A 72,089-nucleotide genomic window follows, 5' to 3' on the forward strand; every position below is an offset into this window, starting at 1 on the left:
TGTGGCCTTGCATTCAAGGAGAGTCAAGGAGCTGCCAAGGCCTCTCAGTTCCCTATCTATGTACCCGCAGGACCCTTGGAACAACTCCTGTGTGTTTCACATGAGGGTAGTGAATATCCCCAAATGATCCAACTACTCTGAATGCTTTGGGGTGTTCATCATAAATAAGTAGATATGGATCAAGGATTGGAAAAAATCTCAAAGACCAAGCCAATCCTTTCATTTTACAGATGGGAAAACTGAGGCTCAAGAAGTCAGACTAAGTCACATGTCCAACCTTTAAGGACTGAGATTGAATTTGAACTCTGGACTTTCTGACACCAAGTCCAGCTGATATTCCATCTTTTCCCTGATTGCCTTTCTTCATTATATTGTCTCTTTCTGTGAGCAAACCAGTTCCAAACCCAGTTTCAGTCTTGGGACATTAGATGGACTAACTCAATTCTATTATTAGGGTGATTTTTATACCAGGCATTGCTAGAAATAGAAACACAAGGGACCTAATATTCTACTAATAAGCCAAAACTCAGCTCTCTACCGGTTGGGGAGGTTTTCTACTCTCCATCATCAAGTAACTGGATGTCTTCACTTTTTCTTAGATGAGAAAAGTGATTCTGAGAGACTGAATGAAGAAGAGATTTCCGAAGGGATCTACTTCCTTTTTACTGCCCAGTTACAAAGGGAACCCTCGGTGATAGATCTTAAGAGCTGGACAAGGTCACTGGCACTGCCCAGCAGGCTTTCCTTGTGATCCTGAAGTAGGAAATTCAGCAAGAGCAGGACGAAGTCCTCTTTCTATTGGAAATATTGGGGATGAACCAGAATTACAGCCCAAGTAATCCCCAAATCCAGTCTCAACCCAGGATTACATTTTTCTACATGCCCTGACCAGCCCAGTGAGTCCAGGGCTTTCGGGGGTGTTTAGGGAACTCTCTCACTGCCCAGCGATTCCTCTCCCATCTTAGGTCAGAGGCTCTGATCACAGAACAGGCAAAATGGAAAGCTCATTTTTCCTTCTGCAGGTTTCTGAAACCTGGAATAAAGTGTGGTGGATGAATACACAATAATTGAAGGCTCGGAGCCAAATTTTCCCCTTTAACCTAGACTCTTCATTCCCAGACAGACATTTAAGAAACCTTCTTGTTCCTGGAAACCGAGGGGCTAAAAAAAGTACCTTGTTTCCATCACCCCTTCCTTATGGGAGGTATGATCCCCCTTCTTGCTGAGGAATGCAGGTGGGGATACATCCAATTTTTCCATGATGTCATGACCTCAGCCATTCTGAGCTCCCCTTAAAGACCACCCGGGAATTTCTAGCCACACCAAGTCCAGAGGGCTGCTTACTTTAACTGGGTCCCCAGAGACCTTCTAACCCCCCAGCTCTTTCTCCCCATATCTTTGCAGTCAGTATTTTAAGGAAATGAGATAGAAACGGGTGTTTTGGAATTGGATTCACAAAGTCTCAAGACTTGAACTCTGGGAGATGAAGGCAAATGATTTTCTAAGGAGGGCTTAAGATGGTGGTAGAAGTGTTTTTTCTTGCTATTCCGACCCCAGTCTCTTATTCAGAACCACAATAAGAATTTATTTTCTGCATGAAACAGATAACACAAAAACTTTTTCAAATCAACTTTGAAAAAGAAATTGGTTTGGTTTTTTTTTTTGTTTGTTTGTTTGTTTTTTAATCTAGAGAAGAAAGTTGGGGGCTAAGACCATGTTTTTGCCTTTTTTGTTTGTTTGTTTTTAGCACTCATCCATGGAATACAGTGGGTGCTTAATAAGTGGTTGAAGACAATGACAATGATGTCCCCCCCCCTCCCGTCCCTTCTGAATCCCTGGGACTATAATCCTAACACTACCATCCCTTCTGCCCATAGTTCCATCTTGTCCAGTATATAGATAGTATAAGCCAATCCAACCCATTGCTTACTGAAAGGAAAAATAAGGTTAGTTTGGGAATGTTCCTCAAGTCAATGCTAATTCTTTTCCCTACTATCTTAATCACTTCTCCCCAAGTCAGAAAGTCTAGTAGAATGAAAGCTCTTTGAGGGTAAGGGGCATTTTATTTTGATTTTTTTTTTCTTATTCCATTTTGTCTTTGTATCTCCAACAACCTACCCTACAGTCAAGTTTAATAAATACGGTGGGATTAGATTGAATGGGAAAGTTGGGAACAAGCCTCCTGTCTAAGCTAACTTGTGGTGGGAGTGGGGGCAGGGAAACTGGCTTTCAAGTAAACCCCCAAGTTGAGGAGAAATATTATTCCATTTTCTGGTGGATCAAGGATTGAGGATTCTTTGTCCAAGGGAGCGAGGTAGAATTCTTTTCTCGCGCCCAGTCCCTCTCTTACAATGTAACACTCTGTTTGGTGGGCCAAGGAGGGGGATTTCTCTAGGGGGCTGGCAGAATCCAGGCCCCTGGTAATGCACTTCTGATACCCATTCTAGCCCCCAGCCTCCTCCCCGATTCCCTTTGAACGAGGCTAGTCTGTCAGGGTCGGGAGGCAACTTAAAACCCCCTAGTAAAGGGAGAAGTTAGAGGAGGTGGGGGTTGGGTGGTGGGGAGAATGATCCCTTATCAAAGCTGCCAGCAGAGAGGTCTCAGGTGGTGTGGTAGGGATGGCCCCCGTACACCACGTCTAGCCCAGTAATTAGCAGATGAGATTCAGTAACAAACAGGAGCTTTTAGCAGCTCAACCTAACCTTTGGAGGGTAAGATTAACACCTCGATGGGGGAAAATTTAGAACCCAGAGGCCCCTTTTGGCTTGGTGATTCTGGAATTCCCATCTATGAAACAGGAGAGCCACTCCTAGGTAGGTAGATTTTCTGCCCAAGCCCAGAATTTCTATACACTTCCACTTTTTTCTACTATAAGATTTCTCCCCCCTTCTTTCTTTCTGTCTTTTGTCCATAAGGATGGACAGATTATGTAGCCGCTAAAACACACACACACACACACACACACACACACACACACACACAATATAGAATGTGATTTTTAAGAGTTTAGGGAAAAGATGTCTCCCAACCTCCCAGAAATTCTACTTGAGTTGTCAAGTTTCCTTGAGATTTGCCATAATAAAAAGCACATATAATATATGTTCCTATATATGCGGATATATCCCCATCCCAAATGGAATCTTCAGTGTTCACATTACTGTGGCTTAGATGAAGCAAAAGAACATATCTTTCTGCCTGAAAATAGACAAAAAGTCATCCCTCCCCCCTCCAAACTCAGGCAAATAACCTGTCTCTTGTTTATTTCCCCATGATGCCCATCAGTCACTGACCCACAATGACTAGCTACATGCAGGATTTAGGGAGGCAAAGTAAAAACAGCCAGCGTAACCATTTTCTATCCAGAGAACGCCATGATTCCATTTCCATGGGGTTCGACTAGAGATTAAAGAAAAATATAACCATTATTTAATTTTCTTACATGAGGCTAAAGATTGAAGATAAAAGAATACACCAAAAGCTTTAAAAAGACAACCTAATACATTCTATTTTCTGGGGAGGAAGAAACAGACCCCTGTGATTTCACCACAATGGAAACTTCCCACTTTGGAAAACTTTCTCCACTAATTCATACAAGTAATTTGCTCTTGGAGTTAGCCCGAGGCTCTGAGGGATTGCTTGCCCAGGACCATATAGACAGTAAGGGTAATAGATCACCCTGTAATGGACCATTTAGTCTCCTCCTCTCCATTTTAAGTGATAAGGAAACAAGGAGGTATAAAGGAATGAATAATTCCAGGTGGTAAGTAGATGTCAGAAACTAAATTGCAATCAAGGTCCTTTAACTCCTGCAAGCAGTGCTTGTACAATGCTAAAAAAATGTTTGAACCTAGGTTTTCAAGAATTCAGGTTCAGAGGTTTTAGGTTCAAATCCTAATTTGAGCTGTATGATCTTGAGAAGTTTTTCTCTTCTTGACTTGAAAAATGAAGCATTTGGTGAAAAGTAAAATGAATATATTAGACTTTTTGATACTTTTTAGTATTATCTATAGAACTACTGCAATTCTGTTTTCCAAGATATGGATCTTTCTATCTCTGAATCTTTCTCTCTCTCTCTCTCTCTCTCTCTCTCTCTCTCTCTCTCTCTCTCTCTCTCTCTCTCTCTCTCTAAGTCTCATATAAAAACAAGCTGTTCTCAGGGACTAGAATCTTTTCAAGTCAAAATAAAAATAAAACAAAAAATTTTTAAATCCATTTTTCATAGCTCTTTCTTTGGATAGCATACTAAACAAACAGTTAACTAAACAAACAGTTAACTTTTAGCTTTACTGTTTCTTTAATAAAGGGGAGAAGGGAAGTGATCAGTTATATAGAGATAGATCTGGGGATGGGGAAGACAAAGTCTGGTTATAAATTCTCCCAATGTGCTTTGACACCATTTGTAGCCCGTCACTCACTAGCTTTCTGCTTAGCCCAGGCTGGGAACTGAATACTCTATTCAGAAAGGCACTCACCCTAAATGTTATTGCAATTTAATATTTTCACACACAGACACATCATTATCTGGGAATCTGACACCAGGACGATAATTCTGTAATTTTTCAAGAAGGCCTATTTTTTTTTCTCCCTAAATGTGAGCTCTGGGGCACAAGATTATCCAAACAGTACTCTTCCCCCTCCCCCTCTTCATTTCTTGTTTCAGGGGTTGTCTATTAAAGACAACACACATTCATGAGTATCAGTGAGATACAACAGTTAGCTCTCTGGACTTGGAGTCAGAAATACATGGACCTGAATCAAGCCTCCAATACTTTCTAGCCAAGTAATCCTAGGAAAATTATTTAATCATCTCTCAGACTCAGTTTCTTTAAGCTGTAAAACAGCTCTTGGAATAGCCTCTACCTCACAATATGGTTGTAAAAATCAAATGAGATAGCATCGATAAAATGTTTTGAAAGCATCAATATTAGCTATTATTATTAATCCTTTCTTCTCCATTTCTATAAGCAGAGAATACCCTTGGTCAGCCCATTGCAGTTTTGGCTAAGATTGGGGTTTGATATCAGCATGATTTGATATTATTTGAATCACCATCTTAACCATGGCCAGAGCCAAGTGATATTAACAGCATGTTGCTAGTCACAGAAGCAATCTATATAAAACAATTTGGAAGAACTAAATTCTGATTCTGCCCCACACCCTTCTATATGCAAAAAAATCTATCTATCTATCTATCTATCTATCTATCTATCTACTTATGTGTGTATATGGGAATGGCTGAATAAATTATGCCATACAATTGTATTGCAATATTATTGTGTCCTAACAAGTGGGAAAATGAGGCATTCAGAGAAAGATTTTGAAGATTTAAGATCATAAGATTAAATCATAGAGAGAGACCTTAGTATTTAATCAGTCCAATATTTTTTTCTTTTATATAAAAGGGAATTAGTCTGAAAAAATTGCTAGTGACTTGCCAAGAACATAGAGGTAGCGAGTAGAAAAGCTGGAATTTGGATTCAGATGCTGTGCTGCTAAATTCAGCCCCCATTCCAACCCAGGCTGCCCTGATAAAGAGCAAAATAAGAAGAAACAGAATATATATATACACATATATATGTATGTATATATATATATATATATGTATATATATATGACATGATTATGCACCTAATAATGTAAACAAAAAGAACCAAAAAAAGGCAGCCAAACTTTTAGTAAACAATAACTGGCTAGATGTTGCTAGAGACATAGCTCTGGACTTGGTAAGAAAGATGAGTTCAAATCTAGTCTCAAACACTTATTACCTGTGTGATTCTAAGCAGATCATTCACTCAGTTTCCTCAACTGTAGGATGGGGATAATAATAGCATCTACCTCCTAGGATTGCTGTGAGGGTAAAATGATATTTATTAACACTGTACTACATCAATATTTTTGTTGTTCAGTGTTCAGTAATTTTCAACTCTCTGTGATCCCATTTGGGATTTTCTTGGCAACAGATTGGTATGGTTTTCCACTTTCTTCTCTAGTTCATTTTACAGATGTGGAAACTAAGGTAAATAACATGAAATGATTTGCTCAGGGCCATACAGTTAGTAGGTGTCTAAAGCAAGCTTTGAACTCATGTCTTCCTGACTTTAGGTCCAATTGCTCTATTCACTATACCATCTACTTGTCCTATGTTATTGTTAGTTATTATTATTTTATTATTAAGTAATCTTGGTTTATGTAACAAAAACATATCTCCCTTTTCTTACTGGAGAAATAGTGGATGATGGGGGTGGAATATTACCTACAGTGTAACAATAGATTTTTAAAAATAGATTATTTTTGCTCATTTATGTGTGTATGTATATTTTGTCTCAGGAGATATGGAAAACAATGCAAAGCAAAGGAAAGCAAAAAAGAAAAGAAAAGAAAGGAAAAGGAAAAGGAAAAGGAAAGGAAAGGAAAGGAAAGAAGAGAGGGAGAAGAGAAGAGAAGCAAAAAAAAAAGGAAAGAGAAAGAAAGAAAATGTTGCTACATTTCTTTGAGAAGTCCAATTAGGCTGGGCTTTATGTAGTTTAAGCAAATGAAATGAAGGATGATGCTATCATTCAGAGAGCATTCGTTGTCTGTGTGCTGTTCACATGGACATGGAAACACCACTGTACAGTAAAACTCCACCCAGACAAATCTTGAAATCTCCACAAAGTAAATTCAATAGATCCCTCCCACACTTCTCACTTTCTCATGACATAAATTAGTGTTTCACTGACCAAAAAACAAAAATAAAAAGAAGAAGAAGAAAAGAAAAAGAATCAAATTCACTTGGCTGTGTCCAGGGGCCACAAGCTTACTAAGTATTTGCAGCAGAGTCCACAAATTCTCCCAAAAGGGACTGTGGAGTGGTAGGTCCTGCCTACTCCTGGAGCAGTGGTCCTTTTCAAAGGGATGCATGATCACACATATCTGTGCATGGATGTACATTTCAATAATCGCATCCTGGATGTAACCCTATATAGAGCTGACGATTAAACAACATGAGTAGCTAATAGTGTCATGGATAGAGCAAAACTCATCTTTCTGAATTCAAATCTGGCTCATACACTTACTATCTGTGTAACTTTACCCTGTTTGCCTCAGTTCCCTCATTTATAAAATGGGCTGGAGAAGAACAAGGCAAACCATTCCAGTATCCATTCCAAGAAACCCCCAAATGGGCTCATGAAGAGTTGGACACACTGAAAAACAATTAAACAACAGCCACATTTGATGGCATCAATTAATCCAGAATACTTTACAGGCTCCTTACACAAAAGGAACTTCCCCAGCACCCCAACAGCACGGCACTCTATTCCATGCTAATAGTCAGATATATTACATATGAAACCCCTGTGGTTTAACATTTAAGTAGCATGAAATATGCCCTATAAACAAACAAAAGATCCAGAAGTGCACAGCTAAATGGGCTTATTCCTACCAATGCATGGGTATAGACAACATGTCAGGGAAGGAAGGGCATCAGCCATCAAGACTCCAGCTCGAGATCCTGAGCCCCTCAGCACACAAAACCATTTCGAAGCTGACCTCATCAGCTTATTTCTTCCAGAGACTGAAGAAAGAAAATCTATAAATGGGGGGGAAACCTTTGAAGTTGGAAAATTGCTTCTTCATGGATGTTCCACCTGGAGCATCCTCCCTAGGAAGCAATATTTAAAGAGAGGAAACTAAACGGCCATCTAGCCCAACTTTTTAAATTTCACAGATGACTAAACTGAGACCTGAAGGATACACAATGTTACAGTGATAGCCTCGTTTCACCTTGGGGGGACGAAAGCATGGAATGGTGGAAGGAGCATTGGGTTTGAAATCCAAGGGACCAGATTCAAATCCTGACTCCATTACTCAACTCTAAGGGTGTCACTTTAACTCACCCATTCTCTTTGAGCTTCAGATTCTTTCTCCATTAAATGAGGGCATTGAACCAGATGACCTTTCATCCCTACTAGCTCTAAATCTTTGTTCTTAAGTGATGTGGGATGAGAGCAGGATGAAAAATGGCCCATGCTTTCTCAGAGACTTCTAAGGATGCTTATTTGACTTCAGTGGCCTTCCTAAGAGAATCATTTGAGCTTCTCCAGTGAATGTGATTTTCAGATTTGGTCTAAAGGTTTTATGGCTTCGATATGCCTGGATCCCTCTGAAAGGGCAGTTCTGCTCCATTGATCAGATACCCATTAATAAATATATTTTAAAATGTAGGGCCCTTTCCCTCAGAGGTTGAAATAGAAGAGGGCATTCAGAGTCTATTATGTAAATTCAAATTCAGATAGACTATAGCCTTCCATCTTTTGAATATAGGTGTGTGGATTGAAGTGTGTCACCAGAAAGAGTTACTGAGTTCATTCCACAGCCCATCCTGTCTCATTGGTATACAATGCCAACCCAGAATTTATAACACTGAAAAAATTGAGAAGCCCCAAACTTTCCTTTAGATCCACTGAAAAGACAGGTAAGCTTCTCTTCCCCTGGTTTTACCTGTTAATTTGGCAAAGACAGAGTAGAGGGTCCTCCGAATATCTGAGTCTAGTAACATAAAGGAGAGGAAGAGAGGAGAAGAAGAAGACAATAATCTTTGATGCAGTGATTACAGGAGCTGGGCTAAGCACTTTGTAAATATTATTTCATTTGATGGGCAAGAATCCATTTTCTCTAGCTGAGGGATGGGGGAAGAAAGATGAAACAAGTGCTCTCTCCTTTTGCAGATCCTCATGCTAGAGGAGTTTGGTTGGAGAGAGCCAGCACAACACTGTAGATGTAGTGTTTGATGGGAGGCTCTGTCAAGCAGTGAGTTGTCCATGTCCCATATTAGGACACTTAAAGCTGCCTGACTTCTTTAGGCTAGAAAGCTTTCTTTCTCCCTGGGTAGGCTAACCTAAGTAAGTCTCTCCTTAGAGACACTTTTTTCCAGATCAAGAACTTCTTCCCTAGCATCTTTGAGGGCACAATTCTTTTTTTATCTTACTTGGGTTCAAAAGGATAAACCAGGTAAGTAGAACCTAAGCCTATGACAAATCAAGAGTCTCTTTGATATAAAGAACAAAAATTTTTATGAGAAAATAAGAGAGATACAGAGAGAGAGAGAGAGAGAGAAGGAAGGAAGGAAGAAGAAAGAAAGAAGAAAGAAAGAAGAAAGAAAGAAAGAAAGAAAGAAAGAAAGAAAGAAAAAAAGAAAGAAAGAAAGAAAGAAAGAAAGAAAGAAAGAAAGAAAGAAAGAAAGAAAGAAAGAAAGAAAGAAAGAAAAACATATAATATGGTATGAGAGTCAGAGAGGAAGAAGGAAGAAAGAGGAATGAGAAAAGAAAATAATAAACAATGTAATGAAGAACGGAGGAAGAGAAAATGGATGAAAAGAGAAGTTGAGAGAGAGGAGTGAGAGGTTGAGATAAGAGAGAGACACAGAGAGAGAGATACAGAGAGAAAGAGAGAGAGAGAGAAGGAAGAACAGAAAAGACATTGAAGAAAAGAGAGGAGAGAGAAAACAGAGTGAAAGAAAGAGGGATAGAGGGGAAAAGAGGGGAGGGGAGGACTGAGAAAGGGGGAAGAAATGAAAAAAAGAGGGGAGAGTGTGAGAACGAGAAGGAAGAGAATAGTTAAAAAGTCAAAAAAGACAAAGGAAAAATAGTCAATATTGAGGACTACACAAACAGTTATCTCAGCTGAAGTGATTTGAAGTCTGCATAAGCCATTAACTGCTCTTTAAACACAGATCCCCAGCCACTGCCTTTATGCCCCTGCATTTATGTCATAATGGGATTTAAAATAGATCATTGTATACCAATTTTCTAATTTTCAAATGAAATGACATAATGAGCAAACGACCGTGTCCTTTATGTCATGTTCTGGCTACATAGCACAAAACAAAACTGGTCCTTTTTAAGAACAGAACTGGATTTTCTTTCCTTTTTTTTGCTAAAGCTGTTTTATGACATGGTAGGAACCTTAACTACTGCAATTTGTGTGATTTACTGAATTTGGTTCGCATGGGAGAGCCCTGAAGCCCCAATCACAAGGGTCTCGAGCTCTAGAAAGTTGTAAATGAAGGTAAATGTTAGAGAGCAAAACCCACCTAAAGAAGACTGATTCTAGGAGATATTGAGATGAGGGGAAGCATGAAATCTTCAAGAATGACCCAAAGATTTCCAGGGCTGTTTACTTCTCCTTTCCAACAGCAGGGACTGAAAAGTGGGACTGGCCACCAGGGGGACTGGAGTGGGGGTTTCCTCACCAGTTCCCAGTTCCCAACCCCTAGACCCTCCTGACCCTGACTCCAATTTCAAGCCAGGATTGACTTGAGATTGAAATTGTAGAGTGAGAACACCGCCATACAAATACATATAGAGCAGGGTCATGTAAATACTCAGGCAAGCACATGCAAGAATACACATTTGTGTACAATTTGGAATCAGGAAGGACCGAAGTTTGACTGTCCCTTGCTTCTTGTGTGACTTTGGGCCAGTGACAGCTTCTCTGGATCTCTGGCGGCTCATATGTGAAATAAAAAGGTTGGGTTTCAATGACCTTGAAAGTCTCTTTCATTTCAAATCTAGAATTCCATAGTACTAGGGTCTCCAGTTCTAGAACTGGGATCAAATAAGGAAGGAAGACTACAGGCATTTATTAAGTGCCTACTGTGTGCCAGATACTTTATAAACAAATATTACTCTATTTGGTCCTCACAATTACCCTACGAAGGAGGTGCTATGATTCTCCTTTTATAAACTGACAAAATTGAGGCAGATAGAATTTAAGTGATTTGCCCAGGATTACAAAGCTATTAAGTCTTTGAGGCCAAATTTGAACTCAGATTTTCCTAATTTGAGGCCCAGAGTTTACCATCGTGCTACCTAACCACCTCTAAGGGAAGAATTTGGATTTGGAATTCATATCTTATCTCACTTATTTACTAGCTATCTGACATGGGGACAGCCATTTAACCTCAATTTCTTTCTTTATCAATAAAATCAGGATAACAATAGCATTTACTTTACAACATTTCTTCAAAGATCAAATAAAATAAGTACATTTTACATACTTTAAAACCCTTTATAAATGCTAGCAAACGATGTTATTATTTATAATATTACTCTTATTTTTTGATTCCTATAAGATCTCTCCTCCAGAAGAAAAAAAATCTAGCCTTAGTGCCCACAGGTAGAACATCAAGTACTCTAGCAATCTATTGATCACCCAGCAGTTCCAGATCTAAGGAAACAGGAAAAGGGCTAAAAGGTCAGAGTTTTGCTGGGACTATCTACGAATCTGGGAGAATGGTTTAAAAAATAAAAAAGATTTGGGATTAATTATGTAAAAAAAAAAGTTTTTTTTTTTCCTTGCTTTGACTAGGATTGATTTTGGATTGTTTCTTCTAATGGTCTAGAGAGACTGTAAAAAGGGCCACTCCTGGAGATCTTCCCAACTTGGTGTCCTATCCCTACAGAGATCTCCATTGAAAGCTGTGGTTGTTGCTGCATTTTGTTTTGGTTTTCCCCTGCCCCAGAAAGCTGGTCCTGCAGGCAGAGACTTGATGTATCTATGGTCTTTCTGGAGTTGTTATTCTCTCTCGAATAGGAAAAGTGACTTCATTCCTCACGGCATGGGCAAATGAGATTAAATGGCAAACAAAATAGGTCCAGAGAGCTGATGCCCTCGACACGCCACCTGTCTTTATAAAAGGGGCAACAATTTGATGGCTAGCATCCCTTCCCATCATCCTTCCCCAGGCTGCTTCTTCTCTCTGGCTAAAATGAAAGAGGTTGAACATCTAAAAAGCAAACCTTCCTCCCCGATATGGACCACTGCCTCCAAGTAGCCCGGCTGGCCTGGTTTGTCTGCCAGAACACAAACAAAATGAGCCTAGTTTAGAAGAGCCTTTGAGAGATGCCTTTTTCCCCCTTAATATTCTGTCCTCCTCCTCTGATCCCACGGTGTCACAGAGTTTTTGTGTTACTTTGAAAATTGAGATTTTAGAGTCTAAATCTAACCCCACATGTCACTGAGGAGGGATGCAAGTCGGAATAAAGGAAACTGACTTGTCCAATGTCACACAACTAAGTTAATGTCAGAAAGAGAAAAGGGATACAGACTCCTTATTCACCAGCCCTCATTCTGCCCACTGCCCCCATGCTACTAATCATCAGTAACCAGCCATTTTAAAGAAATCAGCAGAAAAAAAATTACCTTACAAGGCTAAGTCTGCACAATGGTAGCAATAGAAGTATGGGAGAAAGATGAGGAGGAGGGTAGGAAGGGTTCCTGAGAGTATGCGGACATGTTAATTTGGCCTGAAATGCCCAGAAACTGTGTTGGAGGCAGTGTATAATTTTTTCTTTCTGAATTAACCAGGTAATTGCCTCTTCCTCAATTATCCATTTCCCTTCTATTTATTTCTGGAGTCCCAAAGATAATAATCCAGATATTCTCATGACCACCTTCCTCTTACTAGGTCTCGGGAAAGAGCAGAAGACATATGTTCAAAGAGAGTTCTTTCTGTGATGGAAAGGCACAAGAGGTTGTCATTCAGAGACCTGTTACTGAGGATGCTAGAAGTACTGAAGATAGATATCTCCATTTCCGCATTGATTTTTCTCTGACCATAGGCAGCCAGCAACCATTATTGGGCCTAAATCTTAGACTAAAAAGTCTAAGGGACCCTTTCAGATAGCGAACTGATTTGATCAATAGATGATGTCAATCAGGGGTACTGGGGACTGGATATCAGCATGCGATTTGAAGAATATTTAAAAGTAAATAATCACAGAACCAGGGTAAACCTATCTTTATCACTACATAAAATCTAAAATCTTCAGTCCAGATCCAGCAATTATTATTATTTTTTGACAATAACTCAGAATCCAATTTAGAAGTACTGGCCTTTACAAAGAAATATTGTGCTCCTAGGGGAAAATGCTTCTCTGAGAATGAAAGGATTTTCTAAACCTTATTTTCCTTTGCTCTTCCTCACATTTGGCTGAAATGCAATCTTCCATTATTTCCAGTGAAAAACTCCTACACAACCAAAATAACAACAACAACAACAACCACTCGGGAACTGGAAATTATCAGCTCCATTTCACCACCATAATAAAAAATCAGAGTTGCACAGAGATAAAATGTGAGCGCGTGCTTGCCTGTTAATTATTTCTATTTGTTCAGAGTTTGGTGTTTCTCTTCTATTACTTTTGGAAATGCTTTTCTTCCCATGATGTTACCTCATCCCCTCTCAGAAATAGAAATCATACATTTATTAACAGAATGGTTTCTATAATGGCGTGCTGCCTTCAAGATCAAGCTCAGTTTCTTCTAAAGATACCTCTAGTGTTTACCTAAGTGGCCCTTCCCACCTTGGACGGGACTGAGTTCTCTGTCAGTAGAAAGCATGACTGTCTACTAATCACATTTGTCTGAAGACAGACTTTCTCTGTCTCAACTTTGGAAAGCAGTTGTTTTCAGAATTGGAAACAGCTTATGAATCAAGATGCAGAATGGCCATGTGATAATGTATAACCTTATTTAGAGGAGATAAAATATTCTCCCGGACCAAGTCATGTTTCAAAATGATTATGAATTATTCGAGCAGGGCGTTTGTGAAAGGGTTATAAAAACAGCCATAATATATTTTTTTCCCTTAGATTCTAGAATTACTAGTGTGACAGCTAATGCAATAATGATTTGTCCCAAATGCCAGTGTTTAAGCTGTAGAAAGCTGATTTTATACATTTTTCCAGTAGGCCGCATTGTAGCTAATGAAATTAAACACACCAATCGCATTTGTCCCCAGGGGACGAGGAACTCGACACACCACTGGTTTATTTTTTTATTAAAATAAATTGCAGCCGGCAAGATGGACTAATTGCATACAGAATTGAAAAAGAAACATTCCATTGATATAATTAAGCCAATTTTCATGGACAGAAATAGTTATAGTGGATATAAAGTAAGCAGAGCATTCACCAGACTGGGACTTTCTTTCCCTCTCCCCCCCCTCCTATTTCCCTCCCACAGAATGTTAACTATTATACAAATATGGAACTGACAGTTTTATCAGAAGATGATGATGAAATTGGCACAAAATTGCCAGGGTATTGTCTCTTGGAATTTTGGTGAGGGAACTGGGGGAGGGGGTGTGGAGAGAAAGCACCCACTGGAATGTTCTGTGATTCAAAGACTTGAGGGACTTTTGCTTTTAAAGTTCCTTGGGGGCTGGGAGAAACCCCGTCCATGTCCTGTTTGAAAGACTGCAATTGGGAGAGAGAAAGAGAAGAGTTGGCAGTCCAAAAGGGTTATGGGCATTTTTCTCACATGGGGCCAGAAATGACCTCAAGATGGCCTCTGGAAGTAACTCTAACTGTGGCAGGGATGGAAAATCAGCCATGAGTAGCTAATCGCTGATTTCTAGGGTGCCAGTCATAGCACCTTCTGTCTGTGGGACCCAAAGCCGAAATGTTAGCACTGAGCTCCCAACCCTGACTAAGTTTGACTGAATACTAGGAAAGGACGTAGACAATGTCAGATGATTAGGGGAAAAAAATAATCAGAGTAAATAACTACAAAAGTTTCTAATACTTTTGATCCCCCCTCCCACACACACACAAAATACAACTATTAGACAAGGGGAGCAGAAGTTCCAACCCAAGAGACCTAACCCTGGTTAAAGGTCACTTTCACTTTTCCTACCTAGCAGAAGCAAACACTTCTTTTATTCTAGGTGGGAGTTTAGGGATTAGAGAAGAAAGGGAGGGAAATCTACGGAGAATGAGGGCTGGGGGTCCCCAATCTGCTCTGCTTTGTTCTAAAAGGAGAAAGAAAGGTCTGGGACATCTCAAAGAGTATGCCAGAGGTTGATCTAGTATTTCAACTTGCAAAATAAAGTTCACTCGAGTTTTGCAATTATGTTTCAGTCGGGGATTTTTTTTTCCGCTTTAAAAAGGTGTTTGGGGTGGGGTGGGGGAGCAGTTAAGGCAGACCTAATATATGAAGAGAATTTGAGTTGGTAAGTGTGTTTGAACTTGGAAGTGTGAAACACCACCAGTTGTGTCTGAGCCTAGGGGAAGGCCTTGATGTGTTTGTGGCTAGAAGTCCTTTGGAAGTCTTTCCTCGTTTGACACACCCGGTTTTCCCATGACTCGCTGTGTGGCCTTGGATAACATACCTGACCTCTCTGTTTCTGAGTTTTCTCACCTTGAAAACTGGGCAATGGCTGCCCTCAACGCTTTCCGAGGATATTGTGGGGAAGAGTGAGATCATGTCTGCGAGAGGGCAGAGGGAGCAAGCTTTGTCGGTGGTAATGAACTTCTGGGAGCTCAGGGACTTGTTCAGTCACATTCACCTCTAGGGCCCTCTCGATTCTGACCTGCCCAGACCGCGAGATCCACGCGCTTTGAGATTGGCGTTTGGCACAGGGGACAGGCAAGCTATTGTTGCCTTCGGGGGTTAGCCCTTCACCTGATCCCGCGGTCCCGGCTGCCTGCCTAGTCGCCCTTCCCTCTCTCGCTTCCTCTCCCCCTTCCCCCCAAATTTCGTGTGCGCCCAGGCCCCGTGGTGCCCATCCTTTCCCTACCCTTCGGGCCCGGCAGGGGAAGTCGCCGGTCCCAGGAGAACCGGGGCTGTCAGGGCCGAGTCAGTGAGAAGCGTAAAACCGCGGAGATTTATTTGTTAGTCAGAGCCAGCCCTGCCTGTTCTCAGGGCCCTCTCTTAGCTTCTTTCCTGAGGGAAGGTTGAGTCAGCTTGGGTCCTGGGTGCTAGGAAGTGGAGAAAAAAGGAAGCAAGCGGGAGACCTGCGGCTCTGAGTGAGCAGGTGTGGACCGGGAGCGCCTTGTTCCTGCAGCCCTGCGAGCTCGGAACCCGGCTAGCCGGGACACTGCGGCCGGCGGCCGGCGACTTAGCCCGGGCTGCCAGCGCACGGGCTTCGGGACCCCGAGTCCTGCGTCCTGGGCTGCGGGCTCTCTCCCCGATGCGCTGAGCCAATCTCCGCCGCGACCAAGGGCAAGCAAGCCTGCGCCTGGCGTCCGGACCGACTCGGGGCTCTCGGCTGAGCTGCTTTGGCAGAGGCAAAGCAGGCGCCTAGCCCAAGCCCGCCCCGTCGGGGCTGAGGAACTGGACTCTCAGGAAAGGACCCTGGGGACTGACATCTTTTCCCTGATCCTGGAGACTAGCTGGAGGCAGGAGAAGGCCAGAAGTCCTCACTAAGTGTGTGTGAGTGTGAGTGTGAGTGTGAGTGTGTGTGTGTGTGTGTGTGTGTGTGTGTGTGTGTGTGTGTGTGTGATGGGGTAAAGGAAAGTTGGGGGGGTTGGAATTGCCTATTTCTTTTTCTTCCTCTCGGTAAGTCTGTAACGAATCCGAGTGCTGATTCTCTAGTTACACTCAAAATGTTTCCCCCTCCAGGCTCACTTCGCTTGTAATCCCGAAGGATTTCGACGTGTAGAAGTGTAGACTTTGTGTGCGTGTGTGTCCATTCCTCTGTGTGCGCGCGCGCGTCTGTGGATCAGTGTATTCGTGTTCCAGCCCCCGACCTCCCCCAACACACACACACACACACACACACACACACGCAAGCTCCGGGGATCAGCAACTTGTAAGCCTAAAAATCTCAACAAGATTGACCGGGATGTACCCACTAGCCCCTACCCGCTCTCAGTTTTTAAGTCCGTTTTGGCGAAATCCTAAAACTCGGTCCCGGTCCACACCCTCCTCTCTCCCTCCCCTCCATCGCACCCAGAAGACTTTTTCTTCTGAGTCTCCTTTCCTGGGCAGGTGAAGCCCGCTCTGCCCACCCGCCAGAGAAAGAACAAATGCCAGGAAACACGGAGCCGCCCGATAACCGAGATTTCCTTAACTTTCGAAAGTTCCTTTCTTGGATCGGAAGAAGAAAAAAGAAAAAGGAGGAAAAAAAAGGAATAAAGGAGACCCTAGTTGTTTCTGTTTTTCTCTGCCTGTCACCGGGATGCTGCCCCTGATTTCTTGGGCAAGATTGAGTCAAAACCTAATAAATTGTATTTAGAGCTATTTGAAATAAATTTAAAAAAAAACACACCTAAATTGTTCAAAAGATTTTTAATCCTGGATAATTTTTGTTGAAACTCTAATTATACATCACCTTAATTACCAGATCAGAGCCCCCCAAGGATCCTTAATTGCCTAATTGAATAAAACAGGGGGTTAATAGCGGCCAGGCACCGAATAGAAAGGGAAAGATATTGGCCAGGTCTCCCTCGAGGGGGCTGATTAGAGGTGGGGTTGGGGGGGGGAGAGCTGATGCTGGGGCGGGGTGGGGGGGAAGGAAAGAAAGAGGGTTAGTCTCGATTCATAAAGCTAATTCCGGCTCCGGTCCCTACCGGTAGAACGCCTCCCCCCAAACTAGTCTCTCTTCTCTGTTCCCCCCACTTTCCGAAGGCTGCAGTTTACGACCACTAAGCTTAATTCGAGGAAAAAAATATATCTAAGATGCGGAAACGCCACTTTGCCTTTATAATGGAAAATTGGGGGCTTTTCTTTGAAAGGGACAGAAAGAAAAATTCGCTTGGCCACCGATCCTTCCACGCACCACATCAGGAAAGAAAAGCACGAGAGGAGAACTATTTTGTCACCAATCCCTCATTCCCACTGATCCAGGTTATTCGCTAGAGCTCCCCCTCAGATGGGGATCCCATTCCTCCCTGGGGTGATCCAGAATGGGGTTTCCTGTCAGTAGATTATTAAGGTTATGTTTAGGGGAACGGTCCGAGTTGGGCTGGGGGTGGGGTGTAAGTCCCGTGCCCTCCAGCGAAGGAGATAGAATTAAGAAGACTGAAAAATAACCTCAAGATATCCTAAGGGTCAGACACCTGCCCCATTCTCCCTGCGTGCTTCGAACTGGAGAGAGAACCCCAGAATCGTTTTCCTTTTCCCCTCCTTCCCCCTTTTTCTTTCTACTACTAAAGTTCAGAAAGAAGGGAGACCGTCCCCGTTTCTCTCTTCTTCAGAAGCAAACGCCTGGCATGAATTTGGGGTTCCAGGAGGTGGAGACTCCGGATCCTTAGGATCCCCCAGTGGTTGTTTCTCCATAAGCTCTAACTCCCCTAGACCCTGACTCATAGGAGTTAGTCCCAGATACTTCCTTAGCAACATCTGGGTAGTATCTTATTGGGGCTCTCCTATACCACCTGGAGAGGAGGTTAATAGGAGAAGCACTGACCCTCGAAGACTGCTGCTACCCTAAAAGGGGGCTCCCTTAGCTTCATTCACTCTTCTGCAAAGCTTGGAAAAATCTTAAAAAGATTGCAAGAGCTTGTGGCGATTGTTAATAGCAGGTCCTGTGGCTGCAGTCTCACGCTAGGAACGGGGCACAAGCAGTGAAGAAGTAGCATAAAGTGTTGGATTTCACCCTGGCCAAGACCCTGCCCGTCCCTCCTTCTTTACCCCTCCACTGGCCTCTGGTCCCGGGTCCCGTTCCCCCAGCCTGTCCCGCTGATCGCGAGTCCTTTCGCCCCAAGCGGGGCTAGCCGTGCTCGGAGGGACACAGCCCACCAGAGCCAGGCAGCAACTCCCCCTGACCCGGGTGCTACTGGAGGCAGCGGGGCTGGGTGGGAAGGGGGTGGGGGGCGCCGCCAAGGGGCAGCTCGTTCAGAGGCTCGGTAGAAGGGCAGAGAAAAATAGTCGGAAGAAGAGGAGGAAAGTGCCGGCCCGTTGCCCACAAGCGAGCGGGCAGTTCCACTCAGTTGGGGAAATCCATGTGACCCCAGAATTCCCGGGTAAACAAGGTGCCTAACTCAATCCAACTCGGGGTTCGTGGCTAAGAGGGAGAGGTAGCTTGGAGAGTTTTCCCGGAGAAGGAATATCTTTGCATCCTTGGTTCCTGGGACCTAATGTGTCTGCAACTAAGGTTTTCTAACGCTACCGGTGTACCCCGCGTGCACACAAACACACAAGCTCTGTCCACAGCTAATTCCCTTCTCTGCCTGTTCCCTGCCCCCCCCCAATCGATTCGGAAGAAGTTCTCCGGTACCAACAGGGTTGCAGAGAAATGTTTAGGAAGCGCCCCAGGGAGCCAGCCAGTCCCAAGGACCCAGAGAAAGAGGGAGAGGAATCAGTGGAGCCTTTCCCCTGGAGCCCACCCAGGACTGTAATGTCTCAAAAAGACCTCTTGGGGGGTAAAGGGGAGAAGGTTAGCCCCGTGGGAATGTGGGTTGGGGTTAGAAGGCCAGGACCTCTTCTCTCCTTACAAGGGATATGGAACTGGAAGTCCCAGCTAAGCAATATCTGAAATCTGGGTAGAAGGCTCAAAAAGTGGGGATCTCCTCTTTTTCCTCCTCCCCTAGCCACCCCAACACAGCTGATCCACCAGGCAAAGTTATCACAGCTGTAACTGGGAGCTGATCTAGACAGGTCACGAAGTGAGCAACCTGTATCTTTATTCCCACCGAGAAGGTGGGGAGGATGAAGCTAAATCCCGGCTCTGAGTTGGGTCAAATAGGTCAGCTTTGGAAGTCTGAAGAATAAACTTCTAGCTTGGACTAAGTGATTTCAAGGATAAGAAAAGTGATGAGTAGATGTCAATGGTGGGTAACTGAGAAGGAGTTTCAAGCTTCAGGGGCCAAGAGCCTGGCCTTTGGGGAAAAGGAGGCCCAGGAAACCATGAAGGCTCCGGAGGAGTGAGCACTGCAAGAGATGGGGTCTCCCTCTCTGAAACAGAAATGAAATTCCAGCTGCTGAAGCCCATTCTTTGGAATAATCTCCCACCCTCTCCTCCAGTGGATAACCCGGACTGGGCATCCAGATGCTTTTGGGTCTGTTCAGAACCTTTCAGTTGTTGTAACTGGAGCCCTTACTTATAATAATATAAATAATGATAACAGAAAACTTCCTCAATTCTCTGGGAGAAAGGAATTGGGGTTGGGGGTGAAGTTTTTGGAAAACCCACCAGGGAAACCGGGATCTGAAGAGTTTAAAGACAGAGGTCAGCAGGGTCAAAAAGACCCGGATGGGGATAGGCCCAGGCCCAGCACACATGCCCAGAAACTCTCCTCTATCTGGACTGGCAGATGTGGAAGCTGTGGATTTTGCCACCATGGTAATCCCCATCCACTAGTGATCCACTTTCTCGCTTTCCCTTTCCTTGTCTCTTCAACTTCTGCCCATTCACTTCCATCAACGTGGAAGCAGTTCCAGACTAGAGAAGTGGAGGTGCAGACTTGGGGGTGGGGAGGGAGAGGAAGCAATAGGCACATGAGGAGAGCAAGCTGCTCTCTTTCCTTTTTTCAGTTACCTAGCTCAACCCTCTCCAGATCAGATAATGGAGCTAGGTCCCTGGAGACTTCCACATCTGCTCAAAATAGTGTCCAATGACTTGGATTTCTACGGGAGGGTATGAAATGAAGGTGGCCAGTACCCTCCCGGTGCCTGTCTTAGCCTCTGCCCCTTTGCTTTTTCTCAGCGCCTCCAGAATAACTCAGGTGGAGCCCCCAAAGGCCGGGCCAGTGTCCGGGTAGAAGTAGAAGTAGGGGCCCCAGTGTGGGACTCCAGAAGCGATGCGAGTGTGCACCGGTAAACAGGGACGTGTGTTTGTATGTCTGGGTAATGTATCCCCCGCTACCGAGGCGCTCACGCGGCCGGAGTCTGCTTGTTCACAGAAATACTCCTGGGAGAGGCGAACCTTAGCTCGGAGCTACTGTTCGCAAGAGCTATCCCTGAAATCCTCAGCAGAGACCCCATAAAGCGGCGGGCTTTTGCCTTGTATGAAACACCTGATCTTAATCAGACCTTAGTCCCACCAAAGACAGGCAGTACCTTTACTGTGTGTGTGTGCACGCGCGTGGATGTGTGTGTGTGTGTGTGTGTGTGTGTGTGTGTGTGAGAGAGAGAGAGAGAGAGAGAGAGAGAGAGAGAGAGAGAGAGAGAGAGAGAGAGAGAGAGAGAGAAGAGAGAGAAGAGAAGAGAAGAGAAGAGAAGAGAAGAGAAGAGAAGAGAAGAGAAGAGAAGAGAAGAGAAGAGAAGAGAAGAGAAGAGAAGGGAAGAGAGCCAGAGAAACTGCTGTCTCCAGCCCTAGAGAACAGACTGAGGTTAAAGTTACCAGCATAGAATGCCCCTTCCCCCGGTTCAGGGGCTAGCTGCAGCCAGCCTGGAAAGTGTGCTTAGACTCAGATCTCTGCCGCCTGCCCGCTCACCAGACCCCCTTTCTCCGCCGGACATTGTCTGAGCCTTGAACATATTTCCAAGAAAGCCCGTGAGCTTCTCGCTGACTTATCTGTCTCTACAGTCACTCTTTACAGATCTGGGTTGCGGGAGTATTTGGCTTTTCTTATAGTGGAGAAAGCTTGAGAATATCCCCTGGAAGCAGATTATAAACACGCAAACAAACGCGGGCACATCCACACACAAACGCACGAGAACACACACCTTTCTTCTATCAGAGATCCTTAGCCCACTTTCTCTGGGCTGGTCACCAAGCACAGAAAAAGGGCCCAAGGGTCCCAGTGGCTCCAGGGAGCTCGAGGAAGCTCCATAAAACCGGCCTGGGGCAGGATGGCTGGGTCTAGGTAGGCCATCTCTTTGCAGCTCGCTCTGTTTCGGACACTTGCAGCCCAAACCCCAGGCCCGGACCGGCGGCGGCGGCGGCGGCAGAAGCAACAGCAGCAGCCACTGCACTAATCAAATCGGATACTGACTAGGGTCATTCTTCAGCCTTAGGAGCCTACTGAGGTTTAGGGTCTCAGGGAGAAGGAACATTTCTTAGGCTATTTCTTTTTTAAACCCGGGCCCCTTTCCACAGCTGCAGTCACTGCCTCTGCAGCTACGTCCAAGCCGGGGCCGTACACTCCCGGATCTGGGCAAGGGTCTCTCGGGGGCCAGCGTCGGCCCCCGTGCTTTACAAAAGCGACCTCTTCCAAGCCCGCTTTCTATAAATGAAGGATCCAGGGGCCCAGCGCTCTGCCCACCCTCGGGCGAGGGGGGGAGGGTTGTCAGAGAAAGGAGGCAGGAAGAAAGCACAGGGAGAAGAGCGCCCGAATAACTCCCAACCCGCGTCCAAGAGCCCTGGGCTCTCTGCCCCGAGAGCTTAGCCCATTGCTCTGGAAGCCCGGGAGGAATCGAGAGGGAACAAGAAATCCTGAAGAAGTTCCACCAGATATTGGGTCGGAGTTGAGTCGGGTGAGATGCGCAGCCTCCGAGGCCGCGCTGCCGCAGAAGAAGGCAGCCGCCGGGGCCAGGACCTTAGGGCCGGGGCAAGAGGGAAAACTGAAGCAGGAAGGACCTGCTTCCCTTCCAGGCGGGCAGAGGAGCTGCAGAAAGGAGCCGAGGCCCTGGACACTGGAGCCGGCCAGAGCAGCCGGGGAAAGCGGCAGCGCCGAAGTGAGAGCTCCGGGCCTCCTTCGCCCCAACCGGGCGCGCAGCCCAGACTGCAGGAGCCGGACTCACCTGGCCCCGGCCCTTCTTCCCCTCGCACCTGCCCGGCTTCCCCACTCTCCGGCCTTCCGATCCTGGGGGGACCTGCCTAAGTACGGATACCACACGAATACACAGCCCAGCTTTGTTTAAACTGCCTCCAAAACTTCCGGGCTAGGGAGCAGTGTCGGTAAAGAGATGGCGGAGAAGGGAACGAGATAGCTTTCGCCACAGAAACGCCAGAACTTGTCGGCAGGAACTTGGGCTAACCTGGGAAGGCGGGAGGGGGGGCACCGAGGGACCCGCCGGCAGGGTTCCCGGTTGAAATCTTGGGGCATTTCCTCAAGGCAGAGCGAAACAGAAAGTAAGGCGCTTTTGACAGCACAACTCTAAGCCCTATCCCAAGTTCCAACAGCCAAACTAGTCAGGCTCCGGGACTCACAGCTCGGTTGGCTCCTGGCAGGAGGGGTGAGGTCAACTGCAGGAGAGAGGGAAGACAGAGAAAAGGGAAAAAATGGGGAGGAGAGAGAGAGAGAGAGAGAGAGAGAGAGAGAGAGAGAGAGAGAGAGAGAGAGAGAGAGAGAGAGGAGTCCAGAGATTGGGGGAGGGAAATACATTAATACTAAATCGAAATCTCACCACCCCTAAAATAATTCCCATTCCCTCTTCACCCAAACTGCCAGATTTTCACTCTGCAAGTCTCACTCTCTTTATATTTGGGAATAAATGTAATCACAAAAAATTCCAACCCAAAGCAACTCTCCATTTTTTTCCTAGGCAGTTCTCTGCCCCCCTCCCTTCTTCAGTAATTGTCCCTTGAACTACTGGAGGGTTGTTTCTTTCTCCCCGTCTCCCTCCCTTCTCTGTCTCTCCCCCCCATTCCAATCAGCCTTAACTCTCCCCTCTCGAGTCTGTTGGATGCCAAAGGCGGTGCTCTAGCGCCCACTATTTCAAAAGCCCGGTATAGGATTTGACCAAGACTGAGAACCACTGGGGGAGAGAGGAGACAGAGAGGGAGAGAGAGAGGGAGAGGAAGAGAAAGAGGAGAGGAAGAGGAAGAAAGAGAGAGAAAGGGAGAAGGAGGAAGGGAGAAGGGGAGAGGGGGAAAGGAAGAGAGGGAGAGGGAGGGAGGTGGGGGGAGAGAGAGAGAAGAGAGAGAGAGAGAGAGAGAGAGAGAGAGAGGAGAGAGAGAGAGAGAGAGAGAGAGAAAGGCAGAAAAAGAGGGAGAGGGAGAGAGGGAAAGAAAGAGGGAGAGACAGACAGACAGACAGACAGACACACAGAGAGAGACACAGAGAGAGAGAGACAGAGAGAGAGAGTAGGAAAGGGAGAGGGAGTAGGAAAGGGAGAGGGAGTGTGTATGTGTATAAGTGAGTGAGGAAGGAAAAAAAGTTGTTCTCCCCTTTCGTCAACTTTTCGTTAACTTTCGCTTTTCTCTCCCCTCCACCCCCTCGCCCTCCCCTCCACCCCCTCCCTCCTCGGCCATTCCCCCGCGCCTTGAGTTCAGCCGGCGGAACGCCTGACACTGGGAAGGTTTTGGGGGGTGGTTTTTATCGGGGGGGACGGCTAACCCTCGGGGACAGCACAATCCCGGTGCCCCGGCTCCTCCGCAGGGAACCAGGGCGGGGGGTGTGTGGGGGGACGAGCAAAGAGAGCAGAGAAAGAGGAAGAGAGACCCCCCCCAGCCCTCCCGGTCCACCCTTCTGCAGTCCCCAACAAGGTGGCCTGGGAGCTCGCAGCGCGCTGGATTGCGGGGCGCACGCACAACACCCCCCTCCTCTAGAAGCCCCCCAATCCCCTCCCCAGTGCCCCCCAGTCCAGCGCGGACGGTCGAGGGGGAGGCCAGGCCGGGAGCGCGGGCCGGGAGCGCCGGGGGCGGAAGCGCGGAACGGTAGAGACCTACTTTTGGCTAGCTTTCTGGCCCTCGCCTTGGATCTCATGTTGTCGGCTTGCTGAATCCCTCTCCTCCTCCTTGACTCCCGAAGCTGCTACACGCTATCTTCATCTCCCCAGCATTGTCAATTCCGGACACCTTCGCACATGCGCACAGAGCCTTCAATCTGACACCCCTCGCCGGGGCCAAAAAAACTTTCCAATGTATTCACCATCATCACCATCACCATCATCACCATCATCATCATTGGCGGCGGAGGCGCAGAGTACGGGCTGGAGGTGGGATTGCTTTGGGGGGACATTTTCTTTTTTCTTTCTTTTGGGGGGGTGCTCTCCTCTTCCTCACCTCACTTATCTCCCCCCCCCCCGCCTCCTTCCTCCTCCCCTCTTCCCTCTCCCCCTCCCCCTCCTTCGCAACCACCTCGGAGCCTCTCGCGACTGGCCCTTTAAGAGGATATTCCGTCCTCTCTCCGCGCTCCTGCCCCCGGCCGGCCCCACAGCCCGGACGCGCTTTCACCGGATCAAGGTACCGTCCCGGGATCGAGGTGACTCTGAGTAACCACGGGGCCACCCGATTGGATCCCTGCGGGGCTTGCTCCCGTGGGACTCGTCCTAGTTCTGGGACCTTGCGCGGGGTGGGGGTGGGGGTGTGAAGGGAGAGTAAACGCCGGCTGCCCCCCAGCTTCACCCTCCCCCCGTCTTCCTGCAAACGCGGGCTTTTGGATGTGATCTTTTCCCCCTTCTAATTAAAAATGTTTTAAAGCTCTTTGCCACGGTTTTTGCCACCTTTTTTTTTTTTTCTCTTAGGGCTCCGGTTCTTCCAGGACGCCCCACCCCCTGGAGGGTAGCTAAGAATCTGTGTCCCCCCCAAATTAGAGGGGCATCCTGCAGCGTCCTCCCTTGCCCCGCTGTGTCCTCCCCTTTCCTATCTTACCCCGTCCCCTTCACAACCCCGGTAGTTCGAACCCGGCTTCTCTGCCTGCCCACTGTCGGTTTGCTCCCTGCTGGCATCTGCCCCGTCCAACATCAGCTGGTCCCACGAGCCTTCCCGGTTCCCCCCGTTTCCTCCCAACCCCAGTGGCCCCTGGTCGGGACGCCCCTCTCCCTCCCGCAGAGTTATAAACATAAACAGAGCAAGTACACACTTTGTTAGCGTCTCCGGGCTGCTGAGTTCGCTACCCCAGGCCCGGGCGGAGGGCTTTTGAGGAGAGGGGAGACGGGGACTAGAAGGGGTGAGAATCTTTGGAGAACCTCTGGTGCGCCGAGGAGCGGGGGTGGGGTGGGGAACACGCTGGGACTCGACCGATGCGGGGACTGGCAGAGCTCCGAGAAGTCTGGGGTGAAGTGGGGTGGGAAGGGGTTGTGGTATTGTCACCGGCGCTCTGGGACCTTTCTACACCGCCCAGCCCTGATTCCAGGTGCCCCGAAGCCGGCTCTCCCTAGCACCTCTGCTTCTTTGCCGGGAAAGGGGCAAGGCAAGAGAGGGGGGACTGACTCGCCTGCCCCCGGCCCCCCCTCATTCCTTCTCCTACAACCATTTCCAGACCTTGCGGCTTCTCTGCTGAGGCTCCCAGCTGAGGTGAGCACCCGGCTGGGGTACGGGGGTGGGGGGGGCAACGGTGGTGCTTAGGAGAGGAACGCTCTGTGGAAGAGCTTTGGGCAGGGGACAGTTTTGGAAGGGTACGGGTGGGGAAGCACTCTGCCCCCTCCCGCACCCACACCTGCTCAGGGCAAGCCCCTCCGGAGCTGGAGGCTGTGTGCGGGGCAGAGAGCCGCTGAGGCTAGAGAGGGGACTCCAGTCCCGCTCGAGCTGAGGAAACAGGGGGTCCCGCCGCTAGGCCAGCAGGTGGAGGGCTCCCACAGGAAGGTGGGTGGATTTATCTTAATTGTGTTTCTTCCTCCTCTGTCAGTCCCTAATTCTTGCCGGCGCCGAGAGCCCAGCTGGGCCCGAGGCGGGCGGCCTGAGAGAGGAGGTGGTGGGCGGTGGGAGGGCCTGCCTCGGTCCCGCCGGCCTCTGCTGGGCTTTGGTGGCTTCGGTAGCCCGCCTAAGGGAGCTTGGCTTGGGGCTCGGCCTGCGTGGTGGTGGAGGTGGTGGTGGGGAAGCCTCCGGGACAAGTACGTCCTGTCTGGGTATTCCCTCGTTGGAAATGCTCCTAAGAGAAAGAGCCGGGAATAAAAAGGACTTGGTCTGGGAACTCACTTCTGTCTGCAAAGGCTTAAGGGTTTTCCCGGCCTTCCTCCTTCTCCTGCTCCTTTCACTCCAGCTTCCTAGGTTAGGAGAGGCCGATCTCCCCAGGGAACTACGACCTAAACACTGCAGACTAGGGCTGTCTTCCTCCAAGCTCAATCCAATTTATACCACCCCACCTCCCCAAGCACCCTCAATGCCCCAAGCCCTAAACCCACAGAAACCAGGTCCCCACTTTCGCTGCCTCTTTTGTGGGTTGCTGTAGCCGTAGCTACCCCTTCTTCCGAAACCTGCGCAGTTTAAATTACGGATACCGAAATAGGTGTCAAAGTAAAGCCCCCACTTTGCCACGGAGCTCACCCTCCAGATCAGGCAAACGAATAGCGGGGCGCTAGATTCACGGGGAGGGGAGAGTCGCAGGCAATGAGAGTGGAGGAGCCCGCTAGTGTGGGCAGCTGACCTTCAGGGCTACCTTCGTTCTTGTTCCTTTCACCTTTCCTTCTCTTTACTCTCCCCTCCAGGCAACATCCTCCAGACCCCCGGGTCCAAGGGAATACAGAAACTGGGGAGGGTGGAGGAAATCATAGAGCCCACCCAAGTGGGACTGGGGTCTGAAACTAGAAAGGCCCTCTCTTCTAGTAGTCCTTCCTCAGGATTAGACGCCTATAGGGAGAGTGAACGAATGGGTTCTGGTTTAAGGGATCTTGGGAGAAAGGTAACGGCACTTATTCATTCCTTGCTTTTCTCCAGAAAGGGCTTTGGGATTTCTAGACTTGGGCATGGAGAGAAAAGGCATGGGGCCGAGAAAGTCTCCTTCAGGCGGCTAATTTTGGACCTGGCCTCTGGAACCCGGTCTTAGCCTGGACTAAGCGGCCTTCACCTTTTTTTCTGCTCCATGTCAGCAGCCTCTAGCCCCCACCCAAAGGCTGTCAGCGCCTCTGGTCTCACTCTCAGCCCTGCCTTTGACCCTCACCCCTGCGGAAGCCCCAGGAGCCAAAGGGAGCCAAGAGACAGGGATAAAGCCGAAGAGGAGAGAAATATATAGTTTTTTTTTCTCCACCGTCTCCCCCATACACACGAAAGAAAATAAAAGTAATTACTGTTGACAATGGGGAGGAAGAACTGCCCATAAAGGAAGAAGCTGGGAGGATGGGAAGGGAGAGTAAGAAGAGAGTATCCCTTCTGCTTGTCCCCCACCCCCACCCCAGTCTAGAGCGGAAAGGGAGGCTTGAGGCCCCCAGAGTGGTTAGGTGTACCTCCTCGATCAAATGATAAGTCTTTGGGCTATCTGAACTGAGATGATCAAGGTCTTCTGATCCCTGCAAAGATGGCTCCCCGATTGGAGTGGGGGGGATGGGGGATCTCTTCTAGGGAAAACTGGCCCCGCTCTATGACCCTTCTAATGTCCGCTCCTCAGAGAGCCTCTCAATCCCAGCGAGCAACGAAAATGGGTCCCAATGCCCAGAAATTCCAGGCCGTTGGTTCTTTTTGGTTTTATTCTTGTAAGGGAAAGGCCCGATGGGGGCAGGGGAACAGCAAGTGTCGAAGAGGCCGGAATTTCGGCCGAGCGGGGTGACAGAAGGGGAAATTCCCAGAGGTTGGGCTCGGTCCTCTGGCTCCCCTTTGAAGAAGGTGACCCCGCAAAGCAGAATTTCTTGTCTTCTCTGAGATAGGAGGCCCCGAAGCTAACCCCCCAAAAAAAGACAAGCTCCATTTCTAACCAGCTTTTCTATTGTTAATAAGTTTAACCCCCAGTCCTCAGTGTATTCAAAGTCCCCGTGTTCTGGGAAGCTTAGCCCAGACCCCTTCACCGGAGGACAGATTTGGAATAGGCTAATGGAGCAAGACAGGGAGAGGGCTAAGGGCTAATCCAACTGGGGGCTCCCTGACCCCATCGAGGCCAGGCCAAGCAAGCCAGTAGAGCAGGAAGTAAGAGCGGCAAGTCAGAATTGAGACCCAGGCCCCAGATCTTCCGGGCCACTTGACTGATTTCTCTTTTGGGAGCAGGAAAAAAAAAAAAAAAAAAAAAGAAGGGCAGTCATCTATCCAGGGAAGTGGGCATCCTGCAGCTCTGGGGCTCGGTCCTTCAACTTTTTCTGTAAAGGTCAAGATGGTTGAGAGGGCTCGGATTCTTCCATAGACTCTTATCTGCATAAGTGCAAATGGGTGTATGGCTAATTTTTTGGGGGGAAGAGTAAGAAATCTTGTGGGAGTGATGAGCTTACACTCTTTAAATTTCTGATCTTCGACAATAGTCTGGGGGCTTTCCAGGGAAGCAGTGCAAAGGATCCCCGGAGTCCTGGAATTTGGGGAAAATCCTTAATAGAATGGATTTTGAGATGCTAGCTGAGCACAGGCAAGACTGGATTTTAGTTAAGTCTGGCTGGGGACAGCTTCTCTGCATGCAGAAGGGAAAGAGTCTCATCCGAGATGTCCCCTGAGACCTGGGGGTGGGGGTAGGGGGGCGGTGTAGGTAGGAGATAGAGAGCTCCAGTCCTGTTATCGGCTCACTTTTAAGCAAAGAAGGAGACAGGTGACGGTAGCTGGTGAAAAGGAAGCTGGGGAGAAAATTTTGGAGGCAGGTGGGGCAAACGCCCCACGTGTTTTCCATCCTCCACAATACCAAAATTCATTGTGGTGCCCCCTCCCCTCCCCCCCAGGGTTCTGGACGACTTGGGTGGGAGTGAGGAAGTAGAGTGAAAAACGGGTGAAGAGTTTTAGTTTTTCCGACACCAAAAAAGCTTAATTGTGGTTTCCAAAGAGTCCTTAAGATTCAGGAGCCCACCCGGCTGGCTGGAGACCACCGGTATCCCCGCAGGATTCCCTTAACTTTCCTCGTCTCTTCTCCCCTATTTCTGCTCCCTCTCCTCCTTCTCTTGGAAAACAGCCCCCAACAAATCTTTATATCTGTGGTGGCCGCATAAACCTGCCGTAGGAAGGAAAAAAAAAAAAAAAAAAAAAACAACCCGGTAAATATCCGTCTTCCCTAGGGAATTTAATTAGTCTTTCAAACGGCTGTGAAGATCGGCTTCTAGGTATTTGGTGTGGGCATAAGAAGGGGGAGGGGCTGGAAGGGACAGGAAAATCAGAGGTCCAAGTATGAGCTCCCCCCCTAATAATAACAATAACAATAACAACAATCTTTTTTTAAATACAGTACGCTCTTTTTTTGAAAACCTCAGAATAGGATTCGTTGACCTGCTTAATGCAAACTAAAACCAGTTTTCGAATGGCGAGTTCCGGAGAACGAGGGCTTCAGCCGGGCCCCAGCACCTTCCCGAAAGATAATTGGCCCACCTGCTATGGGGCCTGGAGACCTCCTGCTTACCGCGGTCTACAAGAGCTTTGTAACAGTAATTCCGCCCAAAGGAGACTTAAAACACAAAAAACAAAAAACAAAAAAACAAAATCCAAAACGAGTAAAAACTAAAATGAGCATTTCAGGCATAACCCAGTCTGGCTCTGCCCGACATCAGCTGCTCCAGGATCTGAAGATTTGGCTTTTAAGGGTAAACACCAGTAGGTAACTGGTAAAGCTCTTTGCTGCGTCTCCTCGCGGTGCAAAGTGGTCCCAGTAGCCGGAAGGGAAGGGAAGAAGAGGACAGGACAGGACAGAAAAGAAATAGGAGTCGGCTTCTTTTCTTTCTCAGAGTGGGGGTCAAGGGGAGGGGGTGAACAGCCTGGTCGAAATTTGGAGAGACGGCCTTGAGCTTCGGCAGCTTTTCCTTTTTAATTAGCGCCAACTACCTTCTATTCGCAGCCCTCGGGCTCCGGTGCTCTTCCCCCTCACCCCGGATTTTTTAGAGGTACCAACTCCATCTCGCCAGGGGCCAGGGTTGGGGTCTTCAAGCCTCGAAGATCCCAAGACCCAGAGGGACAGAGAAAGGAGCCGTGGTCCCGGCGGGCGGGACCTTCTTGGCCACGGACCGAGGTAACAAGGTTGTATAAGTCGTTGTGTACTCCCCCCCCCCCTTCTTTGCATGTCTTTAAGAGTCACTGGAACCTGAGTGGAGAGGTTTGGCAGTTGCCATCTTTATAGAGACCGAGGTGGAAGTGGTGGTGGTGGTGGGGGGGGATCAGAGACATTTCTGGCTTCAAAGGATTTAGGGGCTTCGCGCTGGATTGGGAACCCTGAAACCAGAAAGAAGCGAAGGGGTGACCCAGCTGATTTTAGACCCGGGGAAACGCTGTGCTAATTCACTCGCTGGACTTCACCTGCAGTCTGTGCAAGGAGAGATCGGAGTGAGATCCGTCTTGCTCAGTCTACACTCGGACAAAGCCGTCTCGGATGGCGCCTGCTGCCCTCACTAGATTTTCCGGTTCCCCTCGGGCTGCCTCAGAACATGGTGCGGGGACGGGGGCAGGTGTGAGCCACAGGGACATCGCGCTCTCCCAGGTAGCTCTCCGGGCCGAAGCTGTTGGCCGGCACGTGGCAGGAGCTTCTTCTGGGAGCCGAGCCGAGTGCAGGCTCCTTCTGAGCCTCCCTGGGTCAGTCCCACAGCTCCCTGCTCCCTGGCCGAAGGCCGCCACTCTAAAGCCTGGCAGAGGGCTCCAAGTTCGGGGACCAGCCAGCCAGTGTGCAGAAGAACTCGCGGGTCCCAGGAGCCTGGCGGGCTCTATCTCCTAAGGGGGGGTCGGAATGAGCACTGTTGCTTTTGACATTCACTCTCCTGTGGGGATTGTAAAGCTCAGACGCTCCTCCCCTCCCCCCAAGACTGGACGCCCCGTCGGGGCTTCGCAGGGCCGGATTTCTCTTGGCCCAATGCAAATGGTATCGAGCTGACGAACTGACTAGCCACGAACGGAATTTAGGAAGATGAAAACGGAAAGTTGGACTGTTTATCCCACTCCAGACTTGATAATGATGGTGATGATGATGATGATGATAATGATGTTAAGCTCTGCCAGTCTGGCTGGTTAGAATGAGCCATTAGCTGAGGGAAGCAATAAAGTGAGAGGAAATTTCTGCTCTGCACCCGGGGGGATCGTCCTTTGGGGAAATCGTGGAGAAATCACCGCTCTGGGGACAATGGTTTGGGCTGGAGAAGGGGGACTGAGGAGAGGTGGACAGGACGCCGGCTCAGACCGAGGCACGCACAGTCAACTGTTTTATAGAGACAAAGACTGCAGAAACGCAATGCACAAAGAGAGACATACAGACAGAATAAAGTCACACACCCCAACGACACCCAGCAGACACAAACACACAGGCGGCGGACACATACAGAGACGTACACTACGAGCCTACGGACGCACAGTGCAGATACCCCAGCCATACAACAGGCACACGTACACACCCCGACGACACGCGCTACTCCGGACACAAGTTGCCGGATTGGCACGGGGACGCCCAAGCAAACTATGCGTTTGCCACACAGTATACTTGACACAGTTGCCACACGTGTACTAGAACTACACAACACGGAGCGATACATATGGCGCGGACACACAGCCACCACAGACATGCACACTACACACATGCAACGGACACAACACGCAGACCTCAAAGACACGCCCACACTCAAAAGTACGTTTGAATTTCTCTCTTGAGAGATTTCAACGAAGCCAAACCTCTAGGAAAGTCTCTCTCCGCAACTTGGAAGAGAAGGGTTGGACAGCTCTCCGTGGAGTCCTAGTCTCATACCCTCAAACCCACTCCACGAGCCCGTCCGCCCAGCTCGCCCTTTAACCTCTGTCCCTTGGGTGCCTTTATTTTGGGGAATATGTTCCTATATTGCTGCTACCTCCAAGGCTTGCGAATCTAAACGAATCGATTTTCCTCATAGGCAGAGAGAGAGAGAGAGAGAGAGAGAGAGAGAGAGAGAGAGAGAGAGAGAGAGAGAGAGAGAGAAAGAAAATAATCTTCCCTTTCTCAGGCTTAAAAGAACTGAACCTCAGCTTTTAGAATCAGTCAGACTGACCAGAAAGCTACAGAAGAGAATCCGTATCATAACCGAGAGAGCGTCCTTGGTCTGCATCCCGACTCTGTTACCTATTTTATTAATTGGGAACGAACCTCAGTTTCCTTTCTTTGTAAAATGGGGCTGATATGTGTAATACTCATTAAACAATGTGATTGTGAGACAAACACAGTCCTAGCTGTCAAGCTTTTGGTAAATCTTAAAGCGTAATAGAAAAGCAAAGTTATTGAGATTGAAGTTTTGTCCAAAGATCGATAGACCTCCTCTCCAATCGGGTGGACTGCCCAAAGCCAGTCGACTGCGTGACTTTCCAATTCAGAGAACAATTGAATTGGACGGGAATATTTTATTTTTACAGCATTTCGTTTGCCTGCGTTTCTAGAGTCCGATTGGGTCTATCCAGGAGGCTCCAAGCGCTCTCCAATTTTTAATATCAGAGGATTTAGAAAACAAAATAAAACCAAAAAAGGGGATCCACATCTGTAGAACTAGAGCTGTAGAGCTCCTGCGGGCTATCTTCTCTTGCCCTCTGGCTAGGTGCTAGATTTGATTGTCTTTCTCCTTCCTCTCCTCACGTGCCCCCTCCTCAGTAGCTATCCACCTCCAACTTTTCCTAGAGAGCGCAAAGTCAGCTAACCAACGAGCACTCGAGCCTCTGCTCTCCCCACTCTGGAAATTTCTCAGTCTCCAAGCCTCAGCGGGTTCTAGCCTGCATTTGTGTTTATCGCAAGCAAGACCAAGTGCATCTCCAGCGGCGTCTGTTAGCTCAGTCTCCCAAGCCATTCCCGAACCTAGCGGGCTAGGCCAGGTGCTCAGGAGCCGGTGCAGGCAAACAAAGTCCCGGCAAATCTTCGAGGTTAGCTTAGGCGCCCTTGACAAGAAGCGACCTGGGAGACTGATTTTCTCTGTTTCTGTACAGCTCAACCCAGCTCCCAGAGCACCTCGCAAACGTAACCTCAGCTAAGCTTCCCCATAGTCTGAGGAGGTGGACAGGGCAGGACAGATATGATGTTCCCCATTTGGCAGTGGTGAAAACTGAGGCCCAGAGGGCACCTGACTTGCTTAAGGTCACAAGTTAGCGATGGAGCCGGGAAGAGAATTCGGATTAAAATAAAAAGTTCCAAGTTTCGAGGGACTTGAGAAGTCGTCTGGACCAAGCCTCTCGTTGTAGAGATGAGGAAACAGAGATCGAGAGAGGTTACCCCGCAGTGAGAGATTGACATTAGAACCAGGTCCGTCTGCCAATAAATCCAGTACATTTTCTGCATTTCTCTCTTCGCTCTTTTTTAATAAACAAAGGTAACTTCAATTGTTGACTGGTCCCCTGGAGAGGTGTGTGTGTGTGTGTGTGTGTGTGTATTTCCACTTGTTCCTACTTTTCCACGAAAACATGTAAGATGCACCTTTACCTCTCCCGGAATCAAGAAGAGGCTGGGATGCGAGTGAGTTATTGTTAATCCCAGCATCCCCACCTCAATCTAGCCTTTGTCTTCAAAGACTCCCAGGAGCCTGCTGAGCAGCCGCATTGGACATCAGAATTCAGGAATCCTCGAGTCTAGTAAAGAGATGAGGGGATGGTGAGCGTTTTATCCGTTCCTGTTTAGTGGTTTTGAGGTGTGAAGTACGTAAAGGGAGATCTGGTCTGGAAGAAGGTCGCCAGAGGCAGGATAGAAAGTAATGAGGGGACAGACTTATCCTCTCCCTCTTTCCTTCAGCAGACAGTCATTAACGACGTTGCCTATCCCAAATGATCACTGTGGGGTCCGAGACCTCAGAGGCAGAAAGCCCACTAGTCCCATCCCATGGAGATGGGACGTGAAAGCCTGGGGCAGACTTCCCATCCCCACTCCAGTCCAGTTTCCGGGAGCACAGTGTAGGGGATCTCGCCTGACCGAGACCCAGAATCTTCAGCCAATGGGCAACCTAGCGGGTTGCCAAACGATCGGGAAAGTGGTCTCCATCTGCCAGGGGGAATCGATTGTTCGGATATTCAACAGTCATGATAACAAATGGTCAAAGCACTAAATCAGTGGACGCTCCTAACAACAAAAATCACCACACGCTATTGTTTGTGTTTACAAAGCGCTTTCCTTGAGGAATTGTTGTGGGCCCCGGAGTGTAGTGGAAAGGGAACTGGGAAAGAGCTCCAGAGACATCTACTCTTCCTTAGAATCAATTCATCTTGACAGCGGTTGAACGAGGTAGTCCTGGGTATAGACAGACCTCTGGCTCTCACATCTCCGCCTCAAAAGGAAAACGGATTTCGATCCGGGAATATTAGTTTCCTCCCGTGGTGTCCGCTTATTTTAAATTTTTTCTCTCCTGCCGTCCCCCCCAGCTACGGGTTGTACTTTGAGATCTTGTAGGGTGGGGGGTAAAGGGGTTACTCTAATCTGCAGGCGAGGAGAAGCAGCGAAACCGAATCCGGGTGATGGGCTCAGAGCTAGAACAGGCCACCCAATTCAAACCACTTTTTCACCTAGTAGGCCGGTGTCTGCCCCCCAGGGAGAGCTACTGAAGCCGAGAGACTGCGAGAGTGTGAAGGATGCGCGGGTTCAAGAACGCATGCTCCTCCCAGCTCCCTCGGCAGGAAAGCCTGCCCTCTCTGGCAGCGGCGGAGGCCGCTCCCAAACTGCTGCTTAAGAGTCAGAAGAGGACTCTGGCCTTCAAAGGGGCTCAGGCAGTCTTCTCCACCTAAGCCCCGAGGGGAAGCCTGGTAGCTCTGAGAGGGTTCTGGAAGCGGTTCGCCAGGGAGCCTGCCACCCAGCATTTGGTGGGGCGGGGCCCACGGCCTGCCCACGGCCTCAGGGCCCCAAGATCTATTCTTCCTGCTGGTGGCCCCGGGGAGTTGGGCCCGCCCACTTTCCAGTTAGTCTGGCCCAACTAAGGTCCCACCCACCTAAGCTCTCCTCCACTAACGCCCTTCCTCCGGGCAGAACCCAGGTGAGGCTGCGCCCTTCCCCGGGAGCCCAGGTGGGAGGAGCTGGGCTCTAGGAGTCAGATAAGGTGAACCGAGCTCCAGAGCTGTAAAGCCGGAAATCCTCGGGCCGCTGTTGGAAGTGGCGCCCCGAGAGTGAGGCAGGTGCTGCCGGCGGGACAACTCTCAGGACTGGCAAACATGCGCAAAGGCGGGCACACGCCTATCCACACGGACCCCCCCTTTCCCCCTCCCCCCCACACCCTTAGCGCTCTCTGCGGGACGTCAGTCCCTAGAATTGGCAGAATGCATTCGAACCCAGATCCTCTAGCTTTAGGTTCATTTCCCAAGAACACACTACAATCTGGCCTCCCCAAATGTTCCTGGCCATTGCGCAGTGCGTGTGTGCACGTGAGTTCCACATAAGTGTGTGTGTGTACCTGTCCAGTGCACGGGTATGTACGTATGTGTGCGTGTGGTACGCACTTCCCCTGATTCTGTTTACCTAGCAGCGAGCCCATATTTCTCCGTGGTTCTTTAAATCTGCTTTCCGAAAGTGTGAACACGCGGGGCGGGGGGAGGGATGTCTGAGTGTGTATTTTGTATCTCCGGTATGGTTTCTGAAGGCTGCTGTCTCGGACGGAGCCCACGCGCGTGTATTCTGCGCTGTTCTGCTTTCACACTAAGCTGCATGAGGGTGGTGAGAGGGAATACGAGTCGGTGCGTGGGGGTCCGTGTATGCGACCGCGAGCGTAGTGTGTGTGTGTGTGTGCGTGTGCGTGTGTGTGAGTGCGCGTGGGCATGTGGGTGTGTGCATGTGCGTCTTTGCGCGTGGATCTCTGGCTTCCGAGCTAGGTTACCCTAACACTCCCCCTCCCTCCGCCCCTCGTAGTTGGGAGCTCTGGAAAGGAGGAAGCCGGCGCTCCTTCAGGCTTCAAAGCTCCGAAACCTCGAGGTCCCCGCTGCGGCTAAGATGCTCGCCAACAGTGTTCCCTCTCTCTGGAGAGGATCTCCATAGAACAGATTTCTGGGCCTGCCTTTGCAGGGGACCTCCTCCTCCTCCCCTTCCTCTCCCTCGTCGTCCTCCCCCTCCTCTTCCTCTTCCTCCTCCTTTTCTTCCTTCCCATTTTCTCCCTCTTCCTTTCTCTTCTTCATTCCCAATCTCTTCCTCTTTCTTCCTCTCCCCCCTCCAACATTTCCTCTCTCCTTTTCTTCCTTCTAATTCTCTCCCTCCTCCTCCTCTTTCGCTTCTCTTCCTCCCTCTCCCTTTTCCTCCGTCCTTCCTTTTCCATCCCTCCATCTCCTCCCTTTCCTCCCTTCTCCACCGTCTCTCCCTCTTCCTTCCTCTTTCTCCCCATCTCCTTCCCCTCCTTCTCCTTCTCATCCTACTCCCGCTCCCTGCTCCCCTCTTCTCTTCCATCCTTTCCGGCTCCTTGGACTGCCCGAACCCGAGGTTCAGGTTCGGAGAGGGGGCTGGGAGCCCCGAGCACTCCGCTCCCGCCCCAAGCCAGCGGGTCTAGCTTGGGTGGATATTAAATCATTACCTGCCTGAGGCAGGGGACAATGAAGAAAGGAGGATCCTTCGAGCCAGCCGGAAAAGGGCAGAGACCTGGGCTGCCCGGGGCAGGGAAAAAAATTACCTCTCCATTCCGTGACCTTAGGGTGATTTAATCAATCTCCGGCTATCCAGGCCACCGAGGGACAGAAGAGGAGGGGAGGGGAGAGAGAAAAAGAGCTCGTGGCCTAGAAGTGAAAGCAGCCCAGACGAACGGGATTTTAAGTCGTGGGCAGCCATTACCCACCGGCTTCCGGAGCCCACAGCACAATTCCAGTGTTCCAGGGTGTCTTCTTACCCCTGCACTTACCCCTACCAAATCTTCTTCACTCCCAGGCCCAATTACAAAGGCTTGGTTGCCCCCCTCTCCCAGGGCAGTGTGAGGTTAACAATCCATAATTACTTCCATTACTGTAGGGTATTAAGGCACTTTCCTCGAGATAAAAGCACTTTCCTTGAGATAAGCCTTGGTTTTGAGGTGGAAGAAACCCAGGGGTCTGAGAGATCACCTCAGAGATGTCTGGGAAACAAGAGTCCCGAGTTCAAGTCCCATCTACTATCCTGGACTGGTCAACTAACCTCTCTAAGCCTCAGTTTCCTCATCTGTAAAACGAGGAGACAGGGTTACTTGGCCTCTGAGGTCCTTTCCAGCTGTCCAGATATGGTCCCTACGGATTTGACAAAGATGACACAATAGTAAGCTGATGCCAATTCTGGACACCAAATTGCTCCCAAGTTTTACTTTACACAACCTTCCAAATGGCTCTTTCTCTTTCCATTTTCTGTGCATTTTCTGGCTCTCCCCAGTTCTCTCTCCATTGCACAAATTTCTTCCTGTTCATTCTTCAGGGCCCAGCTCAAATTCACCTCCTCCATGAAGCCTTCTCTGATGGCATCCCTCTCCCAGGCAAAATTCTCCCTTTTTGACCGCCCCTCCCCCCTTCCCCCCTGAATGCTGAATCTGGAGTTGGAGACTTGGGATCAAATCCTACCCCTGATATTTATGAGCTATGCAGGCCATGAACAAAAGATCTAATTTTTCTCAGCTTCATTTTATAGAAACAAACAAAAAACAAAACAAAACAAAACAAATGGATGAATAAGTGGCTGAATGAATAAACAAACAAATGAATACATACGTCCTATGTATCTATCTTATATATATATATATAATATATATGTAGGATTTACAAGATATATTATGCCCTATATATGATATGTAATATTGATGTATTATATGATGTGATATATAATGATATATGATATATAATACATTATATACAATACATTATATATCTGTATTAATATACATTGTATTTGTATGGCTAGCTGTATGACTGGGCAAATCACTTAACTGTTTGCCTAAGTTTCCCTGGACAAGTCATTTAACCCCATTTGCCTCAGTTTCCTCATCTGTAAAATGAGCAAGTGAAGGAATTGACAAACCCCTCCAGTATTTCTCCCAAAAGAAACTCAAAAAGAGTTAGACACTGTTGAAAAACAACTCAACAACAATGTTTGGATAATAAATATCTACAGTAGCCACCTCAGAGGGTTGTTTTGAGGGTCATTATTAAATGAGACAATGGTCGTAAAAGGGCCAATTCACTCTAAAGTATGACATAAATGTCAGTTTTTATTTACTCAACGCATCTTATTTTGTTTTACAGTTCTTTGTATGGGTCTTAATCTTCTCAATGGGCAGTTTCTTCACAAGAGAAGAAGAGCAGAGAGAACTAGTATTCCTGGACCTGGAGTGAGTTTGTCTCACAAATGAGACAAACAATAAGAACTGAAAATGTTTGAGACCCTTGGGCCAGGCACTGAGCAGGATAAGTCAGTTAATCATTCATTCAACAAACTGTAACCTTGCCCAGTTAGGCAGACCTCAAATGACTTCATTGGGGAAGAAGGGGGTGGGAGCGGGGGCGGGGTTCCTTGCTGTTTTTCTTGCCAAGTACTTCATCCATCGGATCCTGGGTGCTTCAGGGGGAAGGTGAAAGAGGCAGGTCCCTGCCCGTCAAGGCTTTAGCTAGCCCCTATAATCTGTGGCCTGCCATTTTCTCTCTCTGTTTGCTCCATCTGTTCAATTCTTGATTTTGCAAAGTATGAATTCTTTTTTTTTTTTAATTTTAGCTCTTTGAAGGGACACCAGCATTTTGTCTTTGTATCCCAGCACCTAGTAGAGTGCATGGCACACAATTGGCATTTAATAAGTACTTATTTCTTTTTACTTGTATTTACGCTTTTAAAATCTCTCTATATACTTAAATTCGTAGTAGTTGTTTCTACTGTGAGAATGTAAGCTGCATGAGGCAGGTATTTCATTTCCCCTTTATATCCCCAGTGCCTGATCATAATAAACATTTAATAAATGCTTATTTCTTTATATTTGTTCCAAATGTGTGTATACACTTGTTCTTTCTAGAACCCTTTAAAGACTGGGATTGTTTCACTTTTGTCTTTATATCTCCAATGCCTAGGACAGTGTCTGGTACATTTAATAAATATTTATTGATTTGTTTTTCTTCTCTTTCTATTTAAAAAATATATTTATGTATAATATATGCATATGTATCCACTCCATAAACACACTGCTATATACCTATATATATAGGTATATAGAGGGACAGAGAGAGACACACACACACATACAGAAGACAGGTCATGCAGTGGAGAGAGCTCTGGACCTTGACCTGAGTTCAAATTTGGCTATGTGACCCTTCATAAGTCACTGAACCTCTGTAATCCATTGAAGAAGAGAATGGCAAATGACTCCAGTGTCTTTGCCAAGAAAGCTCCAAGACACTACTGGTCTGCCATGATATCAAGAAGAGTTGGTTGAACAACAAGAACATATTGACTTGTGTTTTTTAATATTTATTTAGTATATATATATATATATATATATATATATATATATATATATATATATATATAGTGCCATATGTACACAAACAGATATATAAATATATACATATATCTGCATATACATGATTCCCCCATCCCCCCATTATAATGAAAGTTTCTTGAGAGTAGGGAGAGTTTCATTCCTTTTGTACCAGATAAAGAGTCTGAAGAATAATGGGTACTGAAAAAATGCTTGATTGCATCACATCAAATTAGATTTATCCTGCTTCCCTACAATTTCAATTTGACCCCATCTACAATAAAGAACTAGACACATTTTAGGGATCACTTTTGAAGGGAAACAATTCTTTTCTGTGCCTTGGATTTCTCTGGCAGCTTATTGAGTCCTGCTCTGAATAACATTCTTAAATGCATAAAATAAAATACATAAAATGTTCTTAAATGTATACAATAAAGCATAATTACAAAGGAAACCAAAGGTTTATTAAAATAAATATGTATTTTTCCTCATATCCAGCTTCACTCCTTGGGAGGAAATTTGTTACAAATTTGTAAGTCTCAGATTAAGAGCTCTTGGTCTATGGCAACCTCCTTATTTAAGAGATGAGGAAACTAAGGCAACTACTTAACCAAGAGCACAATGCTAGTAAGTGACAAAGTTGGGATTTGAACCCTTCCTCCTCTAAATTTAGCTTTCTTTCCTTTTTATCTCTTGCCTTGACAAAGTCAAACAATTCAATATGTATTATGGTAGCAATCTTTTCGGGTTAATGTAGGAATACAAAAATGGGAAAATGGCACAGTTTCTGCCTTCCAAAAGATTATAATTTAATAGGGAGGACATACTTCATTATACAATACATGATAGAGTATGGTGGGATAAAGGACAGATCCAGATGAGGTCTTTGAAAGCAATGTGAGGAGGTAGGGAAGGCATTCAGAGGCTGGAGTGGGATTCCTGGAGGAAGTAGTGACTGACATAGGATTTAAAAACAAACTTTTAGTGTTTATCCCAGTGCCTGACACAGGTTTTTGAGTCTTTTGTCACCTCGTTTAAGGTTTTCTTAGCAAATATATTAGAGAAGTTTGCCACTTCCTTCTCCAGCTCATTTTACAGATGAGGAAACTGAGGCAAACAGGATGAAGTGACTTGCTCAGGGTCATTTAACTAATGTGTATCTGAGGCAAGATTTGAACTCACAAAGATGAGTCTTTGTGATTCCAAGCCCAATATCCACTGTGCCACCTGTAGCTCCCTGCCTGGCACATAGAAGGTGCTTAATAAATATGAATTGATTGATTGTTGTCATCAGGAATTGATAAAGATGCAACATTTCATTTCCTGGCTTTTTCAAGCTCTAGCTCACTTTAAGACATCCCCATTTGAGGCTGTTATAAATGAGAAGAGGTGGGCTACATGATCTTTAGGGACCCCTACAGCTGTAAAGCTTAGCTTTAATATAATAATATAATAAATTTTAATAATATAAATATAATAATTTAATAATATTAATGGCATAATGGTTATTTTAAGGGTTATTTAAAAGGTATTTAGCTCACAAAAAAATCATACTTGTCCCCAGAGTGAGGTCTAGATGTATCATTGTGGATTCCTTGCTACCATAAAGCAGTGTGGAGTAATGGTCAGAGATCTGACACTGGAGTAGAGAAGGCTGGAGTTCAAATCGAACCCTTGAACACATACTGGTTGTGTAACCCTGAATTGTTTAAGTATCCCAAGATTCTAAGTTATAGAGGAAGTGTTATCCTGAATCGGAGGAAGAAGTTTCTCTAAAACTGCATAATTACAAATATCATTGCAATTCCTATTGCAGACAGAGGCAGGGGCAAAAGAAAATGGACAGAGACAGGGGCAAAAGAAAATGGAATGGAATGAGGTGTTCAGAGATTAGACTCTGTGTTTAGGAGAGGAGAAAGAAGGGGAATTTAGCTCCCGGGGCCACGATCAGAGCTAAGGAAGCCTTCCTGTGATGTGTCAATCACAGAACTTCTGTCTTTTTCATTAGTCTAATTGGGAGATTTTTACCGGTATGTTTATCTTTGCAGAAGCAATCAGATTCAGGAGTCGAGAATCCCACAGAGACCACCTATCAAAACCTCTTACAGATGAGGAAACGGAGACCCAAAGAGTTAAGTGATTTCCATGAGCTCATGAAATCTGTGAATGGAAGGGCTAAGATTTGAACCCAGGTCTTTTTACATCAGTGTGAGCTCTTAATGGGCAATTAGGTAGCACAGGGTATAGATAATTGGGCTTATAATCAGGAATACCCCAGTCCAAGTTTGGCCTCAGATAATTTCTAGGTGTGGGATTCTGGGCAAGTTTGCCTCAGTTTCCTCATCTGTAAAATGAGTTAAAGAAGGAAATGGCAAACCATTCCCAGTAACTCTGCCAAGAAAACACCAAATGAGGTCATGGAGAGTTAGAAATGACCGAACAACAACAAAGAACTATTAATTTTAAGACTTATTTCAAGAGAGTGTGTTGGGAAATTCAGGCCTAGGCTCATTTGTTTGAACAAAAATGAATCAACTAGATTTCAGACTAGAAAAACAATGATCTTGAGTGACTCTCTCTGTGACTGTCTCTTAAGAGGTTAGTTGGAACTATCTTGAGAAAGAATAAGGAATTTCAATTGAGGGAAAGGACTTGACCAAGCTTTCCAACAGTTGAGCAATTTTATGTTATAATCATCTCAACTTCACCTCTGCCTCTAATTTTTACAGCTGGAGCTGCTTATCACAGCCCCAAGTTTCATTAAAAAGGGGGAGGGGAGAACCATCACTTAAACAAAACCATTCAAAACTTCCCATCATCTGTAGCTTAAAGACAAATAAATCTTACAAAATACAATTTATATTCCTGGAGTGATGTCATTCATTAAAGCCTGGCTTCCTCCATCCAAACAGTATGGGGTGATTTTCCTCTTTTCTAAATAAGAAAAACACATTATAACATGGAGATTCTTTATTTTCCCTGCTATCACTCATATGCTTAGAAAGGAACACTGTTTGCCATCAGCCTAATACTCCCTTTTTGAGTGTATGACAGTCTCCTCTCCACTGTATATCTAGCTACATTAAAATGATTAAAAACTTCAAAAATTAATTTATGGAAAAATAACAGTATTTTTTCAGAATCTTAAAAAGCTTTCTCTACGATTTATACCAGGAATACAAGTTTCATTCAATATCAGGAAAACTGTTAGCATAATTGACCATATCAATAATCAAACTAAATAGAAATCCCATAATTATATCAATGGATGCAGAAAAAGCATTTGACAAAATACAACACCCATTCCTATTAAAAACACTAGACAGCATAGAGATAAATGGAATTTTCCTTAAAATTATATGTTGCATTTATCTAAAACTATCAGCAAGCTTCATATATAATGGGAATAAACTAGAAGCATTCCCAATAAGGAACGAGGTTACCCACTATCACCATTAGTATTTAATATAGTATTAGAAATGTTAGCTTTACCATAGCAATAAGGGGAAAAAAAGAAATTGAGGGAATTAGAGTAGGTAATGAGTATTCCAAATTATCACTCTTTGAAGATGATATGGTAATATACTTAGAGAACCCCAGAGAATCAATTACAAAACTACTAGAAATGATTAACAGCTTTGGCGAAGTTGCAGGATATAAAATAAATCTACATAAATCATCAGCATTTTTATATGTTGCCAACAAAAGTCAGCAGTAAGAGATAAGAAGAAAAATTCCATTTAAAATAACTATAGATAATATAAAATATTTGGGAGTCTCTCTGCCAAGACAAAGCCAGGAACTATATAAATATAATTACAAAACTCTTTTCATACAACTAAAATTAGATTTAAACAATTGGAAGAATAACAAATGCTCATGAGTAGGTTGAGCTAATATAATAAAATGAGAGTTGGAGCTAACTTAATCTACTTGTTCATTGCCATAGAAATCAAATCCCAAGAAACTACTTTATAGATTTAGAAGAAATAATAACACATTTCATCTGGAAGAACAAAAGGTTAAGAATTTCAATTAATGGAGAAAAATGCAGATGAAGATGGTCTAGCTGTGTCAGATCTAAACCTATATTATAAAGCAGTGATCATCAAAACCATTTTGGTAACTGGCTAAGAAATAGATTAGGTGATCAGTGGAATAGGTTGGGTTCACAAGACACAATAGTCAAAAACTACAGTAATTTAGTTTTTGATAAACCCAAAAAAATCCAGATTCTGGAGTAAGAACTCAACATTTCACAAAATTGCAGGGAAAATTGGAAAATAGTATGTTATAAACTAGGCATTGATCAACAACTAACATCCTATTCCAAGACAAAGTTGAAATGGGTTCATGATCTAGATATGATAATATAGGCAAATTAGGAGAACAAAGGATAGTCTTCCTCTCAGATCAGTGGAGAAGGAAGGAATTTATGGCCAAAGAAGAACTAGAGAACATTATGAAATGCAAAATGGATAATTTTGATTACAGTGAATTAAAAAGGTTTTGTAAAAACAAAAGCAAAGCAGCCAAGATTAGAGAGGAAGCAGGAAACTGGGGGAAAAATACATCCAAAGGTTCTTATAAAAGCTTCATTTCTAAAATATATAGAGAATTGATTCAAATTTGTAAGAATACAAGCCAATCCCCAGGCTCACCCTCCAGGCTCAATCCCCATTGATCCTAAATGGTCAAAGGATATGAACAATTTTCTGACAAAGAAATTAAAGCCATTTCTAGTCATATGAAAAAATGCTTTAATTACTATTGATTAGAGAAATGCCAATTAAGACAACTACTACATATCTCTCAGATTGGCTAAGGTGACAGGAAAAGAAAATGATAAATATTGGAGGTGATGTGGGAAAACTGGGGCACTGATACATTGTTGGTGGAGTTGTGAACTGATCTAATCATTCTGGAAAGCAATTTATAATTATGTCCAAAGGGCTATCAAACTGTGCATACCATTTGATCCAGCAGTATCTCTACTGGATCTGTATCCCAAGGAAATCATGTGCAAAATGTTTGTAGCAATCATTTTTGTAATGGTAAGGAAATTGAATGCATTCTCTTTAGATGGGGAATGGCTGAATAAGTTATGGTATAAGAATGTAATAACATTATTTTCTGTAAGAAACAATCAGCAGGATGATTTTAGAGTGACCTAGAGAGACTTACATGAACTGATGATAAATGAAGAGAGTAGAAGCAAAAAGAATATTGTATACAATAACAAGATTATGTGATGATCAAGTGTGATAGACTTGACTTTCACCAGTGAAGTAATTTGGGGTAATTCCAATAGACTTGTGATGGAGAGAGCCATCTTCATCTAGAGAAAGGACTCTGAGGACTGAATGTGGATCACAGCAGAGTATTTTCACCTCTTTTGTTATTATCATTTACTTATTTGTTTTTTTTTTTCTTTCTCAATTCACCTCCCCTTTTAATCTGATTTTTCTTGTGCAGAATGATAAGTATGGAAATAGTTTAGAAGAATGCACATATTTAGCCTATATTAGGGTACTTGCTGTCAAGGGTGGGGAAAGAAGGTAGGCAGGGAGAAAAATTGGGAACACAGGATTTTGCAAGGGTGAATGTTGAAAATTATATTTGCACATATTTTGAAAAATAAAAACCTATTATTATAAAATAGCTTCTGTATTTAAATTGTTTGAAAGTTGCAAGATGTTTCACATTGTTCCAAGATCACATAAAACATTGTAGGAGTTCCAAAGTCCTAATACAGTTCAAGATACACTTGATGAACTCAGAATAAACCAGTGGAATCCACTTGAAAGATATCAAAAGCTGATCTTAGAATTGCTTTTATTTCTTTGTTTGTTTTAGTTTCTTGAACACGTTATAAAATATGGCAACTTTTCTTGCTTTCAATTCCTGTAAATGTTGAATTGAAAAAAAAATTCTAGGTCAAAAATTTAGATTTGTAAATACCTAAAAGATAGTGGAGTCCAAGCTATAGAAATGGAGGTTCAGTGGCTTGCATTAATCATCACTGAATAGTGGTAAAGCTGGGATTTGAACCCATATCCATCAATTCCAAATCTTATTTGCAACATGCCACATTACTCTTTCTTGGATTTGAATCGTTCTTGGAACCCATTGTTTGTATGGCAAGAAACATCTAATAGAATGAAAGCTTCTCTAGGGCAGGAACTGCTTTGATTTTTGTGCCATCTTCAACCTTTCATTACATATGTGTTGATGCTCTAAATATTGCCAGACAGGAAGACCACCAGAAAGCTCTCTTATAAATGTAGACTCTTGCCAAAAGCATCTTCCATTTTCTTCATATAAGGGATATACTGAGATAATTTTAAAAATTTTATTGTGAGCATTTTCAGCCAGGGAATTAACATAAACTGTACATCAGGGCTTAAATTCTTCCTTTCTTGAATTAATTTAAAAAGTGATGGGGAAAATGTTAACAAAGCTGTGTCCTATGTATTTGTTTTTTCAGAAAGCTGGTTATTAAACATTAAGCAGCACATGTTTTACCTCCACTATAAAATTCAAAATCCATTTGTACTTTCTTATCCTTTGTGATTCTTTTCTATGTGTTTTTTTAGTCTTGTGATTCTCTCTTTTGAAAAAAAAATGTGATTACCTCTTTCTAATGACTCTCTTTTCTCCCAGAGTATTATTATCTTTTAACACACATATATAGAAGAGCTTAGAACAAATGGTCTTTATGTTCCTTTCCAGCTCTGAATCTATAATTTTATCACCATATCTGGAAATATACACTTCATTGTGCATTAAGGGTGCCCAGTGTTGTATACTCTGAGTCATCTGCAGTATTGATTCTTTGGACACTGAAGAGTTCCATGCTTCATAATCATAGTGTTTCATTAGGGGATTATTCACATTAACAAGATGGGCTTTTGTAGTATAGAGCTACTGATAGAAGTACTGGTAGTCATGGAGACTTGAGTTCAAATTCTGACTTTGGTACTGATTATGGGTCCACGTAACCATTCTGGGACTCAGTTTCCTCATCTGTAAAATAAGGATAATAATACATATATACTCTGAGAGTTTAGATGTAGGGCAATTTGAAAACCTTAAAACACTGTCTGATGGCTAATTATGATTATTATTGAAAGTATTTAAAATACTTTTGAATTTTTCAAATATAATTCAGCTCACTTTCATTTAATTTGGAGACCACTAGTCTTGTAAATAATGATACTAATATTGTTTAATGGTTTATTCAGTCGGGTCTGACTCTTCATGATTGCCCTTCGGCTTTTCTTGGCAGAGACATAGGAAGGATTTGCCATTTCTTTTTCCAGCTCATTTTACAGATGAAGAAATTGATGCAAACATGGTGAAGTGACTTGCCTAGGGTCACACCGATAGGCAATATCTTAGATTTGAACTCAGAAAGATGAGTCTTCCTGACTTCAGTCCTGGAACTCTATACTACTGTGCCTCCTACCTGCCTTATATACTATTATACTCCTAATTCAAGAGGTAGTTAGGTGACACAGGGGATAGAGTGTTGGACATGGAGTTAAGACACCCGAATTCAAAGTCTGACTCAGACAGTTACATATTGTGACCCTGGTCAAGTCACTTATCTTTGTCTCCATCATGTCTGTCCTTGCCCCTAGCTTGCTGCTCTAAAGTAAGGAGACTCCCTTGGATGAGACCTAGGACCCTCTCAGTGGGAGAGCTCCTTCCCTCTGTGTTGTCTGAAATATATTCTCCTATGTCTGTTTTGCTCTGATTTGGATAAATGGGGTTCTTTGCTATTCACTACATGTATACAATGAGGAGCTCGTAGGACGTGAAGGAGTCAAACTTTGAGTCTAGAACCTGGGACCCTCTTTCCCCCAACAAAACAAAGCAATCAAAAGTTAGTTGGAATCAGATTTCATTTGACCATTTCCCTTAGACTAATAATATTTAAGAAAGTAGATAGATACAATTCAAAGGGAATATTCCCTGTCCTTCTGAGAAGAGCAAAGTAACCAGTGGCCCCAGCCTCCTGGAAAGAAAAGTTTCTCTCGAAGAAGGGTGAAAGGAAAAGAGGCTAGGAGATATATCTTCTGCCTCCTTTCAAGCCATACCCAGGACAGTAGCCTCACAAGTAGGACTCTCTATGATCTTTTTTTTTAGCTCATTTTCTACAATTAGTTATGGCTTTGGGATCTGGATCTTCCCCTGTTCATGAGAACAATGAATAGTTGGTGTCTTCCTATGGATAAGATCAGTTTTAAGGGAAGAATAAATACATCTTCTTCCTTCTGCAAAGTGCTTTAATAATCTTTCTAAGTATTTTAATATACACCAATTTAATTTTTGTGAACATTCCTTCATGTGGGAGAAGCAGGTGGAATTGTTCCCATTTTATAAATAAGGATGCAGGTCCAGAGAGGTGTTATCATTTTTCCAAGATTCTATATCCAAGGCTTGACTCCTTTCCCACCTAATGAACACATAAAACATGTAACAAAGAAATCCATTTATCCAAATTATATTAAAACAGAAATCAGAGAAGATATACATCTATCCTAGTTGACACAAGAATTAGGGCCAGGACAAACCCCATGTTTGTATCTCTCTCTCTCTCTCTCTCTCTCTCTCTCTCTCTCTCTCTCTCTCTCTCTCTCTCTCTCTCTCTCTCTCTCTCTCCTCTCTCTCTCTCATCTCTCTCTCTCTCTCTCTCTCTCTCTCTCTCTCTCTCTCTCTTCTCTCTCTCTCTCTCTCTCACTCTCTCTCTCTTCTCTCTCTCTCTTCTCTCTCTCTCTCTCTCTCTCTCTCTCTCTCTCTCTGTCTTTGTCTCTGTCTCTCTGTCTGTCTGTCTCTGTTTTTTTTTTTTTTTTTTACCATACCTACTACACACTTAGCAAGGAATTACATTCATTTGTTCCTTGGGAGAGGGGAATCAAGCAAGTCTTCTTTCCAAAATGGGGCTAAAACATTTCTAAATGCAGAGCTTCTGGCTAGGAATTCTTCACTTAATCCTTGGAAACCACTTTTTGCTGAAACACTTTTGTGTTAGTCTTCTGCCCAAAACCATAGCAAAGGGCTCCAGGCTCAATTCATCTTCCTGGATAGATCAGGGGGCCAGGCTGATGGGTATCTAAGCATCTCAGAGAATCCCACTATTTTAGGACTGGAGAAGATCTTGGAGACCATTCAGTACAGCCTTTATCTGAAAAACATCATGAAAAACAACATCTCCAACAAGGGGTCATCCCTCTTTGGCCCAAAGGCTTTCAGTGAGACAGAATCTGCTATCTCCCAGAGCAGCCCATTCCACTTTGGGATCCTTCCAATTGTTAGTAAGTTTTTCTTGACTTCAACTTCCACTCTTTGTTTCTAGCTCTGCCCTCCGGGGCCAAACAGAATGAATCCAATCCCTCCCACAGCCTTGTTGAAGACAGTGGTCATATTCCCTCTGAGCCTTCTCTTCTCTACCTGGGGCTGAGCTTTTATAAACATGCAATCACTGTGGAGAAAATACAAGAATAAGACTTGGCCTGGGAAGAGAAAAAAAAAAAGCACAATAAACCCATAAATAGCTCAGAAAGGCAGCGTGGAGCAAGAATAGAGCCAAGTACAAAGTATCTTGTAGAAAAATAATGCTAGACAGGGAAGTGAGTTGGAATTTGCAAAGGCCAGATATATTTGGGGTTCCCTTTTTTCTCCAAGGGACTTTCTGAAGAAGTGTTCTTTTTTGGAGGATTTTTTGGGGGTAGGGGAGATAAGAAAATGTACTTAAAGAGAATATCTTTGCCCTGACACCCACCATTTCAACCCCTAACTTTGCAGCCAGTATACGACTTTGGGTTTTAGAATCCCAGATTCTGGCTTCAAAACATGGATCTGATTCTTACCTGAATGCTATCTTACGTTCCCATTTGGTCCTCAGTCTTCTCCATAAAGTGAAGAGAGGTTGGACAGTTGAATGTAGGTCTTAATCCAATGACTTCCTTCAGTCAGGTGGACAGGGCCTTGTCTAAAGACTATTTCCCCTTAGTACTCCCATATTCATTTCAACAATTCCTCACATCACCAAATATTCGAAGTGAGAGGGGCCTTAGAATATGGGCTATAAGAGATGGGAAGGGACCTTAGAACATGGAATACAGAGCTAGGAGGGACCTTCATGAATTATTAGAGATGGGAAGGGACCTTAGAATATAGAATACAGAGCTGGAAGGGACCTTAGAACATGGAATACAGAGCTGGGAGGGACCTTAGAATATGACTATTAGAGATGGGAAGGGACTTTAGAACATGGAATATAGAACTGGGAGGGACCTTAGAATATGGACTATTAGAGATGGAAAGGGACCTTAGAACATGAAATATTAGAAATGGTAAGGGACCTTAGAACATGGAATACCAGAGCTGGGAGGGACCTTAGAACATGGAATATTAGAAATGGGAAGGGACCTTAGAACATGGAATACAGAGCTGGGAGGGATCTTAGAATATGGACTATTAGAGATGGGAAGGGACCTTAGAACATGGAATATTAGAAATGGGAAGGGACCTTAGAACATGGAATACAGAGCTGGGAGGGAATCTTAGAATATGGACTATTAGAGATGGGAAGGGACCTTAGAACATGGACTATTAGAGATGGAAAGGGACCTTAGAACATGAAATATTAGAAATGGTAAGGGACCTTAGAACATGGAATACCAGAGCTGGGAGGGACCTTAGAACATGAAATATTAGAAATAGGAAGGGACCTTAGAACATGGAATACAGAGCTGAGAGGGACCTTAGAATATGGACTATTAGAAATGGGAAGGGACCTTAGAACATGGAATACCAGAGCTGGGAGAGACCTTAGAACATGGAATATTAGAAATAGGAAGGGACCTTAGAAGATGGAATACTAGAGCTGGGAAAGACCTTAGAACATGGAATATTAGAAATAGGAAGGGACCTTAGAAGATGGAATACCAGAGCTGGGAAGGGACTTTAGAATATGGGATATCAAAAATGGAAAAGACTTTTAGGTAGAATGGAAGTAACCTCAGAACCTGGAATGTCAGAGCTGGAAGGAACCTTAGAAGAGAGAATGTGAGAACTGGGAGGACCTTAGAATGTGGAATGTCATAGTTGGAACATATGTATACATGGGATGTCAGCATTGTCTTTAAGACAGAAAATGTTAGAACTGGAAGGGACCTTAGGACATAGAATGTCTGAATGTCAACCTCGTGCAAGGTCCTTCCCTAGATAAATCTGTCTCATGTTTTTCTTAAAAGGAAGGAAGCTTTATGAACTCTGATAAAGTCAAGCCTTTGAAGTTGCTCCCAGGTAATTCCAGGCTGACTCCAGCTGTTTCTGATTAAGGTAACTCAACTACTTGGCAATCAATGATCATAACTAAGAAGCCTTATGGGCAGAGGGCTCTCCAAAGCCTATTTTAAGGCAATCTTCAGAGAATCACAGAATCACAATCCCGAGAAAGAGATACAGAAGCTATCTAGCCAGTCCAGCCCTGAAACGAGATTCTCTCCAATACATCCTCCAAAGTCCTCAGAGGAACACAGATTTAGAGCTGGGAAGGACCTAAGAAATCACTGAATTCAAACTCCTTATTTTATAGACTTATAGAAGTCCCTGATGTTGTTGTGAAAAATGTAGTCATCATCACAAAGCAGAAGTGAATTCATGGTAGCTATTTGTCCTGATTTGTTTCACATGCCTGTATATATTCATTTTTTCTCCCAGCCAACTTTCAGCTGAGATTTTTGGTTCCCTGAGGGGAGAGATTTTTTTTTCATTCTTTGTATCTTTATGACAGTGCTGGCACATAGTAGGTGCTTAACAAATGTTTGTTGATGGGTTGATCTAAGACTTAGGGAAAGAGATGTGGGACCCCTTCTGATATTGTGTCAAGAGAATAAGAAGGTTCTCAATCTAGTAGATGGAACAAACATTTAGAGTTGAAAGATCCTTCTCAGTTGCCCCTGTTTTTTCCAAATAAGGAAACTGAGACCCAGTGAAGTGTAGAGACTTTCATACAGGTTAGTTTCCTTAACCAGAGTAGGAATTTCCTAAATCAACAGGCTTGATCTAAAAGGCATTTGTGCTTGATGCTGGCAATATAATAATAATAATAAAAAAACAAAGCCAAGAAACTTGTATTGATGTCTTTTCTTTTCATGTCAACTATCCCTCCCAGAGAGCTATCTCTGTAACAGTTCTTTTTAAAGAGGAAAAAGATTAAAAAATAGTTGGCAAGATCAATCAATATATAGGAGAAAAAGTTTATATTAGTTCTACCCCTTCTAAAAAGACGATATTGGTGATGGAGAATGATTTCTTTCCCTTCCACCTTGCAATAATAGTTATGATGATGATAAACATTTCTTTAGCAATTTGAAAAGCTAAATTTAAAACCCTGCTTAAATTTAAATCCCTTCTTGCAAGCTACTTTGTGAGTTGCAGAGTTCATTGGTAACTCCAAGATGGCAGGAGCAGGTGAATCCTTCAACAACATTGCTTCTTGGAAGAGAAGATGTCTGTCTTCACAGGGAGGGGAGTGGATTATGTAGATGAAATGATTAAGAAAATCCAAATCACATCCTAGAAGTATCCTAGAATTGCGTACAACCCTTCCCCTCCATCACCACTGTTTTTTTTTTTTTTTTGGGGGGGGAGGAATGGAGTAAGGGAAGCCTAATGGGCTAGAGAAGAGGAGAAAAAATAGAATCCTTTCTCCTCTGGGCCAGCCCCACCAGGACTGAACCTAGGTTGAGTCAGTCCAATGAGAAAGGAGAAGGCATCCCCTGGGCTTTGAGTGACAAAGTAATCTAGGATCAAAGGATCATCGGTTTAGAAGCTCATCTACTCCCACACTATGATATAAAGAGATATGAAAATCTCTTTATAAACCTGGAAGTGCTATTATTATTTTCCTTCCTAGCTGGACTATTTTTCATAACCTGTTCCATCTCTTCTAGTGTTCTTTCTGTCAGTTGGCAATCAATCTGATAAAGGAGAAACACCCACTGATTCATTATGCAAACAGACTCTGGATTCAAATCTGACCCCAAAAACTGCAGTAGGATTTTCTTCTTTTTTTTTCCCTCAGTAGAACGTACTCATCTTCAGCTTTATTTTCTTTGGATTTTCAGATGGGACTCATGAGAAATCTCTGGTCAAAACGTGGGTGACCACTTGTCTACTTCAGAAGATATTTTGATTCAGCCACCGGTTGAGGTTCCTTGTGAGTCACTCCTTCTGAACGTCTCTTTTTACCTTTCTAAAGTACCATCGGAACTAGGTGACTTCCACGATCCCCTCTAGGTCCGAGAATCTGGTCCTTTTATCCCCGTCCACCTTGGAAATCCTACGTTGTGACTCCGATTGCAGCTGCCTCTCCTAATCTTTCTTATATGGGGTAGACTCTCAAAACGTTTGAGCTAAATCAGGCAAGAAAAATAGATCCCAGACCACAGCTCCCAGCTTTCCACCCCCAACCACCTCCGGGCCCCATCCCACCCCTTAGAAGGAGATTTTGAGAAAGTTTCCTAAATGAGAGCACCCCCTGGGGCTGAGAGTAATTGATATGTTTAGAAATGATACTGTTTGTCGAAAGAGAGCCTCGGCCCTGCTCATTAGTGGTAGGTAAGTGTTTGGGATTCTCTATGCTAGCATTACATATACAAATGCAAAATGGACAAGCTAAATCTAATAAGATAAAACTGAAAGAAAAGATTTTCATAAACAAAGATGAGATGGGAAGAGCTGATTGGCCTTCAGTTTGGGAATTTGTGGACGAGAAAGAGAGAAAACGCTCAATGGAGCTAGAAGTATTCTTCTTAACCATTTAGGAGCTTTAGACTCTCTCCTTTAGGTTTCTGGCTTTCTCAGAGCCCATCAGCTCCCTGAACTTCAGCCCAGATCATCCACAGGGCTAGAATGTGACATCTAAGCTCCTTGCTATAGCAACTCATGGTTTCGTCTTTGCTCCAGTGCCTACCACAGTGCTTCCCATGCAGTAGGAACGTTAAAAAAAAAAGCTTATTAAGTTTAATTAGTTCATCCAAAGCCCTCTGAAGTCAGCCCTAGATTTAGTAGAAATCAGATAGGTGATCTATGAGATGAGCTCTATTAGGAACCCAGTGAGGAAAGGATCTGCAATTAAGGAAGGCATAGAAAAGTGGAGGAAAATTATGATATCCATGAAATCCTGTCTTGGGATTGAGATGAAATGAAAAGTAGTTTGATGTAGAGCAATGATGTAAAATTCAAATAAAAACATGTCCCTAGAAGATCACAAATTAACATTATCTCTATTGTATTGTATATGATCCCAGTTCCTAAAACCATAGACATTATGTATTATGTCCTTCTCCTCTTCCTCTTCTTCCTCCTCCTGCTCTTCCTCTTTTTCCTCCTCCTTCTCCTCCTTTTCCTCCTCCTCCTCCTCCTCTTCCTCCTCTTCCTCCTCCTCTTCCTCTTCTTCCTCTCCTCTTCTTCCTCTTCCTCCCCCTCTTCTTCCTCCTCTTTCTCTTCCTCCTCCTTCTCCTTTTTCCTTCTTCATTTCTGAGTATGAATTCTTCTGAAGGTAAAGTTTTAGTGAATGGTAGAAGGACAATTACTTATGGCTTTCCAGAGATCTTTGGTCCTGTATTCTGTAGAGGAGGAGAAGAGAAACTTGGTCATGTAGAGGCAGGAGGAGATGGCTTCTGAGGTCCTTTTCAACCCTGAGAATCCATGAGTCTGTGATTCTGACATAATTAAAAGTCTCTTGATAAACCTGGAAGTGTTATTGTAACCTTAGCTATGATTATTATTTTTCTACCTAGCTGGGTTCTTTTTCATAACCTGTTCTATCTCTTCTAGTGTTCTTTTTGTTAATTGGCAATCAGTCTGATAAAGGGGAAAGCCCACTGATTAATTATGCAAGCAGAGACTCTGGATTCGAATCTTGCCTCTGCTACTCCACTGACACTAAAAAGGTCATTTCTCCTTTGGGGACTTCAGTTTTTTTATATATAAATTCTGATGATTAAACTAGATGATCTCTAAGGTCTCTTTCATTATATGAGTATCAACTGTATGCAGAACAAGGGAAGAACAACATTTAGCTCCTAAAGAACTCACAGTTTAGGTATATTTCTTTTTTTTTTGCAAGGACTTTCTCTTCCTTGGGGAGCAAATGTGTACCTTTGGGTAATGCTGTTGAGATCCTCTAAATTTCAATGACCTGAGGATGAGCTCCGATTGTCTCACCTCAGTTACGTGTCTGACTTTAAAAGATCATATTGGTAATATCTTTGGCCCTAACTTGGAAGGAAGGATGGGAGTAAAGTGTCGGAGGATGAATATTAAGGACTTATTCAAGGTTGCTCTGGGCCAGTGAACGATCCCCAGCACACTGGGCACTCAGCCCACCAATTACTGGGCACCAAACCTCTCCATAAACGCCCGCAGAGCCGAAACCCTCCCCAAGCCCAGCTGCCCCATGTTCCAAGACCTTTATGGGTTTGTCTTAAAGTTTTTATTTCCAGAAAAACCAAAAGTAATTAATCCAAATTACAGAGTAGTCATTTACAATAATATTTTCTTTAAATATATGTATTTTTTAAAACCCCAAAGCTATGGGCCTCCAGTTCCATGGTCGCTGTAGGACACCTTGAAAGAATTATTATTATTTTTTGCCCATTTTATGTTGTGAGAATGGCTCACTTGATTTGGAGAAGAATTGTAAAACATTCAGCTGAGACTCTTATAGGGTAAATTTGAGGCTAGATTTTTTTTTCTCTTATTTCTGCCAGAATAACCACACTCTAATGGTTTATATTTCTCCCCCATCCCCGTGCCTGCCTCTCCCCTTATGAAGGCTTTTTTTTTTCCCAAAGAGGTTCTCAAGCCTTCTGAATGATAACATCCTACCATAAGCTCAGCGCCAGGCCCAACTCTGCAAATAATCTCATTCTCATGAGTGCCAGAGGGGGCAGAACTGGGGCTCTCCTGGCACTGGAAATGCCCATAAAGGTCTTTGAATCCCACCCTCTTACAGATCTTGCAGGTGGAGGTAGTTGGATATAGTGGGGGAAAAATTCAACCCAAAACACTGGACTTGGGGTCAGCAGATTTGGTATTGAATCCTTCCTCTGCTAGTTATCAGCTGAATGATACTGGACAAGTTGCCTTAACTCTTTTAACCCATCTGCTTCTACCTCAGATAGGAGAGTATGTTCCCTTCCTTTCATTAATGAATGGAGAACCATGGGTACAGAATGCTGAAAACATTGTTAGATGGGGGTCTCTGTGGCCCTGGTTTTATGTAGCTATTTTTTTTGATACAGGGAAAAGGTGTATTTGTATCCAGGGGTGGTGCTGGAATAATACATCTGGAACTCACTGATGTAAAAAAAAAGTCAATAAGTTCATTAAAAATGCAAAAAAAGTCTTCATGGTTTCTTTGTGCACACAAATGGGTACAGCTGGCACTGCTTCTGGATCATAGACATCTGCAGTCAGGGCTATTCCTGATATTTCTTCTATCTTTCTCTGTCTGGCAAGAAAATAAAAATAACTGAGCTCTGTATAAGACTTTTGGGGTTAGGTGATGCAGTGGATAGAGGGCTGGGACTGCAGTCATGAAGACTGAGCTCAAATCCAGCCTCAAATATTTCCTAGCTGTGTGACCTTTGACAAACCACTTCACCTTCTTTGCCTCATTTTCCTTATCTATAAAATGAGTTGGAGAAGGAAATGGTAAACCATTCCAGTGTCTTTGCCAAGAAAACTCCAAGTGAAGTCACAAAGAGTTGGACATGACTTAAAAAGAACTAAACCAAAAAAAGAGAAAAAGAGAGTTTGGAGCTTGGAAAATTATCTTTCTTTCCCATATATATATTTGTAGAATATATGTATATATGTACATACATATGTGTGTATACATATCTATATACATGCAAATATATGTCTGTTATACATATATGATATAATTTATATGCATATTATATATATATATATATATATACATACACATACATATATACATATACACAAAGAGAGAGGAGAGAGAGATGGAGAGAGAGAGGAACAGAGACAGAGGGGGGAGAGAGAGAGAGAGAGAGAGAGAGAGAGACAGAGAGACAGAGAGACAGACAGAGAAAGAGAAAGAGAGAGACAGAGACAGAGACAGAGAGAAAGAAAGAGACAGACAGAGAGACAGAGAGAGATGGAGAGAGCGAAGGAAGGAGGGAGTGAGAGAAAGAGAGACTGAAAGGGAAGGAGGGAAAGACATCTGAATTGCATAACAACTCTATGAGGAAGATACTTTAGGGCAGAGGTGTCAAATACCATACTGGGCAAACACTCCTGAGTGCAACTGAAACTGGGTTAAAGTATAATTGGGAAATATTGAACAAAACAAGCAAACCACAATAAAACATAGATAATATTGCGTTTTAAAAGCTAGAGTGTAGTCCCCTGAAATCCTTCTGTATGCATTTCTAGCCTCATTTTGATTGAGTTTGTTGGATTATTTGAGTTTGACCCATAGGGATTATTATCTCTTTTACAGATGAAAGAACCGAGATTCCAAGAGGCAAGCCAAAGCTTGACTTCAAAGCCAGGACATCCTGACACTCAGTCTAGCCCTCTGGCAAAGTTGCCTGTGGTCACTGTGTGAGTGGTTGCCCGGCCACGTCCTCCAAGTCCAGTGTGAAGTTTATCAGCTTGGAAAGTGTTCATTCATAAGCAATTATCCTGAATTAAAGGATTTCCAGCTGAAATGGGCTACCTGGTCCTACCTTACAATGTCTCAACGGCTTCTGCTTGAATATCTCCAGCAATGGGAAACTCACTATTCCATGACACAGGCTATTCCATGATTAGACATCTGCAATTAATAGAAAGTTCATTATGATCGAGGTGAAATCTGGTTCCTTGTAAACTTTGACCTATTGGTCCTATTTCTCCCTTTTGGATGTGCAAGGAATAAATCTGTTTCCTTTTTCTCGTAGTAGTCCTTTAATACTCAAGAACAGAAAATATTTTTTCCTTAAGTATTTTCCCCTTTGGTCTAAACCCTTCCCCTCTCCCTCCCCCCAAACTGGTTCTTTCAACAGTAATCATATTTTATGATTCTGCGTATGAAGAGTTCTACTCTTGTAGGGGGTGGGGGAGTTGCAAAGATATCACTTTAAGACAACCTTCCTAAAGCCTGTTCTTCTAAACCTTCCCCTAGTATCTCTAACCATGTTACTTAAAACCCAATCAGGCTCCAAGGCTTTTCAAAGGGGAAAAAAAAAGAGAGAAGACAATTTCATATAAACAAACTCCTAAGGTATCAGTTTATAGTTCTCTTTATCTTTGTTGTTTCTCCATATCATTATATCTGTTTCTATGGATCTCTCTATTCTCAAAACAATCCCATGAAATAGTTGATACAAAGATAATTCCTATTTATATTTTATTTATTTATTTGCTGAGGCAATTAGGGTTAATTGACTCCTCCAGCGATAATTCCTATTTTTAAGATGAGATAAGTAAAACTCAGTGTTTAAGTAAGATGCCTGGAGTTAATATAGGATCAAGCCAGAAACCCATATTTTTGACCCTAGTACCAAACACTTTCTTTTCCTTAAAGGCAGAAAGGTGTGGAAAGGGACTCTAGTCCCATTTTCTGGGGAGCCTGAGACTGGTAGAACATGAGATCAAGAATTCTGATATTTACTTGATATCCTCATTAAGCCCTGTACTAATATGGCAAAGTCCTGGAAGTATAGGGCCACTGAACTTTATTTTGGGGCATCAAGACAAAACAGCAACTTAGATACCTTTTATTTTTACATCACAGTCATTTTTGGGAAGACTCTCCAATTTCCAATTTTAATATTCCCCATTCTCCCAAGTGGAGTTGAGACTGACATATATCTATACAACATTCTTCCCTATCAGTCCCCCACCTTTTTTGAAAGGAAAGAAATGTTTCATTATTTGCTCTCTGAAAACCTTTTCTTCTTTTTTAAATTTATTTTTTAAAAAAGTTTTTATTTTCAAAGATAGTTTTCAACATTCACCCTTGCAAAATCTTGTGTTCCAATTTTTTTTCTCTCTCCCTCCCCCTGCTCCCCTCTCCTAGACAGCAAGTAATCTAAACATGTGCAATTCTTCTCTACATATTTCCACGTTTATCTTGTTGCACGAGAAAAATCAGATCAAAAAGGGGAAAAAAATGAGAAAGAAAACAAAATGCAAACAAACAAACAACAACAAAAAGTAAAAATACTATGTTGTGATCCACATTCAGTCCCTATAGTCCCCTCTCTGGATGCAGATGGCTCTCTCCATCACATCTATTGGAATTGGCCTAAATTTGCTGTTGAAAAGAGCCATGTCTGTCAGAACTGATCATTGCATAATCTTGTTGCTGCTGTGTATAACATTGTCTTGGTTCTACTCATTTTACTTAACATCAATTCTAAAAACATTTTCAAAGGAAAAAAAACGAGAGAAAACAACACATATAAACAAACTCCTAAGGTATCAGTATCAGTTTATAGTTCTCTTTATTAAAAAAAAATCACTGTTTTTTAAATTCAATTTTCAGGACACAAATTCCTTTTCTTGACATTTTAATTTATGTTTACTTCCATTTACATCGCTACTGACATTGTGTGCATCTTCTGATTCTGTTCTTTTGTCCTGTGTCATCATATAATTGTATTTATCACTGGATTTTGCATCCTGGACTCAGGGCTTGATTTTTTAGGTGACTAAATGGAAAGAGGGAAGGACAATTTTGGTTTCTTTGGAAAAGCAAAGCTGAAAATCAGAAAAGAAACTGAAAAAAGCCTTGACTTTATTTCTGGGATCTAGCAGATGACTCTTAATGTCCAAACTGGTCTTGGCTGATAACTGAGAGATCAAGATGGAACAGAAAGTTCAGCAGCTTAAGTTCCTACTTGCCTGTCCCTTTCTGGAAATGGTCAATGTGAGATGGGCTCCATCCTCCATATTTTTCTTTTTAAGTTAAAATTTAACTTTATTACAAATTTAATTATCAATAGACATGGATATTTCAGGATGTAAAGAGTAAAGATTGTATATGTAATCATAAAGTTTTGTTTTATTTATGTTTTTAAAGGGTATTTTTTTCATAGTATAAATAACATTATCCTGTTTGAGTTCTCTTCTGAACTTTTTTTGTTTGTTGTTGTTTTCTTATTTTCCTTTCTTCCATACCCCTAGATTCATGCCCCATAGCCTTCTGGGACGGGCACAGAGATTCCCTGGTAGGGTCCCTGAGCATCTTTTTTTCAAAGGTTTCTTGCACAGAGCAGCATGTTCTTTTCTAGCCCCTAAACCTCTTGGGGTTTCTGCCTGTTTTATTCCCAGAAATGTCCCTTCTTGGGAAAGATGAAGCTCCTTTTGGCTTGGTGAAGGGATCATTTCAGTCCCGTGGCAGAGGGTTGGATAACCAGGACTGCACATACCAGTGTCACCCCAGAGTCCAATCCATTTGAGAAGAAACTCTTGCAAAAGCGCAGGGCAGATGGAGCCAGCACAACTGTATCCCCACAGAGGTCTTCAAATGAAATCTTTCCATGTCATTAATGGCCCGCGGTAGATCTGGGCAGTGTGCTCCTTCCAGCGACTGTCTTGTTTGCAGGAGGCTTCATATTTTCCAGCCCATTTCCTATTTTTCACAATGTCCCTAAAGCACTCTTTGGCACTTGGAAAAAATCATTCAAGGAGGGAACATTGAAGCCAATTTTTGCAGCTCATCAGCTGGGCAGATAATCTGGAAAAGTAGTTCAGTTTGGCCATAGAGAGGAACGGGTGGAGATGGAGAGAGAGAGAGAGAGAGAGAGAGAGAGAGAGAGAGAGAGAGAGAGAGAGAGAGAGAGAGAGAGAGAGAGAAACAGAGAGAGAGAGAGAGAAACAGAGAGATAGAGACAGACAGACAGACAGAGGTACAGAATGAGAGACAAAGAGAATGAGAGAGTCACAGAGAGAAACAGACACAGAGAGCTGGAGCGAAAGAAAGAGAGCGAGAGGAAGAAAAAGTGATTAGAGAGGGAGAGACTGAAACAGAGACAGAGACAGTGAAAGAGAGGAGAGAAACAGAAAAAGGGAAGAGAAAGATAGAGTGGAAGCCATGGATAGAGATGAGATACAGAGATACACTGAAGCAAAAAGAGAAACAGATTGAGAGAAAGCAAGAGAATCACAGAGATTGGCGGAGAGCAAGCAAGCTTGTTATCACTCTGGGGGTGATCCAGAAACCAGAAAGAAAAAGTACTTAAATTTTTCTGGGTTTCAGTTTCCTCCTCTGTGTATAATGAGAACACTAGATGGCTTCTTTTGTTCCTTACCATGAATTCAACAATATACCTAAGTATAACAATAGCAAAAATAATGATAGTTTGTATTTCTTAAAAATTTCAAAGCTCTTTTATATAGAATATCTTGTCTGAGCCGAAAGTAGAATTTTACTTCTTTTTTTAAGAGGAAGAAACAGACTCAAAGAAAAATGACTTGTTCAGGGTCATATAAGTATTTGAGTCTTGGGGGGATTTGGAGGGAAGCCAATGTTTACTGGAATTATATGTTTAGAAGGAGAATAGCATGTAGGCTTAGGAATCCTGAGTGGGATGGGACCTTAGAGATTATCTGTTCCTTTTCTTTTACAAATAAGGAAATTGAACCCCAAGAGGCAGAGACACGACCAGGTTGGGGTGAAAGACAGTTTTGCCCTTGGGTGTTGAAGGTTGGAGGATGTTCACAGCTCTTTCTGTTCTTCTTCGGTGTAAAAATACCTGAGGTTGGAGCATGTTCAGCAAGATTAGTCCAGAGTCAGTCCCAAGATGCTGCTCTTTATCCCTAGCACCTCCATCACCAGATTTCGCCAGATGGAACATCTCTGCCCAGTCTTTGCTTTCCAGTGCATTCTCCAGGCAGCCCAAGGTAGAGATTTCCCGCCAGCAATTGCACTGAAGGTGAGCTGTTCCTGATCCTGTACCTCTCTTCCCAAAGTCTCTCCTGAGAAGGTGCCTTTCCTTGCTGCCTTGCCAATCTGTTGAGTTAAATTGAGTTGTACTGAAGTCGCCCCATCTCTGGGGCTCTATCTCACTGACCCTGGGTGCAAGTTCTTTATGACTCGAGAGAGAAAAACAGAGAGAGAGAGAGAGAGAGAGAGAGACAGAGAGAGACAGAGAGAGAGAGACAGAGACAGACAGAGACAGAGAGAGAGAGAGAGAAGAGACAGAGAGAGAGAAAGAGAGACAGAGAGAGAGACAGAGAGAGAGAGACAGAGAGAGAGAGACAAAGACAGAGACAGAGAGAGAGAGACAGAGAGAGAAAGAGAGAGACAGAAAGAGAGAGAGAGACAGAGAAAGAGAGATGGAGCAGAGAGAGAGAGAGAGAGAGAGAGAGAGAGAGAGAGAGAGAGAGATGGAGGAGAGAGAGAGAGAGAGAGAGAGAGAGGAGAGAGAGAGAGAGAGAGAGAGAGAGAGATCTGCTCAAGTTCCCATCATTAACTGGTAGAGTCATGATTCAAACCCAGGAGCCTGGGTTTGAAAGTTTGGATTCTTTGCTCTGGGATAGGTAAGATGGCAGGTGATTGCTCATCCCTAGGGCAGTTATAGTGGAGGGAAGGCAGGGAAGTGCCTCAACCGTGGAGTCAAGCAATAAAACATAAGAATTGTGTAATTCTGGCAAGAGGAGCGATTTCGGTTACATGTAATCCCCAGCAGAAATGTTGGAGTCTGTACAGACTACAAGACTATTAGAGCCGAAGCCTGAGTGGGGGCCAACTGGACAGGGTGAGGAGTTAGGGAATTCCTCCTGACAATCTAGAAAAAAAATGAGATTATGAAGTCATTCCATGGAGTCGGGGTTAGAGTTTTCATCTATCTATATTTGTGGCTTCTGAAAAAAAATGTCTGGTTACTTCTCATATGCTCAGGACCAGAGAAGGTGGAAACCATTTGCTGAATTCAGCACAAGTCCTAAAACCCTTGGAAGGGAATTCATCAATTAGAGGGCGAGTGAGACTGGATGGCCAGTAGGGCTCCTCCCAGCTCCGATGGTCTCTTGTGTCATTCTGTGTCCTCCCAGCCCTGATATTCCTTGTTCCAAGGCTCCTCCCAGTTCTGATAGTCTATGTCCTAAGAACTTTTATGTTCCGCCCACCCCTGACATCCCTTGTTCTAAGGACCCTCTCAGCCCTGACCTCATCCTAGTTCGTGAAATCCAAGTCATTTAATTCAGGCATGAGGCACTCAGAGGGAGCTTCCATGTTGCCCAGCAAGACCTCTGGGCTCTTATGGAAGCTCATGTCAATTTATACATTTTCACCCAACTGGACACACGGCCATTTTAGTGGGAAGGATGCTCTGTGAACCACTTTCCACTCTCTCAGATTTATTTTTCTTTTCAAGTCCCCTAGAGAGTGACCCAGGAGGGGAAAATTCCCATGCTGGCTAATGGGAATTAGGAATTAGGAAAGGAGAATTCTTCCATCAGTTTGAATAAGATTTCCCTCCTTGTCATTTTTAATGCTGATATCATATTAGACATAAAAGTGAAAGAACCAGGTATAAATGCATCTTCATTAGAAGTATACCTTGTAATCAGGCAGCCTGGAGAAGGGAATTGAGCTCTTAATTCTGTAAATAACCATTTGTGACTGTGAACAAGTCACCCCAGCTCTCCAAATCTCAGTTTTCTCATCTGAAAAATGGTCAGATTAATTGACTGTTGAGATATGTTACATTGTAAAATCCATAATGTTTCAGTCTATTCAAAGATCTATTTAGATAATTCTTTGAAAGAAATAGCATGCCCTATTGGGGAAACACCAATGACCTTAACCTTGATCATAGAATCGAAAAGTTAGAGTTAGAGAAAGGATAGAAAAATCTAGTTGAATCACCTCGTTTTTCATATGGGGAAACCAAGACTCCCAAGGCTTAAGTGATTTGCTAGGATAGTAATGGGTGACTTCCTGTGTGATCCAAATGAGATCACCATGATAAAAAGTGCAAAACTGGAATTTGAATTAAGTTCTTTTGATTCAAAATTCAGCATTTCTTTCCACCTGACCTCCACTCCTTTCTGCTCAACTGCCACATGGCACTGAACTAGCAGAAGTCCCGGGTTCTAGTCCTGGAATTGTCACCGACAAGTTGTGATATTTAGGCTTGAACCTCTGTTAGTTAATTTGGTTTTCTGGGGTATTTTCACTGGAACCAAGTGAGAGGAAACCTTTGTAATCATAAGATGCTTAAAAAACAAAACAAAACAAATATATGCTATTAAGTTGACTTATCTATTCTAACAAGGAGATCTAAGAAGGGCATAGGAAAAGGGAAAGGCATTGGATGCTGAATGGAAAGATGGGTAAATTGTTTTATGAGCCAACCAAGCCTATGGGAAATCTGACTGACAAACCTGATAAACAAGGTATTTTCCTCAGTGGGCAAAAGCACGCCCTAGCTGTGGGCTCACATCTCAAAAAAGAGACTTTTTCCTCAACTGCAGATATCAGGAATATATCTAGAAATTCCCATCTAGAAATGGGAATAGGAGAGATGAGTAGAGAGAATCTCACATAAGGGAGGGATCATGGAGAAAGCAGTGGTGGTGAGGAAGAAATAAGTGGGAGAATGTGGAAGATTGGGGGGCCCAGCAGTGGAGGGAAGTGGGCCCTAAATCAGGAGTAGTAGCACAAGGGGTGCCACTAAATGACCTGGCAACACCGGGAGCTCAAAGTCAAGGGAATGGCAGGCTAGTGGATTGTCCCCCACTTCTAGCCCATATCGATAACCTGAGGTAAAGCCCCAGTTTCCCAAACCTAGTCGTTCCTCTTCCGAGCAGATTGCTGATTTCTAGCGATGACTGATGGCCTCATAGCACTAACTCTTTCTTGAATTAAAGCAAGTTTTTCTCACAGATCAATCTATTTTATCTCGTTAAAATTTTTTATATTCCATCCCCTAAACTTCCCCTTACTCTTTCTAGAAAACTATGTAATTCCCCCTTACTTTTCTCTTCTTCTTTTCCTTTCCTCTTCCCAGAAAATTATCCCTTAAGGAAGAGTGGGGGAAAATCTGTTAAAACAAACTAAGACACTGAAAAAAAAAATCTGACATCGTAGTCATCCATTGTCTCTCATCTCTGTAAAGGAAAAAAAAATCTATCAAAACCAACTAAGACACTGGAAAAAAAAAACTTGATATCCTATGTACCTATGTACCTATTGTCCCCCATCTCTGTAAAGAAGAGGGGTGGGTATCTTCCCACATTTCTTTTTTATGGTAAAGCTTAGACTAATCCCTTAGATTTTTAATGATTTTTTTAAATTAAAGAAATAAATTAAATTGATATCTCTTAGTGTGTGTGTGTGTTTTTAAAAATTTTCTCTATTTCTTGATATAGCTCTCCCTGTACTCTTTTGTAGGGAACTATTTCTTATAAAAAAGAACTTAAAAAAAGGGAAAGTAAATAATTTGGCAAAATTTATTAAAATATACAAAAACTCTGACGTTAGCTAGGAATACCTGGGTTCAAGTACTTCCTCTGGTATGGAGGGACTTCGTGAACCCTAAGCAGTCATTTAATCTCAGTGCTTTTGATAATTCTCTAGAACCCTAAGTTATAGAGAAGATAGAGGAGATTTTCTCACCTTAAAGTTTCCAACCCAATTGAAATCACAGGAACACTTCCTCTCCCAGCCCATTTTCCTGACAATATATGCAATGTTCTACAGGTGTCTTCTCAGATCTGTTCTTTGGGCTAAATTTAGACTAACCCATTTTAAAGGACAAGGAGGGAAAAGCTTGAGTTGTTTGTAAATGGACAGTAAGCCAGTTAAAGAGAGATAGATATCCTGGTACTAAGCTTTTTCTTAGGCAAAGAAGCAATGTGGTTCAAAAGGCAGCCCCCTCTCTGAAAATCTATCCTCCCGTTCTAATTCTAAAAAATCAGAGAGTTTGCCAGAAAGAGATAGATGAAGATTATTTGTGGTAGAATGTGGAGAGAGGGGATGTGTGTGTATGTGTGTGTGTGCTTGAGTGCAAATGGCCAAGAGTCCCTGAAGGCTGCAGACATAGCCCACCCTCCCCTCTCCTCCGCCTTACTCTGCCTTCCCAGTTTTGCTGACTCTGGATCTGTGCTGTGTCATTCAGCACATTTCCATCCCACCCATTTGAAAAATAAAACTACACAGCCAAGCATAAGACATATGGAGAAAGAGTTTGTCAGAGAGAGATGTGTCAGCATATGCAGTTATGGTACCCCCAGCTCTATGAGAATGGTTGCGGGCTTCCAGTTTCATTAAATTTGAGAGAGAGAGAGAGAGAGAGAGAGAGAGAGAGAGAGAGAGAGAGAGACAGAGAGACAGAGACAGAGACAGAGAAAGAAAGAAAGAGACAGACACACACAAAGAGAGACAGAGAGAAAGGGAGACACAGAGAAAGAGACAGAGACAGAGAGACAAAGAGAGACAGAGAGACAGAGACAGAAAGACAGACACAGACTGACAGGGACAGAGAGACAAAGAGAGAGACACACACAGAGAGACAGAGAGAGACAGGGACAGAGAGACAAAGAGAGACAGAGAGACACACACACACAAAAAGAGACAGACAGAGACAGAGAGAGAGAGACAGAGAGACACAGAGAGACATAGAGATACTCAGAGAGACAGAGACAAATTGGAAAGACAGAGAAGAGCAGAGAAATACAGAGAGAGAGCCATACAGAGATAGACACAGAGATAAAAGAGAGCCAGACAGAGACAAAGAAGAGTCAGAGATAGAGAACTTTGTCAAACTATAGAACCCAGAGCTTGAAGGGACTTTGGAAGACTCCTAGCCCAGCCTCTTAGGTGAATAAAAGAGAGCTCACTGAAGGGAAAGGGGCACTAGAACTGGAATGACAAGAGCTGGATTTGAATCCTGGCCCTGCCACTTTTCTATAGGACCTTGGATTTGTCTGAGATCCCCCAGAAAGCCGTAGTTGCACGAAGTCTTTTCTGATTCCTCCCAATTACTAGTTCCCTCATTCCCAAACTACCCTATATTTAACTGCTTTGAATTTATTTATATTTATTAACTGTGTATCTATGTATCCTTCTCTCCTCCATTATGTAAGCTTTTTGTGAGTAAAGAATGTTTCATTATTTTTACTTCTATCTCCATTGCCTAGGACAATACCAGGCATTCAGTGGGCATTTAATAAGTGTTTATTAATCGGATGATCCTAGGTAAGTGACTTCCTTTCTCCAGACCTCACTTTCCTCATGTCTATAATGAGGAGACCAGACTAGATGGTGCACTTTTTCATCTCTTGGTCTATGCTCATAAGAAAGAACATTGAATTCCAAACCCACTTTCTGAGAGACCTTTGGTAAGTCATGGCATTTCATTTCCTTGGGCCTTAGTTTCCTCTTCTGTAGAAGAAAGGAGTTGAAATTTTTTCCAACTGTAGCTCAAGATTCAAGGATCCCCTCCATTATGTCCCTGTCTTTTGACTAAAGTCTTCTGGTCAAGGGGATACCTGGAGGGTCCAGATTTCCTATTCTCCGAGGCTGAGGGCCTCAGGAAGACAGACAACAAGAAAGCTCCTTGCCACTTATGTATCCAGTGCCGCATCAGATAGGGCAGGGACTTTGATCTTTGAGACAGGTGAATGGCCACCTTGGCTGTCAGGTGGCTGGGCCCAGAGGCAAGGTTCTCAGCCCTAATAGACTTATTAGTTGCTTTAAAATGCTGAAGATATAAAGAAGACCTTGGTCTACTTACAGAGGTGTGTGTGTGGGGGGGAGGCTCTCCTCTTCTCCACCTCCTCTTCTCCCCCACCCCATGAACTTTCCACTCCTGGATTACATCCCATTGGTTCTCTAGTTATCTCCTCACCCTTGCCTCTTGCCCCAAATTAGTCTTTGTTGGAAGGGGATGAGATAGGGAGTCTATAGTATCCTTTTATCTCCTGGAAGTATCATCAAAACAGTTCAATTAATTGATAATAGACCTTGAAAAAAACCTACTGTATGAAGCCAGGGAAATAACCCATAGGAGGAAATAGATTGTCCTGGAACTTGAGGGAGAAGATTGTTGGGAATTTAGAAAACTGTTAGAAAACACGGTTGTGTTGGGGAGAGGAATTCCAGCATGGTGGATTATTTTCCCTGCTTAGAACTAGAAGAGACTTTAGAGATAATAGAATCCCCATTCTCTTTCCTTTTCTGCCTCACCCCCCCCCCACAACCTTTACAGATGAGGAAAATGAGCATCAATCAGGAAGGTCAGAGGTCTGGCCAGTGCATCATTGTGGCTCATTTCTAGAAATCTATCTTCCTTCCTTCCTTCCTTCCTTCCTTCCTTCCTTCCTTCCTTCCTTCCTTCCTTCCTTCCTTCCTTCCTTCCTTCCTTCCTTCCTTCCTTCTTTTCTTCTTTCCTTCTTCCCTCTTTCTCTCCCTCCCTCCCTCCCTTCTTTCCTTCCTTCCTTCAGAAAGAATACATTAAAAACATGATTCTGAGAATGGGGTACCTTGACTTTATCAGAAATGGACAAAAGACTTTAAGACATAACAAAGGTTTTGAATCCCCTGGAGTAGTAGAATCTCAGGCTTCCTTCAAAGCAAGGTTCCATCACCTCCACAAGGCTTTTCACAATCTTCCCCAGCTGTCAGTTGTCTTTTTTTTGAAAATCATTTCTATTACTTTATTATTTACTTATCAATATATGATGTTTATATTCTCCTCTCCTAAGAGAATGCAAACATCTTGAGGGCAGGTATTGTTCCCCCCCCCTTTTATTTTCTTTATCTTTCCACGGGATAATCCAGGGCCTGGCACATATTACATGCTTTGTAAATACTTGCTGAATTAGATTTAATTGAATGCTGGTGACGAGGGTCACTAGCTAACAGATGTGCTCACTGCCTAGGATGCACAGTGGTGGACATGGGACTAGACAAGATCCAAGTTCAAAACCTGCCTCAGACCTTTGCTAGCTTTGTGACCTCCCCCCTCCCATTAAGTCAATTAACATTTTTGGATGTCATTTTCTTCATCCATAAAGTGAGGATTATAATATCATTCACCTAAAAAGGTTGTGAGATCAAATGCAATTTGACATATAAGGTGCTTTGCAAACTTTTAAGCACTCTGTGAATGGTAGCCATTATTACTGTTATTATCTAGAGTTTTTAGTAGTAAAAAGTGACTGACCCTCTCCAACAAATCAACAATTACAGCTCTAGTGGTAGACATATGCAATAGCTCACCATTGTCATCAAAGGTTGGGATAATATGACTTTGATTGGCTCACATATTTTTCTAGTAAAATCTCCAGCCTGTGGGAGGTGGAGAACTAATTTGAACATTTTTCTCAAAGTCTTTGATTTATGATCCTTGGGATAAGATTTATGGGATATACTTTCCAAGCTCTATTTGTGACAGTAGAAACATATCCAGTGTGGCTTGGCCTGTATGGAGTTTGTCATTCTTTTCCTCATCGATCTTCATCCATTTTTGTCCCTCTCGTTTAGAATGCTCATGGGAGCTCAGTGGGAGACCTATGACCCAATCTCTTCTCCATTGCCCTTGTGCCCCTCCCCAGGAATGCAGCAACAACATCATCCACAGGAGCAGAGCCGGCGGGAGGTCAGCAGTGTTAGCGCTTGACTTTGAAGCCCGCCCTTCTCAGTCAGGGCCGATGTCCTAATGCTCCCCTTTGGCTCGGTGAGCTTGGCTGAGGAAAAAAGTCAATTATAGAATCAATGGACTGGATTGGAACCTTATAGAGTCTAACCCACTCACTTTACAGATAAGGCAATTTAGACCCAGATGAGAGATCTGAACGGCCCCAGAGGACGCAGCCAGTGAACAGCCACACCAGACTACAGAGTGTGAATTCCTTGAGGGCAGAGACCATTTCATTTGAGCACATGGTAGGTGCTTTATAGCTGCATGTTGATGGTTTAATCCAGATTTCAAGATCATTGATTTAGAGATCACCTAGTCCAAACAGCCTCTTGTATTTTATATATGGAGAAAGTCGGTTCCAGAAAGGTGAAAAGACTTACTGCTGCTAAGTCATATAGAAAGACAGACAGATGATAGAGAAACACAGAGAGATGGGGGGCTAGATAGGTAGGTAGATAGATCTATAAAAAGTGCTAAACTAGATAGTCAGATAAATAGACAGACTAGATAAAGCAATAAGTAGAATAGATGAATAGAGAGATAGTGGGATGGATGGATAGATAGACAGGGAGATAGATGAATAGATAGATGGATGGAAGGATGGGCAGCTAGATGGATGAATGGATAGATAGATACATAGACAGATGGATGGATGCATGAATAGATAGATAAATGAATGGATGGATAGATAGATAGATGGATGGATGATAGATAGAAGGATAGATTGATAGATAAATGGATCAATGGATAGATAATGGATGGATGGATAGATAATGGATGGATGGATGGATAGATAGGTAGATGGATGGATGGATGGATGCATAGATAAAGGTATGTATGTATGGATGGATGATAGAAATAGAGAAACAAATGATGGATGGATAAAAAGACAATTGGAAGGATAGCTAGATGGATGGATAGGTAGATGGATAGTAGCAGTTGCAAGATAACTCAAATCTCTTCCCAAATCTGAAGTTCTTTGTTGAACTCCTTGCTCCCACCAGGACTCTGGAAATAGAAAATTTTCTGGTATCAGGAGGCCCTGCTGGCAGGAGAGAAATAGAGTCCCAGAATCAGGGATTTCTGAGCTGAGACTTTGAGTTCATGCAGCTCAAGCTCCTCATTTTACAGATGAGGAAACCGAGGATCAGAAAAAAGCAAATAACCTCCCCCATGGTCACACAGGTAGGAGGGAGCAAAGCCACGATTCCCATCCAGGGCCAATCCCCCTGGGCTACCCCGAGACCTCTGCCCCCAAACGAGCAGAGCTGGCCCAGTCCAAAACCCACTTGCCAAACCTTGTCTGTTTCTGGGTAACTCTCTTTGTCACATAAACACACACACACTGAGCTTGAATAGGAAATGTTCTGAATTCATCTTGAGGATTGTGGGCGGGGTGAGAGTGGGGGCTGGGAGACCCCAGACCATCAGCCCTTTCGGATGGTCCTGTCTGGGCCCAGGGCATGGGGTCTGTCCTGGGGCCGGGGGCGGTGCCGTGGTTGGGCCTGCTGCGGTACCTCCACCAGAGCTGGGTCTGGAACCCGGGACATATATTTTCCTTTGTGGAAGTTTAAATAACGGGTTTTCCCCTCCTTAATTGAATATGAATATTTTACACATTAGAATCAGGAACGGCTCTTGTTTGCACTGGCCGGGACCCAGTTCATCTTCACAGACCCTGAAGTTGCATAACTGTGAGGTGTCTGCTTACAGTCTAGGGGAAAGAAGGCTATTGAAACTGGGCAGGACTCCCTTTTCTGGAGTGGAGGGGGCCCCTTCCCTGCTAAACACTCCATAAACCTTGGGGAAGGGGACCGGCCCATCAGGCGGGCACCGGCCGGGCCGGCCGGGGCAGCCCCTCACTCGGGTTGGTGGGTGGGCCTGGGGTGGGGTGGCTGAGTCAGGGAGCAGCCTTGGGGAGCCCATGGGGACTCGGGGCCTGGCCAACTCTGACCACAGTTGGACCGGCCGGCCTGCAGGCTGAATTGCAGAAGCACAGGACGCTCCCTCCTCCCCACCCCATTCCTCTACATTTCATCTCTCTCTCTGGGCAACCAGCTGTCTCCCCTGGGGGTCAGTTTGAGGCTCGGGGGTCACAGGTCACTAGAGAGGAGGGTCACTGTGGTGGAGTGGAAAGAAAGACATCAGTCTGAGGACCTGGGCTAGAACGCCAGGGACAGCCTGGCACGGCTGGCATAAAGCGCCGTCCTGGCACTGGGCTCCGGCACTTCCTTCTTGCATGATTCTGGGTGAGCCCCTCAACTTTCTAACCTCACTTTCCTCCTCTGTTAAATGGGGATAAATAATAGCACCTCACTCCGTGCGTTGTGGGATTAAATGACATGGTTTCTATAAAATATTGTATAAATCATAAGGGCTCTAGAAATCTTATTTATATTATTCTTGTTACTGATTGGTTGTTGTCCTTCGGTCTCAAAGGACATGTTAGAGTCGCGTTATCATGTGTCCCACTGTGGCTGATCAGACCAATAGGCGCTTGGAAGGCTCTGTCACAGGTCGGACACAAAGAGTCCCTATTACTAGCAGCACGACCTCTGGAAAGTGTGACCTTCATTTTGCTCATCTGTAAACTAGCAGTCGTGCCCGAAGTACCAAACTCACCGTGCTTTGCAATTATATATGTATATTTACTAATAACCTATAATTAACTTCTAA

General features: G+C 44.1%; 1 long non-coding RNA gene across 1 annotated transcript; it reads left to right on the plus strand.

Moving 5' to 3' along the window:
* Positions 1-23,576: 23,576 nt before the first annotated feature.
* Positions 23,577-32,224, plus strand: LOC127555965 (uncharacterized). The gene is made up of 3 exons (XR_007952317.1): positions 23,577-24,778; positions 25,060-30,371; positions 30,541-32,224. It is a non-coding gene; the product is annotated as an uncharacterized LOC127555965 (long non-coding RNA).
* Positions 32,225-72,089: the final 39,865 nt, after the last annotated feature.

The sequence above is a fragment of the Antechinus flavipes genome, chromosome 3, assembly GCF_016432865.1.
Source record: "Antechinus flavipes isolate AdamAnt ecotype Samford, QLD, Australia chromosome 3, AdamAnt_v2, whole genome shotgun sequence".
In the NCBI taxonomy this organism is placed as follows: domain Eukaryota; kingdom Metazoa; phylum Chordata; class Mammalia; order Dasyuromorphia; family Dasyuridae; genus Antechinus; species Antechinus flavipes.